Source organism: Zingiber officinale, chromosome 2B (assembly GCF_018446385.1).
Source record: "Zingiber officinale cultivar Zhangliang chromosome 2B, Zo_v1.1, whole genome shotgun sequence".
NCBI classification, from domain to species: domain Eukaryota; kingdom Viridiplantae; phylum Streptophyta; class Magnoliopsida; order Zingiberales; family Zingiberaceae; genus Zingiber; species Zingiber officinale.
This window is the reverse complement of record NC_055989.1, coordinates 69,609,287-69,681,375: the sequence shown is the minus strand read 5'-3', so window position 1 is coordinate 69,681,375 and position 72,089 is coordinate 69,609,287. Positions and strand designations below refer to the sequence as shown.

Sequence of the window (72,089 nt, the reverse complement as noted above, 5' to 3'; positions counted from 1 at the left end):
TTTTGTGTACACTCGGCCTAACAAAGCCCGGACGGGCTTAAGGACACTTAGCCTCATAAGACTCTTAGTATAAAATCGGTCGAATAAAGGTTGATCGAACATAAGACTCTCTATATACGCCCGGTCGAACAAAGCCCGAGTGGGTTTAAAGACGCGTAGCCTTATAAATCTCTTAATAAAAGACCGACTGGATAAAGATCGGTCAAGCATAAGGATTTCTGTGTACGCCCAACCGGGCAAAGACCAGACAGGCTTAAAGATATTTATCTTTATGAAACTCTATATATCCGCTCAGTCGTGCAAAGGTTGACAAAGTTTAAGTTACCTAATGTCACATTATCTCTAAAATAAAGCTCTAACATATATGATCTATCACATGACTTATTGAATGAATCTTTGGCATACTATGGTCAGTATATTAGTCCCTGAATAGATCTTTGCATCATTTAACATATGATAGAGCAAATTGATACAATGACAAGCAATATGGCTCAGCCCAATGGACAGGTTGAGATACATTCAGTAGATAAGCAACAAACAATATTTTAACAGTCTGTCATAATTGTTGTGAAATATTATTTTGGAACCCCCTTCAGTGGTTATCATGTTTGTCATTGGTGATTCATTTATAACGACATCCTCCTCCAACGACTTCAGAGAAGGTTTAAGTTATAAACGATAAAAGATGTACATCTGGGGGTAGAAAAAATATTCGTCAGAAACTTTTCAAGGAACAACCTAACAAACTCTGACATATGAAGTCACCTCATGATGACAGAGGTTTGGGAGGTAGTATAAAAAGGGAGGTCTTCTCCATTGGTAAGATACATAATTTTTGCATCTGAAACTTTCATTTACACATTCTCTACTGTTCTTCCACTTGCCGAGAAATGGGACTAATTTGAACGTCGAAAGATCTTGCCAGGGACTCCTCTCTGTCCTTAATCACTAATACTTCGTTGGATCATCATTTATACGCAGGATCTTTGAAAAGCTTCATCCAATATCAAAGAGTCAACTACTAATCAACAAACTATTCACCTCAGCTAGCGGCCAGCACCATCTCTTTAACCACATGATCAAACATGATTATTAATTCTTCAATTGGTAGACTGTTAATTGTTTGCCCCTTTTGAAATTATATCTTTAATCTATTCGCTGTTTAAGCTTAAACATACTAAAAATAGAGAGGAACATGGATTCTATTATTACTAATAAAAGAAAAGAAAATCAACACAAAATCTTTAGTTTACAACCAAAAAAACAAAAAAATTGAATCGATTTCATGAACTCTCATTTCCACAGCCTTGAAATCTTTAGTATAAGACCGGCTGAATATAGGCCGATCAAACATAAAGATCTATATGTACGTCGGATCGAATAAAATCCGGACGGGCTTAAGGATACTTAGCCTCATAAAGCTCTTAGTATAAGGTTGGCTTGATAAAGACTAGTCAAACATAAGACTCCGTGTACACCCAGTCGGGCAAAGCCCGGGCGGGCTTAAGAATGCTTAGCCTCATAAAGCTCTTAGTATAAGGCCGACCGGATAAAGGTCGCTCAAACAAAGGCTCTTTGTGTACACTCGGACGGGCAAAGCCCGGGCGGACTTAAGAACACTTAGCCTTATAAAGCTCTCAGTATAAGACTGGCTAGATAAAAGCCGGCCGAACATAAAGCTCTTTATTACGCTCGGACGAGCTTAAGGACACTTAGCCTCATAAAGCTCTTAGTATAAGACCGGTCGGATAAAGGCCGGTCGAACATAAGGCTCTTTGTGTACGCTCGGCCTAGCAAAGCCTAGAGGGGCTTAAGGACACTTGGCCTCAGAAGACTCTTAGTATAAAACTGGTCGGATAAAGGTCGATCGAACATAAGACTCTCTATGTACGCCCGGTCAGGTAAAGCCCGAGCGGGTTTAAAGACACGTAGACTTATAAATCTCTTAATAAAAGACTGACTGGATAAAGACCGGTCAAGCATAAGGATTTTTGTGTACACCCAGTCGGGCTAAGACCGGACGGCTTAAAGACATTTATCTTTATGAAACTCTACATATCCGCTCGGTCACGCAAAGGTTGGCAAAGTTTAAGTTAACTAATGTCACATTATCCCTAAAATAAAGCTCTAGCATATATGATCTATCACATGACTTCTTGAATAAATCTTTGGCATACTGTGGGTACTATATTAGTCCCTGAATAGATCTTTGCATCATTTAACATATGATAGATCAGATTGATACAATGACAAGCAATGTGGCACAGCCTCGTGGACCGGTTGAGATACATTCAGCAGACAAGCAACAGATACATTTTAACAGTCTGCCATAATTATTGGGAAATATTCTTTTGGAACCCCCTTCAGAGGTTATCCTATTTGCCATTGGTGATTCATTTATAACGACATCCGCCTCCAATGACTTCAGAGAAGGTTTAAGTTATAAATGACAAAAGAGGTACATATGGGGGTAGAAAAAAGATTCCTCGAAAATTCTTCAAGGAACAACCTAACAAACTCTGACGTATGAAGTCATCTCATGATGACAGAGGTTTGGGAGGTGGTATAAAAAGAGAGTTCTCTCCATTGGTAAGATACGTAATTTTTGCATCTGAAACTTTTATTTGCACATTCTATATTGTTCTTCCACTTGTCGAGAAACGAGACTGATTTGAACGTCGGAGGGTCTTGTCAGGGACTCCTTCTATGTCCTTAGTCACTAATACTTCATTGGATCGTCTATTTCTACGCAAGATCTTTGAAAAGCTTCATCCCATATCAGAGAGTCAACTACTCATCAATAAACTATTTACCTGAGCCTCCAGCCAGTGCACCATCTCTTCATCCACAGGATCAAACATGATTACTAATTCTTCAATTGGTAGACTGTTAATTGTTTGCTCCTTTTGAAATTATATCTTTAATCTATTCGCTATTTAAGCTTAAACATACTAAAAATAGGGAGGAACATGGATTCTATTATTACTAATAAAAGAAAAGAAAATCAACACAAAATCTTTAGTTTACAACAAAAAAACAAAAAAAACAAAAAAATTCAATCGATTTCAGGAACTCTCATTTCCACAGCCTTGAAATCATTCCCGTTGCGCGTCTCCACTTCCCCTGCAAATCCAACTTCTCCGTCAAAATTCAGGAAAAAAAAACATTGAAATTGCTGGGGAAAACCAGTTACATTCTCTTTAGCGGCCGCCGTCGCCAGCGAAGGCGTCGCCGCCGCCTCACCTCGCCGCCTTCTGATCCTGCCCCAAAGTCGATGAATCCACGACGGAGGATTCCTCTTCATCGGTATCTAAAAATGGTAACTTCATTAGCAGAAGCGATCACGCAACGAGTCAATGGATGGCGATCGATCGTACCCGACGATCGGCGTGCAAGAGCCCGGCTTTCCAATTGGCCCAGGTGGGAGCCGCGGAGGAGCCCTGCTCGGCGTGGATCCGCCGGAGCTGGCGGGTGTAAGCGAGCAGCAGCTGCCTGCGGTCGTAGCCGAGTAGGTGGTCGCCGGCGGCCGGGCGACGAAGGAGAAGCGCGGCGTCGCTGGTTCTCGGCATCGCCGCGGGCTTTTCCTCGAACACCTGGACGATGATGACTCCTGTGGCGGCGGCGCCGCCGCGTTGGGGTTTCCTCTTCTCTTTGCGGTTATCCATTTGACCTAACGGAACGGAAGGGGGTTTGGGAGTCGAGGTCGGAGACGAGGTTTAAAAACGGCCGTCGGTGGAATTGGCCTTCGAAGGGCTGTCTTTTATCTGTAGCTTCGTCGAGGTTGAGAGGGGCCGCCGCTTTGGAGTTCATGAAGAACTTTTTGGACGGAACTGTTGCCGGCAAAAATTTGGCCTAAAGAATTCAATTAATGCTCTGTTTACTCCTGGTCTGGATCGAAGAAGGAAAGGAATTGAAGCGGAAAAAAAAAACAAAAAAGGCAAAAGAAACAAAATTTGGCCCTTATTTTATGAATTATCAAAATCACGTGTCACTTTAATTTTGCTTCTCTGTCTAAATCCTAAATTAGCCGAGTATGTTTTAACAACTATAAACTCATAACTATTGTACAGTTATAATAAACGTCAATATTAATATTAAATTTTAAATTTTAAGAGAGTATAATATTTTACTTGAGTCGAACATGACACACATTATATTAATTTAAAACTCGTCCAAATATCTATAATTAATTATATGATGAAACTTATGACAACCTAATTGTAAATTTAAAAAATATTATTTAAATTTTTTTTAGAGAATTTGAATAATTTTAATCTTAAATTTTTTTTCTGATGTCTCTTGCAGTCGCGAACGCTGTTGAGAGAGATTCGATGGGCACAAGATGAGGGAGGAAGGAAATTTAGTCCCATCCGATTTAGGTAGAAAAAAATATCTAAAGAATATTTGCTGATGAATTTTAAAATTCATCAGTCTATGCCTGTATAATAAACGGTAAAAAAAAAACAGATGAGTGACTATTTTCTTTATAAAATAAATTTTGATATTTTTTTTATTTGATTATTTTTTAAAATTGTTATTTCCGTCCTTCCCAACAAATAAAGAAAGCGTTGAATGCTATTAGGGCAACAAATATTTGAAAGACAGAAAATAAAACTAGCAAGATTTCATTGCTTTAAAATTATGTCATAACTCATCAGGAATTAGTCAAAGTCTAGATGGAAGGGAAGAACAGTCGATACCACTGTAAATAAAATCTCTTGTTTTTTTATCATGCGATCCCTATAATTATAATATTACGATAGGATATTCAGATTATCATTTAGATATCCGTGATTCAAACCCCAATTATAACATAATTATAAGAATTTTTTTTTCAAATTGGGAGCGTAATTAAAAGATGTTGACCTTCTAGGCTGATCGTCGCGTGCGCTTCCCGATTTATCCTAATAATCAATGGAAAACTTATGTAGGATCGAAACGATCACCTTCAGAAATAATCAATGAGACTAACTGGGATTATCATTTTTTTTTCTTTTTTTCTATCATGCGACGAGGAAGAAAATTATAATATGATAAAAAATGATTCGCTCAGCATCTATCCTTAGATCAGGACGGAGAATAAAAATCTTAGAAAAAATAATATGACAGAATTACTCTTGGGATCGAACTCTAGCCGCCTGTTAAAACTGCCTTATCATGTCACACCCGGGCAAAATATGAATTATGCTCATGCTCAGCCTCAAGCTCGGTTATTATTATTTTTAATAATTAGATGTTTAATTTGTTTTAAAAAATATAAAGATTAATAAAATCTAAAAGATTTTAAAATAAATATTAGACAATAAAAAAACATATTTATTAATAACAGTTAATATTTTTATAAAACAAAAAATAAATAAATTTTAAATAGGTTAGTAAAATATGTGGTTGGAGACTCGGACAACCGGGTCCATGTCCGTGCCTGACTCAAATGAGGCGGCTACGAGTTTAGTATTGACCCACCGAGTTAAAACGGACTCGGGGAACCGGCGAGTCAGAATCGCGTCGTACCTTCTAGGGTTCCACTTGGGATCGCCTAACCGCATCCCCCTCTGCTCTCACGCTGTGGCCTTCGCTGCCCCGCTCCGTGTTCTCTAACGAGAGGCAATGGAGGGAGATCTGGATGAGGCGAACGAGAAGGAAGGCGTCGAGGCGGAGATATCCCGCGCGATGAGAGCGCGCGTGAGCGACTTCAAGGAGCGAGCCGAGTGAGATGACGCAATCCCTTTCTCTTTTTCATTTATTTTCCCCATGCCTGCTCTCGCGCTGCCTTGCGCTACGGAAACATCGCCGAAATGTCTGTTTTTGTTTAGCTGTCATTCACACGTGAAAAACAAGTTTTCTCTAATTCGTTGTGACTGCTACTATACTTGATCGTTAGAATGAGCAATACCTTTTCAGTTGAAATGGAGGTTTGTAAGAAGTAAATTATAATTTTCTTATGATTTATTGCAATTAATTCACTACTCAACATGGTTTCTATTTACTTGCTCTGAATTGCAAGAGATCTTAAGAATAGATGAGATTTTGGAATCTCCTTAAAATTTATGGTTGGTCTATTTTTCATAGAGAATCTGTTTACTAACGAAATAGCAAACCATAGATGAGAATGATGATTAGTACGCTAGCTGCAGACATAAAACGCATCAGTTGATATATGGTTCGATATCAAAGGAATTTGAGCCACAAGGTGAGCATGTGCATGCATTCTCAAAACTATGTTGAAGAAGAAATGCAACTATGAGTAGGCCAGTGTGCTTTGTTATCTTCAAAGTCACTATACACTATACTTGAAAATGGTCTAGAACTTGGAAAGAAATCCGTGCGACTGTATCACGCATGGAAGTAACTGTTCCAATTTCTTTTTTTTTCTATGATATTGACTTTGTTTTGATCCGATCTACTTTGCTGTCATTTGCAGAAGACTGACCAGAGCATACCTCTGGAAGCTATATTCACAGTTCTTGTTAGGTGGTCAACCTAATTCTTTTGTCAGTGAGCATGCAACTTCACTATGCTGCTGTATTGTCGCGTGTCAATATGGATCGGTCATATTTGACCTATGTTGCTTCTATTTTAGTTTTATGAATTATTATTATGTTTCACTGTCCTCGTGTCATAGGCTGTATTAAGTTTAGTTGTTTTTTTCTGTGTAAATTGTGGTAACTTATCAAATCAAATCACTTCACATCCTCATAAAAAATACCATTGCTTATAATGCATGGCATGTATTTTTACCTTTCTAGGTTCCATCATCTGTTCTAATCAATTGTATTTGTCCCATGAAGAAGTTTTAATCGCCCTGACAATTGTATTTGTTCCAGCACTTTGACACTAGAAGGTGTTCGAAGAGCCCTAGAGAAGGACTTGGGGATGAAAACATTTTCATTGGATGCTCATAAAAGGTTCATAAAGCAATGTTTAGATGAGGTATCCCACCAGCCAAGCTGTGCCTATAGATTTATAAAATCTAATGCATCATGTACTTATTATCAGCTATTCATGATGAACTGATGCTTGTGTTTTTTTCACTTTCTTTTCCCACTTCTGTGGCTTGTATGACCTTTTTCACTTTGTGATTTTGTCAATTTGAGGATGCATTTCTAGTTGGTGTATTTAGTTGGACTAGCATAAAACTGCTGTTTCATGTCTGAGCAACTTCTTTTGCTAAAGATGAATAGAAAGGCAGTTAGAACAAGACATTGAATTTTAGGTTTTAGGATCCATAGATAGCATGTCATGAACCAGCTGTCTAACGGCATTATATGTAAACAACATTTGCGTTGTGTTAAAGATTTTTATTCTCCTGTAGAAGTTGTTGTGGGTAGGTGGTAACAAAGATCTAGAATATGTGGATACAAATTCCAGTCTATTATTGCATGTTGTTTTAAGGATTTACTATCTGCACCAAGATAATTGTTTTTTCCATACCATTGATCAACCAGCTAGATCTTTTGTAACTGTACCCAAATAAAATGCAATTTCTTTTTTAAATTTTTAGAAATTTAATAAAAGAGTGTTGCAGGATATTTTGCTTGAACTTTTTCCTGTTTTGGGGCTGAATATCTTTGGTTTTGATTTTGAATCCCACAACAAAATGCTTCACATAATTCTCATTTGAAATTGTGCAGGCCTTTTTTGGGTCTAGGATTATGTTTCTAGATGGAAATAGAGGATGTAAGTATGGAAATATTGGTGTGAGTAGAGGTTCGTTAGAACATCACCATGCAATGATTAACAGCATTTTGCCTTTTGTTTAATTTGAATAATATCTGCAACTGCCAAAATAAAGGATGATTTTCTAGAATACAATTTAACTAATAGAAGACAAGTGTCCTTAAATGTTCTACTTGCAGATTAGTTCATTTATAATTTTATTATCTCTGTAACAACTAGGATTTGTCATGTTCTATTTCTTTCATTTTCTTACTTTGATGGTTATTTCATTTCTCCATTACTTTTCCTCATAACTTATCCAAAATATTGCACTATTTCACTTTGATTTGGTTGGAGCTAGTGCTTTTATGGTGCTAGTGACGAGAACTTACCCAAAACCTCGGGGGCAACTTCTACTCAGTCGCCCAAAGAAGAAAAGTCACTATCTGAAGAGAATCAACCACCATCAGAATCCAGAAAGGATGGTTCTGGCTTCAATAAACAAATAGAAGGTTCTCCAACAACTGCAAATAAGGAAGCTTTGGATCATCGGATAGCACATGATCAAGATTCTGAAAATGATGATGTAGATGAAGAGAAAATAAGGAAAGCAATCGAAAATAGAGCTGACTACTTTAGAGAGTATTGTATGTAAGTAAAATAAAGACATTCTCAACCGTTGACAATAATTTGTTAGATAAAACTATAATATGCCTTTTTATGGTATGCAAATAAGATGAGCCTTTTTTTCGGGTAACCCATTGTAGAATTAATTTGAGGGTTTTATTATGCTTTTGTAATGACCAAGCAGATGATGCTGTTTTGGTATGACTTGTTCAGGTCTATTTCTTTAGCAGAAGTTCGTCGAACATTGGAAGAAGATCTTAAGCTTAAGACGAAAGCTTTGGATGCCTACAAAAGTTTTATCACCAATGAGTTGGATAAGGTTAGTTGAACTTTATTCGGTTAGCTATTTGTTAGCTTCGAGTTAAATTTTTTTTTTTGTATCAGTTTTAACTGAAAAAAAAACTGAGTTGTATGAGTTGGTCTATTTTTTTTTTTTTTAATCAGTTTTAACTGAACTTTTACATAAAATTTTCTTTGCCAGGTATTACAGATTCCTGCAGATGTGAAACCAACCAACGGTGTCAAGAAGCAGCCTAAGAAAGTTTCTCAAAAGGGGGGTGAGAAAAAACCTGAGAAAGGAATTAAAAGAACTCGCCATGAGTCGGATTCTTCAAATAACAATGACTCTGTTACTGAGGACGAGGAAGATGAAGAAATCAGACTGAACAAGAGTTTAATTGGAAAAGATAAAGCAGGAAAAAAGGGCCCCAAAAGGTTGAAAAAATCTAAAGAGGATGACAAGTCACCTAATTCCAGTGAAGGAAAGGCTGCAGAACAAAATTCAGGGAATAGTTCTGAAGATGATGGTGGAAACTCCTCTCAGGATAGTCATTCTCATACATCTAAAGGAGATGCCAAGGTTCTACTACATTTCATTCTGCTGCATGATGGTTTTTAATGTACCAGAGCATACTAATTTTATGAACTACAGAAGAAACAAGAGAAGCCAGTGCAAGTATATGGGAAACGAGTTGAGCAGCTGAAGTCAATAATTAAGTCTTGCGGAATGAGGTATATGAATGTGTAGTTTTACTTTACCAATTTTTTTTTAGATTATCAACTACCTTAATGATGATTTTATTTTGCTTTCGCTAGTGTCCCACCGACTGTGTATAGGAAGGCTAAACAGGTGTCAGAAAGTAAACGTGAAGCTTCTCTAATAAAGGAGTTAGAGCAAATTCTTAAAAAAGAAGGATTAACTACTAATCCTTCTGAAAAAGGTGCTTGATCCTTTAGTACTCGGAGATCATTACTTGCTTGGAGATTTTAGTATTGGTTCATTATTTATATGCACTGCGACTGCCTAGAACTTTGGTGCATAGTGGTTATATTGTTGTTTATCTCATCAATCTTTGCAGCTATATCTTGGTCGACAATATTTTCATGTCATTTTACTGATTGAATTTGGAATTTTTCTGGTTGAATTTCCAACTTACTCTTAGTTTCTTTGTTTAATTTCTCTCCTAGAAATTAAAGCTATAAAAAGGAAAAAGGAAAGAGCAAGGGAATTGGAAGGCATTGATATGAGTAACATTGTCTCAAGCTCCCGACGGAGAACGACGTCAAGCTACATTCCTCCACCAAAACCGAAAATAGAAGTTGAGAGCGAGAGCGATGAAGAAGACGAAGAAAATGAAGAAAACACAGATGAAAATGAGGATGACGGTTCAGGAAGCGAAGACCCTGAGGAAGGTAAATGTTTCTCATTATAACCAAAAGGCTTGAATTATCTGAGTGTACCAGCGATATGACTTTTTTTTTTCCAGTGAAATGAAGCTAACTAACACAATTGATGCAACAATTTAGTTACAGTTCCCTACAAAGATTCTCCTTGCTGGTGGTCGGTCTTCCTGGCCACTAAGTATTTTAAAACTCTTGAATTAGTATGTGTATTAAAAAAAAATTGTTGACTGAAAATTGAGCAAAATATGTCTCTTAGGGTTTCTATATTGTTAGGGAAGTTAATTGTTGATTGGACCATGTGAATTGTGCTCGTTCTTTCTTCCTTGTGCTTTCTTGAATGACTCCGTCAATGTCTGACTACCCTTTGTTTCTTGTTGCCAAAATCTCCTTCCTTTGCCCCAATTCCCATCTAGAACATTCCACCCTGTTGACACCAATAAATTTTCTCATGGTCTGAGTCTTCAGACTCTAGTTCTCTGATATTAACTGAGTTTGACTCCACATAGTTCTTTGTTTTGAGTTTCTTTATACTTGTTTTTAGTTAAGTTCAAGCAGTATCAAGCCATCAATATCGAAACACTAATTCAAGAAAGGAAAAAAAAGGATTTTCTATCATCCTCTCTTAGTCATTGCCGAGCACCTACTAGACTGGCTTGCCTAGTCTTTTTTTTTTTTTTTTTAATTTATACCTTGGCTTCTCATTTTCTTGGCATATTATAGTGTTATTCTATTCCTCTAACTGTTTAAGAAGCATTATCCCGCTCCCGCATCATTATTGATTTCTTTGCAGGCGAGGAAGAAGATGATGAAGAAGATGAAGAAGAAAGTGATTGACTGATGGTGTCTGAGCACGCTCAAAGTCCTCATGTAATATATAATTGAATCGGTCATCTCGTCAATTCATTATGCTTGATGTCTGAATTGTGTCAGTGTTGGTTAGCAAACTAGATTACTCTTGTCATAAGGATAGTTAGCATACCTTATTCTGCTAACATGTGTAAGCTTAGTCCAGGCCATATTCCATCGGTTATTTCGGATATATGTTTAGCTCTAAATTGGTTTGAGATAGTGACATTTGACGCTGTTGTTCGATACTTGCATCGAATAGGTTCACCTAGTGATTGTTGTTACGGACTCTGAATGCAACAAAATCAATAGCCTCTGGTGCTTTAAGCTACTCTGCCGTGATAACATCTGACTACCTCATGTTTGCTCAGAGACTGACTGTTCTCGGAAATATATTTCGCAAGTGTTTAGTTCGAATGGTCTGCCTATTAGTCCAACATGCTCTATGGTGCGTTTTGGTTGCTCGATCTACTTGATTCGCCTAGCTTGGAAGACTATTTTTGTCTTTGATAATACGATACAAATGATATGGTCTTTGTAATGACTTATAAAATTTGTTACTATTTTACTATAAGGTCAATGATTAATGATACTCATTCATCAATATCAGCAATAAATTTTTAGTACTTCCCTGATTAAATTTTTTTAAAATTTTTACGAGGTGCAGGCCTATCAGCCAATTTTATGTGACATTGATGGATGGACCTAAATAATTTCGTATCACTTTAAATAAAAATTAATATACTTTTAGAAGTTTTTTTAATGTATTAATGCCTTAAATCTGACTATGTAAATTGAGAATAAAAATTAATATATTTTTAGAGGGTTTTTTTAATGCATTAATGTCTTTAAATCTAAATTCGATTATGTAAATTGAGAATAGTAAACCTTTTTCAAAGGTTGCAAAAAAATTCGAGCATTCAAAGAAAAAAAATTGAATGTGGGGTATAACGGGAAAGAGTTGATGTTTTGGAAATTTTAAAACTTAGTTTGGTTCTCTTCTAGAAGCATAATGAGAATAAGTATTACGGAATGGAAATGATTATGAGTTTGTGTATTATTTTTAAAAATAATGTTTGGTTAATTGAATATTTTCAATCGGAATGAACCTAAATTTCCTTTTTTACCCTTAAAGAAAAATAAGAGAAAAAATTAGATAGGAGAAAAAGTTGAATGTGAGAGAAACATATGGTGAGAGAGAATGATGAGAGAGAATGTGTGATGAGAGAGAATGTGTGATGGAAAAAATGAAGAGAGAGAAAGTATGATGAGAGAAAATGAGGAGAGAGTGCATGATATGAGAGATTGAGAAGAGAAAAAGTATGATGAGAGAGAAAGTGCGCTAAAAGAGAAAGAGTGATGGGAAAAAAAGAAGAGATAGAAAGTATGATGAGAGAAATTGAAAAATTAAGGAGAGAGAAAGTAGGTTGAGAGAGAAAGAGTGATAGGAAAAATGAAGAGAGAGAAAGTATGATAGGATAAAATGAGAGATTGAGGAGAGAGAAAATATGATGAGAGAGAAAGTATGATTAGAGAAAATGAGAAAAGAGAGTATAATGGGAGAAAATAAAGAGAGAGAAAGTGTGATAAGAGAAAATGAAGAGAGAATGGTAAGAGAGATTGAGAGAGAGAGTTTGTCACGCCCTAGGTAGTCCCTGTCCGAAGAAATTTCGGCAGCATCTCCCCTGTACGGGTGACAATACGAATCCAGAATACATATATCTATACCTCGGCCACACACGGCCGGAACAATACAATACAAATAAGAAACAAACCACGCAGTTTAATAAGGAAAGACGATATAGAATCTCGAAGATATATGTAAACAGCCTACTCCACTACAACGAAGAAAACCAATCCACGAAGTAATGAAAATACAACCGCAGCGGAAAACAAAAGTAGCAAACCCGAATGTTCAATGTAAAGTCCACAATACAAACCCACATCACAAGTATACGTATAAAAGCGAATACAGAAAACGATATCTAGAAATCCTCGCGACCAAGGGGCTAGCGACGGGAATCTCTCCTGAAAAATAGTAACAACGGGGTGAGTTCAAGAACTCAGCAGGTAAACCAATAGACATGTACAACAATATATATCCACCAGTAAAAACCTAAGGTACAGTCTCCTAAACCATAGGATCAATAGTACAGTTCTCTAACCATACAACCTACAGTACAGTTTCCTAACAGTACAACCTACGGTACAGTCTCCTAACAGTATAACAGATATGCATAGCTGAAATAAACTGTAATAACCAGCAATAGGCATAAAGTACAGTCTATAGCAAGAATAATAAGAAAATGCATAACTGAAATAAACTGTACTCACCTGCGAGGCTTGTGCAACTGATTGTGAACATACACAGATAAAAATAGTCAGAGCAAAAGCATATAACCTGTATGCATGTCAATCATATGCAATTACCAAAATGCATCAATAATAAATAATGCAATCTGTGCATATGATGCAAATGACATGTCCTGGCCACCCCTACTGCCATGCTCATCCATCTCACACACAATGGTGAGAGCGAGTGGGTAGAACTGTGACAACCGTGAACTTTGCCGTCACTACCCCTGATGAGTGACCGAGTGGATGGGATGCTGTCGGAGTACACCTATCCTCCTACCTCAAACATAGTGAGGGAGCGCAATGCTCTCATCTCCCGGTACACAATGACGGGGAGGGACTCCGGCGTGCTACCACGCTCCTGTCACGCTACCCATGAGCGTCCTAGCGGAGCACCACCAAGCATACACACCCTGGGTCTTGTGCCACTACCCATGCAGTGAACACGTTGTGTGCGGGTCCATGTAGCCGGCCGACGAGCTCAACAATAATGGAGTCGTCAATCGCCCAGCATGCAATCATGCAATATGGTGCATGCGGCTACAGTATGTCATACCTGAACATAGCCTCCTCCATATATGTGTGTGCCCAAAAGGTAAACGCATATATATAACCATGATATAAACAGCATAAATCCAAAGACATCACATATAACAATGATGTAAGTATCATGAATCCAAGAGCATGTATCACACATGTAAAGCAACTAATCCAGTAGAGTAGAGCACTATAGATATGCATCTCTATGAACATATATACACATGGCAAGAGATAAAATATCCAATCCTGAAGTAAAGCAACTAACAGATGAAGCATGTGATAGGTATCAACTAGCTAAGACCAGGGAAGAAATAATCTACTATCTACCACTAGTAAATATATATAAGCTACACATATCATAAGACATTATCAAAAGATAAGTCAAAGGGTACCCGCCTCAAATAGAAGGTACAATCCAAATCCGAAGTCGAGACGCCTATCTCGAATCAGAGTCCTGTGTCAAACAATATATATATTTTATTTAGCTAAATCCAAATGAATAGCTAAATAAAATCCCTAAACTAAATTAGGGCAAACACAACCTTATCCTATCTAATTAATCCAATGGTTAATTAGGATTAGTTACCTAATCCCTAATCACCAATTAGATTAGTTAGCTAATACCTAAATTAAATCCAATAGTCGATTAGGGTTAATTGTCTTAACCCTAATCATTCCATTAGATTAATCTAACCAAATAAATCTAAACAATAATCACTAACCATCTAGTAATCATGTAATCCAAATCATACCTAAATCTACACATCATCCACAACTAAGTAATTCACAGAGAGAAGAACTCACCTCACTAATCGAAAGCCACAAGTGATGCTGCTGGAAATCCCTTACGATCACAATTCCAGCATCACAGCAACAGGACCTCGCTGCTCTAATCGAGTTGCTGTTGAAACCATATGTTGCTGGATCATAAAGCAATCCACAGCACACAATTTGAATTCCACAGAACATGTCCTCATTGGAATCAATCGGATCAAGCTTAGAATTAAGAACAAGGAACCTCACAACCTACAGAACACCTCTGCTGAATCCACTTCACGATCACAGATCCTCATTTCATTGAAGTCAATCCGATCACAAGAGATGAGATCAACAATTCAACACACCCAATCTCATGACCTAAATCTGCCACAAGGAGAAGAGGATCAAGATCTGATAGGGTAAACAACAATCCAGCACCAAATATCCGCAGAGCAAAGCACTGATGATGGATCTAGGGCATGGATTGCAACAAGAACACAACCACAGCGAGAAAGAAGATTCGATTGCCTACCCTCAAAGCCCTAAGGCATCTCCACGCAACGATCTGGTGGCACAGCTTGTCATCGCGATGACTGATCGAAGCTGACAGAAAGGATCTAGGGCAAGGGATCTAGGGCATAATTGCACACGGAAAAGGGAAGAAGAAGAGTCGAAGATATCTCCTCACCTCTGTGCTCCGAGCCCTAATCTTTACCGGCGATCGATGGTGGCATGATCGATCAAGGGCAGAGGGAAGCGGCCGCTGGTAGCTATGGAACCTGACTTGGTGAGGCTCCGGAGAAGAAGACCCCTGCCGGCGCTGACCTTGTGGCGATCGGCGATGGCGGCGAGAGGAACCGAGGGAGGTCAGAGTCGCATCGGGGCAAAGAGGGGAGAAGAAGGTTCGGGTGAGGAGAGGCTCAGGGTCGCCGTTTGGGGAAAGAAAAAGGAAAAGATTTTATAAATAAAACATTTCCTCAATTAAACGGGTATCCCAAACAGGCTTTATCCGAGCACGTCGATCGATCCCCTGAAAACCCGTCGTACGAGCTCCGAAAAATTCCCAAAAAATTTCTAAAAATTCCGGAAAAATTCTATAAGGCTATTTTCCAACTAACCCTATTAATTAAATTTTCCGAGATCTCACAGAGTTTGATGGGAGAAAATGAAGAGAGAGAAAGTTTAATGAAAGAAAATGAAGAGAGAATGGTAAGAGAGACTGAAGAGAGAGAAAGTATGATGAAAAAATAAGGAAAAAGTGTGTAATGGGAGAGAAAGTGTGATGGAAGAGAATGAAGAGAGAGAAATTGAGGAGAGAGACTGTGTGATGGGAGAGAATATTGTTGGTTGCTACTCGGAATATCGTACCGATTCCCTTGTACAAAAATTTTGTACAAGTCCCGAAGCATTCCTAACAACCTATTGTGTTCTTTAGAAATTAAATTTGGAATCGCAAACAGAACTTAACATTATTGATTCCAAATTCAACTAATCTATTCTTAGAGGTTTAGACTTGGATCGCAAATGATGCTTAACATTATTAATCCAAATCCACCCATGTTACAAATTCGATTAAATATTTATTTCAGAGATCGGCTTCTAGATTAAACATGGCGAGACACTAGGTCTTCTTGGGTATGGGATCATCCACCACTTCCTAGACAAAGCCTTTCAACAAAATTCAATATTTAATCTCCTTATAGTAATCCTAGGTTTAACCATTAAGAACAATCGAATCACAAGATCGAAAAACAAAAGAAACACAAAACCGAATCATAAATTCGAAGCCTAGAATAGTTAGCCTCTTATATTTGGTATTTCAAAATCCATACAAAGAAAACTAGTATGATGCGGAACAAGACAACTAGTTATACCTCTCTTTGTGGCTTATAGACCTCACGATCTTTTATCGTATTCCTCTTCTTATCTCGGACGTCGTGTGGGTGACGATCTACCGAGATGAGAATCCACCCAAGCCTCCTTCTTCTCCTTGCAAGTTTCGACCACCAACAATCTCCTAGAGATGAAGAACTTCAGCCACCAACCAAGCTCCAAGGGATGCTTTCTTTCTCTTTTTCTTCTCCACAAGCAACCGACCACCAAGATGAAATAAGAGCTCCAAGTGTCGTTGGCCTCAACAAAAGGAGAAGAGAAAAAGAAGAGAGGAGAGGGTCGGCCACCACAAAGGAAAGGAGATGAGAGAAATAGATGTATTGTTATGAGGTGAGACACATCTACCCTCTCTTTTATATTCCTTGCTCTTGGTAAATAAGAAAAGTTTTAAACATAATTAAAACTTCCTTATTTTCCTTGCCAATAAAAGGAAAATTTAATTAAAAATTTCCTTTTATTCTTTTAATGGTCGGCCCCTACAAGTCCTCCAAACAAGGAAAGTTTTAAACACAAAATTAAAACTTCCTAATTTGTTTCTGGAAATTTTTAAAATAAAAATTTCTCTTTTAAATATTCCCTTCATGGTTGGTTATAAAAGGAAACTTTTATAAATTAAAATCTCTCTATTAATAAGGAAAGTTTTCTCCAAAATTAAAATCTTCCTTTCAATCTACAAATAAGGAAAGATATTAAACATTTCTCTTAATCCTTTGTAGAAAATATAAAAGGTCAAATTTAATTTTAAAACTCTCTTTTAAATCATGGCTTCCACATAAGGAAATATTTTAAAATTAAAATCCCTTTTATTTTATTGTGGCCGGCCACCTAAGCTTGGGCTCCAAGCTAGGGTCGGCCACCACTTGAACCCATATCTCCTTGGTTTGGCCGACCCTAGCTTGGGCTCCAAGCTAGGCTTGGCCGACCACCTTAAGGTGGGTAGGAAGTTGGGTTTAGGTGGATATAAGACTTTATAAATAAGAGGCTACGACATGGACCGAGAAGAGGAATTGGTTTTGGTCTCCCGATGAACTTGAGATTCCCGTGTTCGCCCCGAACACCCAACTCGAGTTCATCAATAATAATTCATTCAACTAAAGAGTTATTATTGAACTACCGCACCAATCCCATATTACTATATGAGCTTCTTCTTATCATGAGTGTGTTATTCTCCCTATGTTTAAGATATCGAATATCCACTAATTAAATGAGTTACTAACAACTCACTTAATTAATATCTCCAAAAGTAATACCACTCAACTTTATTGTCATATCGGACTAAGTTCACCTGCAGGGTTTATATAATAATCCTTATGAGCTCCTCAAGGGGACATCATCAACCTAAATTGATAGATCGATTTAGAGCGAAAGAGAGGGGGTGAATATCGCGTCTTTTTAAAACTTTTCTTTATCTTTTAAATCAAAGTCGTGCACAGCGGAAAGTAAAAGAGAGACAGATTGTTTACTTCATTCGGAGCCTAGCTCGACTCCTACTCGAAGGCCCGCGGTCCTTGACCGCACCGATGGGCAAAGAACTAAAACCCTTCTTTCCGAAATCCTTCGGAAAGAAGCAGATCGTACAAATACAAAGATATAAGATAGTAACAACTCTACTATCTTATATGAATTTAAGTGCAATACAAAATATATCGACAGTAGTAAATGAAGGTTGAGGCTCGGTCGGTGCTTTTGGACGAAGTAGCTTGCTGAGCTGATGAAAACTTGTAGCACGAGTAGCAAGGCAGAAACGAACTTGAGTCAATCAAGATTATACTTGTGAGCTTCTGACTTCGAGCACTTTTTATAGGTGTACTGGAGGTTCGGTCGACCGATCTCATTGTTCGGTCGACCGAACCCACTCCCTTCCTTGTTTAATGCTGATTGGATCGGTCGACCGATCCCTGGTTTGGTCGACCGATCAAGCTTCGATCGGACTGTGCTTCGCTTTGGTCTGAACTGATCTCTGGTCTGAGTCAAGCTAGTTCGGTCGACCGATCCTCCTGTTCGGTCGACCGATCAGGCCGAATCTGCAAAACAGAGTTAAACAATATTCCTACAAAACAAAAGTTAGCACAGTAATATAATGCATGAGTAATATAGACAGTAGAACTGTCTTGATCTCAACTTGGAAACCTTCCCGGTTTCTTCAGTTGGATCAGTGACCTAAGGTTGTTCCCTTTAGGAACATGACCTCACTATCGCTCCTTCAGTTGCATACCTCAACTTACCTGCCAAACATTGATCCTCCAGACCTGTTTGGACTTTTGCATGCTTAGTGTCTGATCGCCCGATCCACTAAGACTTTTCCTGCAATACTATATTAGCCAACAGCAATAATAGTAATACAGAATACAATGGTAAACCTAAACCTAGATTTACCGAGATCCGCTGGTCCGGTCGACCGCACGCGGTCGACCGGAAACCATCCTATCAACCTTGCTTGGAGTTCACTCCTCTAAGACTTCTCGTTGCCTAAAGTTACCACCCCCTACGATTTTCTCCACTTGGCTTCACTCACCAAGACTTAGTATTCGGCTACCCAGGGATCAAGTCCTCCAGACCTATCCACCTGGCTTCCACGATATACTGAGATTTCCCTTACCTAGCCTACAACTATGACTCAGTATTCGGCTACCCAGGGATCAAGTCCTCCAGACCTATCCACCTGGCTTCCACGATATACCGAGATTTCTCTCCTTGCCTATCCTCTAACTAGGACTTCCCTTGATCAAGCTCCATACTTAAACATACTTAAACATATTTGTCTGACATTAAAACCTTGGAGGTCGATTGCACCAACAATCTCCCTCTTTTTGATGTTTGACAAATATGTTTAAGTTAGGTCAATTCAAAAAGATTTAGAATTCTAACTTAAACCCTTCTTCTCCCCCTTTTGTTATACAACAAAAAGAACTCTTCATAAATGGCTTTAATTGCTAAGGATCCCTAAGTTTTGCACCAACAATGATGGAATACTTTTAAATATTTTCAAGATATGTATAAGGTATTCCCTCACCCATTTGATGTATAATAGAGTTTTCAAAAATGATTCATAGAGATTTTGAAAAAGTCTCATTCCGTGAAAAAATTGAGTAAATTTGCAGTATCTTTTTCAAAATAATTTTGAAGAATGCACTAAGTAAAATCTCTCAAGAATATGTTTCAAAAAGTATTTCAAGACTTAAAGTATTTTTGCAAAACCATGATATAGAAGACTTAAGGCTTGCAAAATTTCTTTGAAAGATATTTTTATAGAATACTTTTCAAAAATATTTGTAAAGAGTTTTTATCAAGCATCCTTGTTAAAGCTGAGTTCAAAAAATATTTTCAAGTAATTTTCAAGGAAATTCTCTAAGTAAAATTTTATTTTCAAGGAATTTTCAAAAAGTTTGAAGAATATGATTTTGAAAAGATAATGCTTGAGCTAGGTTTAAAAGATAGTATTTTGAGTTTTGTAAGCAATTTTTCAAAAATATTTTTTAAGTTAATTTCAAAATCAGATTTCTTTAAATAAGTATGTAAAGATAATTTTCAAAAAGTATTTGATTAAGAGATTTTAAAGATAATTTTCAAAAAGATTTGTAAATAAGTTTTATCAAGCAATTTTTTTTAAATGTTTTGAAACATTTATTCAAAATATATTTTTAAAAGCAAGATTTTGAATGATATATAAAAAATATGTCATTTAGTTAAGTCTCTCCCCCTTAATCAGACACTCCTTTTAGATATCCTTGTTACCCACAAGGAAGACTTTTCTATGTGTGTCTAAGGGTTACGATTGACTTAAGGTTCTAAAGACCTAGCCGGTGAATAACAATAATTTATATATATAATACACCCAATCAATCATCAATCAAGATTTGAAAAATATTTCATTAGAAAATAGAATTATAAGTTTTCAAAAACATTTTTTTTTAAAAAAAAAAATAATTTTCTTAGCATCTCACCCATTCCAAATTTTCAAGTATGGTAATTCTATAATTGTGTGAGATGACTTTATTGATTCTGAGTTTCGTTGTAATTAAGTTAAAATTTAGTTATAGTTGAACTTTGATTAAATTAATTTTAGGTTAAAATGGATTAGTAATTAAGTTGATGGTAACGTTTAGTTTAGGAATTGTAAAGTTATTTGTTAAAGATAATTAGCTAATTAATAAAGGATTACTTAAGTTGACTTGGTTGAGAATTTGTTTTTTTTAATTTTTTTTTAAATATGTTGGTTATAGGTTGATTTGTTTGATTATTGATTAATTTAAACTTAATCTAAAAGTTAGTCTCAATTTAGTTTAATTTAGTATGATTATTTATTTTTAATTAATTAAGGATTAAAAAGTTGATTTATAATTAATTATTACTTATTTCAAATAAGGTTGATTATAAGTGTCATAATTAATAGTTATTGACTATGAATTTAATTAGTTTCTTAGGAATTAATTAGGGAAAGATTTTAGAATTAGTTTTGAAAATTTAATTATTTATTGTTAAATTACTTTATTTGTTGATTTAAGATTTCAAGTTGAGATTAAGAATTAATTAAGTGTATTAAGTTAATTAAGTTAAACTAGTTAATGATTAGGGTTAATTAATTAATTAAGTTTATTAAGTTTCTAAAATATTTTTAATTAAATTTTTAAAATAATTTTAATTAAGTTTTAAATTAATTTTAATTAAGTTTTAAAATAATTAAGTTTTAAAATAACTTTAATTAAGTTTTAAAATAATTTTAATTAATTTTAAAATAAATTTAATTAAGTTTTTAAAATAATTTTAATTAAGTTTTTTAAATAATTTTAATTATGTTTGAAAATAATTTTAATTAAGTTTTTAAAATAATTTTAATTAAGTTTGAAAATAATTTTAATTAAGTTTTAAAATAATTTTAATTAAGTTTTTAAAATAATTTTAATTATGTTTGAAAATAATTTTAATTAAGTTTTAAAATAATTTTAATTAAGTTTTAAAATAATTTTAATTAAATTTTAAAATAATTTTAATTAAGTTTTAAAAATAATTTTAATTAAGTTTTTTTTTTAAAAAAATATTGATTAATTTTTAAAATAATTTTAATTAAGTTTTAAAATAATTTTAATTATGTTTGAAAATTAATTGATTGTTTATTAATATTTTTTTTTGTTTAAGATTGAACTTGAAAAAGGTTATTAAACTCGTGTTAGATTCAAACTTAGCTTTGAGTTAATCAAACATGTTGGTGCAATATCCCTTCGGTCAAGGTTGACTGAGTTGACCAAGCTTGAGTCTTGGTCATAGTTTCGATGTTTGACAATACATGTAGACATATGGACAATGCAGGTGCAGTTGTTCATGTGGGGAGATTCTGATCAGGGACTAATCAGTGTGGATGAAGAAGAGTCAAGTAGATCAAGGATGATCGGATACCTGACTAGGAAGTCCTAACTGGAAGGTTAGGCAGATGGAAAGTCCTGGTGAGTGAAGCTAGGCAGATGGAAAATCCTGGTGAGTGAAGCCAGGTGGAAGTCCTAGTGAGTGAAGCTAGGCAGATGGAAAACCCTAGTGAGTGAAGCTAGGTGAAAGTCCTGGTGAGTGAAGCCAGGCAAGGGAAAATCCAGATGGATCAAGGATGATCGGACATCTAGTGTTGGGAAGTCCAAGTAGGTCAAAGGATTGACTGGATACTTGGCACGAGGAAATCCAGATGGGTCAAGGTTGACCAGACATCTGGTGGAAGTTCAAGTAGGTCAAGGGAGTGACCGAATACTTGACACGAAGAGAAAAGTCCAAGTGGGTCAAAGGAATTGACCGGACACTTGGTGGGGAGTCCTGGCAGGTCAAGGGAGTGACCAGATGCTAGCCATGATGTACCAACAGGTCAAGGTTGACCGGATGTTGGTTTGAGAGGCTTGGGACTTGGTTTTGGGTAAAAACCAAGAGCTGGATCGATCAGTGGATCGATCCAGGCCTTTCACAGCGAACAGAGAGCCTCTGTATCGATCAGTGGATCGATCCAGAGGTCCCAATCGATCAGTGGATCGATTGGGACGCTGCTGCTTCGCGCAATAAGCGTTGGATCGATCCGTGGATCGATCCAGGTATTTTTCCAGAGCACAGAGGCGCTCTGGATCGATCCGTGGATCGATCCAAAGTCTCCCTGATCGATTGGGAATAATTGAATCGATTGGGATCCGACCGTTGCGTCGTATTTGAGCCACAGGCGAGCGTTGTCTTCGGCACTACTTCACCGATTCATTTCAGATCTTCACCAGCTCCTCCACAGCTCTTCTAAAGCTCGAGATCGCCAGTTCTTGAAGGTTCTTGGAAGTTCTTCCAAGTCAAGAGGCGGATCAAAGCAAGGAAAAGAAACTAGGGTTAGGGTTTTTGCACTCATTGTAAGCTTGTATTTCATTACCTTTCCCTCTCTTCTTGTATTGAGTCTTGTAGGGCTTCTCCGCCCTTGGTAGTTACCATAAAGGAGAGTTTTATTAGTGGAGGGTGTGTGTGTAGATGTGGATCCTTGGACTAGTCACCTCTTGTGAGGTGGATACCAAGTAAACTAACCGTGTTAGCGTTGTATGTTGTTTCTCTGTATTTCCGCTGCGCATTCTTGAAGAAACAAGCAACGATGAGCACCTAGCACGCGAAGAGCTATTCCCCCCCCCCTCTAGCTACTTTTCGGTCCTAACAAGTGGTATCAGAGCGAGGTCGCTCTTCACCGGAATCATCGCCGGAAGGGGCAAACAAAACAAGCAAAGCTAGAGGGTGAATAAGTTGAAGCAAATTCATCAAAAGTCAAAGATTTCAAGAAGCTCAACTTCAAGATGCAATTCCAAGATGGACTTGGATTTGACACAAGGGTGGCTCCACCTTACACATCCACAAGCTTCGATTCTTGGAAATCAAGAATCGAAAATTTTCTTATGATGGAGATAGAGCAATGGCTTGCTCTTATGGAAGGCTTCAAGACTCCAACAAACTCAAAGGGCAAAGTTCTCAAGAGGAGCAAGTGGAGCCAAGAGCAAGTCCAAAGGTGCGAGGCAAATGACAAGGTGACCAAGCTTTTGGTCAATTTATTGCCATGCACCATCCTTTGCAAAATTGGAGAATTTGAAGATGCAAAGGAATTATGGAGTAAATTGGCCAAGCTTCATGAAGAGATCCCCTCCACTGTACAAGAGCAAGAAGAATCCAGAGAGGGTGACTCTTTGGAGCAAGACCAAGAGGAGGACTCCAAGGTTGAGAGATGCTCAACCTCCGAAGAAGAGGTCCAAGAAGAAGCTTCATCTTCAAGGGAGTGCAATGAAGAGAACAAGGAAGGAGCATACTCCTTGTTCCATGTACAAGATGATGAAGCCTTCACCTCTAGGATTGAGGGGGAGTGTAGATCAATGAACCAAGAGCAAGAAGAGGCCTCCACGTCCGGGTCAAGTGAAGAAGAAGAAGATGGTGCTACCTCCAAAATTCAAGAAATATCAAATGGAGGAGCAAGTGCCATCCCTACACAAGAAGGTATAAATGTTTCAATTAAAAATAAAAATCATATAATATGTTTTGAGTGTAGGGAAAGTGGGCACTACAAGAGCAAGTGTCCCAACTTAGCCAAGAAGAAGGGTCAAGTGACACAAAATGGCAAGGAGAAGCCAAGGAGACCACCCCCGGGACAAAGAAGAGCAAGGAGCACATTGTGTGCTTCTTGTGTCAACAAAAAGGGCATTACCGAAGTCAATGCCCCAAGGGGAAGAAGATGGTCAAGGCTCAAGGAGGCACTAGTCAAGGGGGAGCCTCCAAGGTAAAGAAGAAGGTAACATTTATTGAGCCTACCCCTTTATGTTATGGTAAAAAGCATGATAGTTCTAATTTTTATCATTTTAATGCAATTTACCATAAGAATAGAAAGCATGAGGGCATTAAGGAAAAGCATGTGACCCTACATGCCAAGACTACCCAACCTAATATTTGGAAGGTAGATAGTCATTTGGGCAAGAACACTAAGGATAATAGATACAAGCCTAGAAACAAAAATGCTCATGGGTGTAATGAAAAATCAAAATCTAAGGATTTAATGATAGAAAATCAAGTCTTGAAGTCAAGACTTGACAAACTAGAGAAGACCCTAAAAAGGATGGAAAATATCCTTAAAGGGCAAAATGAGCAAAATCTAGGTTTAAGACAACAAGGGTCATCCAAGGGCCATAGAGGTTTGGGATATAAACCTAAAATCAAAAAGGATGTACTTACTTACCATAGGGTTCCATATAGCTATGGAATCAACCCTAAGTCTAGAAGTCAAGTCAAGGATACAAGGGAAGTCATCCCTAGAAGTATCTTTGCAACAACAAATGTGACTAGGACTTCTGAGAAGTCTAAGAAAGTCATTAACAAGATCACAAGGGAGGTTATCCCTAGAGTTGACCTAGAAAAAGTGACCAAGGCTTCTAAGAAGCCCAACAAGGTCACTAGGAGGGTATCTAGGGAAGTTATCCCTAGTGAGTACCTAGAGCATCCAAGGAGCACCAATAGGTGTTGGGTTCCTAGGAGCATCTTCTCTACCCTATAGATGGGTTAGAGAGTGTCAACTCCGATTAGAAGGGTAGTTTACCCAACTTTGAGGAAATTGACACTCAAGGAGCATTTTCAAGGTTTTTGTTAACCTTTGAAAAAGAAATGGAATTATTATTTACTCCTTGAAAGAGTAAAATGTGCCTAATGGTGGAAAAATTGATTTTATCTTAAAATGGCATAAATTGGGAAAACCTAGAGAAATATCAAATTGAGATTTTGGTATTCTCTTAGAAATTTAAGGCAATCCGGGCCTTGATTTATGTGATTACTCTTGAGGAAAGATGGAATATGCCAACATTTGAGGATATGCTTAATTTTTAAGTGGCATAAACAAATCAAGAGAAATAGAAATGTCAATTTAGGTTTTGGCATTTCTTTGAAGCATTTAGGGCAATCTAGGCTTAACGTTTTAAGTTAAAACAAGTGGTAAATTTTGAGTTAGCTAAGTGGTTAAGAATACTTAGATAGGTAATCTAGGTATATTTTATTTTACTTATGCTAAACCTTGCCATGATTGTTTGCTCACTATATGTCATGACATCATATTTAGTTTTGTATTTTGCACTCATACCTTATTATGAAAAATCCAAAAATACCATGTCATGACATTCATACATCATGTAGTTATAGGATATTTTCTTTTGAAGATTATTTCCTTTTGATGTATGCCATAACATAATCATGCATTAAGTTTAATTCCTAGTAAATTAAGGACAAATGACATTTAACAACACTTATTAACAAGTAACATCCTAAGTGGATGTTCAATATCCGCAAAATACCTAGATAGATATGCATAATCCCTAGATTAGGGCAAAACCAAACTTTACATCTCACAAAGACAAATAAGATGACTTGTATGTGTTGTAGTGCATATTGGATACAAGTGAGATGTTAGGATGATGAACAAAACTCAAGATGTTGATTTAGTGCATTCTTTTGAGTTTTAAATTCATCAAAACACATCGGTATGTGTGTTCCCATCATTGGGAAAGCTAATGTACAAGTCATGTGCATTAAGCCCAAGGAATGTGATGGGATATTGGTTTTGAAAATTATTTTAAAATACTTTTGGAAAACCTTGGTGAAGGCTATCTTTTGATAGTAATCACCACTGAATAGTTAGACACAAACTTGAAGAAAACGCTAAAGTTTTAACAAGTTTTCAAGCTTGTGTCAATCTTTGAAAATATGATGTATTTTCATAGGAAACTATTTTTCCATGATAAAGTATGCCCTAAATAATGTCTACACGAAATTTCATGATTTTTGGATTTTTGTAGAATTTTCTAGGGGTTTCTGAAGTTGGCTGAAGTTGAAATTCAGCAACTATCAGAGCTCCGATCGATCCATGGATCGATTGGAGTGCCTGAATCGATCAGCGGATCGATTCAGAAGGCAATTCTCGCGAGCATAAGTTCGATGGATCGATCAGCCGATCGATCTACACATCCTGAATCGATCAGTGGATCGATTCAGATAGGTTCAATCGATTGGAACCCAACTCCAATCGATCCAGGATGCTGATTTTGGCTGAGAAAGCCTGATTCAGCATTTTGAACCTTGTTTAGTCAATGTAACCATTCCAAACCCCTCAAAATACATTTGTATACATAAAAAGAGTGTTTTCATGTTGAAAACAAGGATGGACTGGTTAATGAAGACTAAATTGAAGTTTAGGTTGAGGTTTGTTTCAATTTTTGAACATTTGAACCTCAAAACTTCTAAATTTGGGTTCCTAAAGGTTTAGGGACTCCAAGTCATTGTTGGTGCAATGACAGAAGTTACTACCATGTCTTTAGGGGGAGGGACTCGTTAAAGACATGAAACATTATTTTTTTCATGAACCTTGGAGGGCGGTTAACCTTCTTTAGAGAAAATGCTCATGAATGAGCATTTGAACTTGAAATGGGGAGTGGATATCCTCATTATTTCAAGTGGTATTTCAAGTGGTTGGAAAATGCTCAAGGTTGGGCATTTGTCTACATTGCGGGAGAATGTAGGGGAAATGAAGGGTATGGAACCTTCATTATGATGTTGATTACAACCTTGAGAAACTCTTCAGGGGGAGAGTTTTAAAAAGGGATAAAGGTTCGACGAGTGCAGTTGTAACCAATGATGAGTATCTCTTCAGGGGGAGAGATAGTGTTTGTTTAATGTGTGCCAATAGGGGGAGAATGTGTGGTTTAAGTTAGGCCTTCATTACCTATGGGGGAGGTCATAGGGGGAGAATGAAGGGAACCAACATTCATACTTTGGCATGAAGAGAGTTAAGGCTATGGGATTAGCTTAATTCAGAGTGAACCTAACTTAAAGGTATTGTCAAACATCAAAAAGGGGAGATTGTTGGTGCAATATCCCTTAGGTCAAGGTTGACTGAGTTGACCAAGCTTGAGTCTTGGTCATAGTTTCGATATTTGACAATACATGTAGACATATGGACAATGCAGGTGCAGTTATTCATGTGGGGAGATTCTGATCAGGGACTAATCAGTGTGGATGAAGAAGAGTCAAGTAGATCAAGGATGATCGGATACCTGACTAGGAAGTCCTAACTGGAAGGTTAGGCAGATGGAAAGTCCTGGTGAGTGAAGCTAGGCAGATGGAAAATCCTGGTGAGTGAAGCCAGGTGGAAGTCCTAGTGAGTGAAGCTAGGCAGATGGAAAACCCTAGTGAGTGAAGCTAGGTGAAAGTCCTGGTGAGTGAAGCCAGGCAAGGGAAAATCCAGATGGATCAAGGATGATCGGGCATCTAGTGTTGGGAAGTCCAAGTAGGTCAAAGGATTGACTGGATACTTGGCACGAGGAAATCCAGATGGGTCAAGGTTGACCAGACATCTGGTGGAAGTTCAAGTAGGTCAAGGGAGTGACCGGATACTTGACACGAAGAGAAAAGTCCAAGTGGGTCAAAGGGATTGACCGGACACTTGGTGGGGAGTCCTGGCAGGTCAAGGGAGTGACCAGATGCTAGGCATGATGTACCAACAGGTCAAGGTTGACCGGATGTTGGTTTGAGAGGCTTGGGACTTGGTTTTGGGCAAAAACCAAGAGCTTGATCGATCAGTGGATCGATCCAGGCCTTTCACAGCGAATAGAAAGCCTCTGGATCGATCAGTGGATCGATCCAGAGGTCCCAATCGATTAGTGGATCGATTGGGACGCTGCTGCTTCGCGCAATAAGCGCTGGATCGATCCGTGGATCGATCCAGGCGTTTTTCCAGAGCACAAAGGCGCTCTGGATCGATCCCTGGATCGATCCAAAGTCTCCCCGATCGATTGGGAATAATCGAATCGATTGGGATTCGACCGTTGCGTCGTATTTGAGCCGCAGGCGAGCGTTGTCTTCGGCACTACTTCACCGATTCATTTCAGATCTTCACCAGCTCCTCCACAGCTCTTCTCAAGCTCGAGATCGCTAGTTCTTGAAGGTTCTTGGAAGTTCTTCCAAGTCAAGAGGCGGATCAAAGCAAGGAGAAGAAACTAGGGTTAGAGTTTTTGCACTCATTGTAAGCTTGTATTTCATTACCTTTCCCTCTCTTCTTGTATTGAGTCTTGTAGGGCTTCTCCGCCCTTGGTAGTTACCATAAAGGAGAGTTCTATTAGTGGAGGGTGTGTGTGTAGGTGTGGATCCTTGGACTAGTCACCTCTTGTGAGGTGGATACCAAGTAAACCAACCGTGTTAGCGTTGTATGTTGTTTCTCTGTATTTCCGCTGCGCATTCTTGAAGAAACAAGCAACGACGAGCACCTAGCACGCGAAGAGCTATTTCCCCCTCCCCCCTCTAGCTACTTTTCGGTCCTAACAAAACAGACGTCCTAAGGATAAGCTTTCAGTTCAGTGGCGAGGCATATGACCTTTTTGTGTATCAACGGTGGACCACTTGCTGAAGACTTTCCAAACTGTTCCCGCTCAAAGAACTTAATACTAAATTTTGGTCTAACTAGCCCATGTTTGACTGGGGTAGTTTCGATCAGATCCACTAAGTCTAGTGCACCAGGTAGAATTCCATATTTAGCCTAGACATGCCTTCGATAAAGTTTCCTTGACGTACTATCATCCCAATCCATTCCGATGCTATGTTGTTAGAGTTTGGTAAACCTTTTATAACTAACCATTCTAACAGCATAAAGAGAAGATGCATGACATGGTATTTAACAGATAAGTATGCATGATCATAGCAAGTCAAACAATTCAAACAAGTCATATTATTATTATTATTTTTATTTATTATTGTTTAGTATTGTTTATTATTACTTTGTTATATTTGTTTTATTTTTATTGTTGTTATATTATTATTTATTATTGTTATTGTTATTATATTATTTATTATTATTGTTATTATTTATTATTATTGTTTTTATATTATTATTTATTATTATTGTTATTATATTATTGTTGTTGTTGTTTTATTGTTATTATTATTATTATCAATATTGATTAGTTTCATAATTAAAGGGTACATGATTATAATTAAGTTTATGAAAGTTTTGTTTCAGATTTGGTTTTGATTTATAACTGAAATCTAGATTTTGTGAGTTGATAAAATTATTAATAATGTTTTCTAATTTATCAATTTTATTTTTCAAAATATTATTTTGTTTTTCTAATTTTCTAAAATTTGATTTTGTATTTAATTTATAGTTTTGTTTCTTATTTTTATTTTCAAAATTTTTAGTTAAGTTTTGCTTATTATTAATTACTTTTAGATAATTGTTATTTTGATTTAAATTCAAATTATCTTGAATAAATAAGTTTTGATTAACTAGATCTAGGTCTTGATTAAGGTTTAAGGTTTGGGTTGATTTGGTCAATTATAGTTATATTTGAATTAATTAAGTTTTTATTATTTCTGTTAAGTAATGTTAATGTAGGGTTTTCATGCATTTTTAATTTCATATTCAAACAAGAAGGATCTAAAGCATGCAAATTTTCATATAATTTAAATTTATTTACCATACTAGTTCCCCCTGAATCCTTGGGTCTTCTCTTTGGACATTGAGATTTGTAATGCCCCATCTTTTTGTACTTAAAACATTCGATGTGATCCTTCCTTTTCTGGACTCTAGTCATCAGTTCCTCCTTTACCTCTGGTTGTGCAGATCGACTCATCGGGCATTTATTTTTGTAGTGTCCTTTTTCTCTGTACTTGAAACATGTTATGTGTTCTTTAAATTTTAAATTTACAATATTACCTTCTGAATCCTTATTAGGATTTTCCCCCTTGACCATTGCCACTACGAATTGAGGCTCGAACATTTGGTCGGGCTTGGGTTTGGATTTGGACACTTGTTCTGACTCGAGTTCGGATCCATCGGCCTCCTCCTCAGCCACCATTGCGATGAAGCTGATTTCGTCTTGTTCTTCTAGATCTGATTCTGAGGATTGCTCTCGGAATTCGAACTCAGATTCGAACTCACTTTCGCCTTGATCTTCGGAGTCTCATGAAGGTCAATCAATTTGGTCCACATCTCGAAAGCGTTCTTGTAATCTTCTAATTGACACAAAAAATTTTTAGGCAAAACACTAATTAATATATCTATTACCTTTGTGTTTGCTTGTGGGTTCCGAGAAGATTGTCTCAGTGCGATCCAATTTTCAAAACTCTCACTTCCGATGAAAGATTCCATCATTCGTCTCCAGATATTGAAATAAACTTGATTGTACAGTGGAGGTTCGTAGATGTTTCTTCCTTCTTGATAGGATGTCGACATTCTTGCAAGAAAAAAATAGAAAACAAATTTCCAAGACTTGCGTCTTGGGATTAGCAGTGCAAGATAAATAGAGATAAGAAAAATATTCTAAAAGAAAAGAAAAAGTTTTAAAAATGCTTTGAAAATCGGTTAATAACTTTCAGAGCTAACGAGGCTCTGATATCAATTGATAGATCGATTTAGAGCGATAGAGGGGGGGGGGAGGGAAATATCGCGTCTTTTTAAAACTTTCCTTTATCTTTTAAATCAAAGTCGTGCACAGCGGAAAGTAAAAGGGAAACAGATTATTTACTTCGTTCGGAGCCTAGTTCGACTCCTACTCGAAGGCCCGCGGTCCTTGACCGCACCGATGGGCAAAGCACTAAAATCCTTCTTTCCAAAATCCTTCAGAAAGAAGCAGATCGTACAGATACAAAGATATAAGATAGTAACAATCCTACTATCTTATATGAATTTAAGTGCAATACAAAATATACCGACAGTAGTAAATGAAGGTTGAGGCTCGGTCGGTGCTTTTGGATGAAGTAGCTTGCTGAGCTGATGAAGACTTGTAGCACGAGTAGCAAGGCAGAAACGAACTTGAGTCAATCAGGATTATACTTGTGAGCTTCTGACTTCGAGCACTTTTTATAGGTGTACTGGAGGTTCGGTCGACCGATCTCATTGTTCGGTCGATCGAACCCGCTCCCTCCCTTCCTGGCTGAAGTCCGAAGCTGGCTTGATCTTTTGCATTTACTGGTCTTTAATGGTTCGGTCGACCGAACCATCTTTTCGGTTGACCGAACAAGCCTTTTCCTTGTTCGTCGAAATCTGCCAGAGATCTTCTTTTAATGCTATTTAATGCTGATTGGATCGGTCGACCGATCCCTGGTTCGGTCGACCGATCAAGCTTCGATCGGACTGTGCTTCGCTTTGGTCTGAACTGATCTCTGGTCTGAGTCAAGCTGGTTCTGTCGACCGATCCTCCTGTTCGATCGATCGATCAGGCCGAATCTGCAAAACAGAGTTAAACAATATTCCTACAAAACAAAGGTTAGCACAGTAATATAATGTATGAGTAATATAGACAGTAGAACTGTCTTGATCTCAACTTGGAAACTTTCTCGGTTTCTTTAGTTGGATCAGTGACCTAAGGTTGTTACCTTTAGGAACCCGACCTCACTATCGCTCCTTCAGTTGCATACCTCAACTTACCTTCCAAACATTGGTCCGATCCTCCAGACCTGTTTGAACTTTTGCCTGCTTAGTGTCTGATCGCCCGATCCACTAAGACTTTTCCTACAATACTACATTAGCCAACAACAATAATAGTAATACAGAATACAATGGTAAACCTAAACATAGATTTACCAAGATCCGCTGGTCCGGTCGACCGCACGTGGTCGACCGGAAACCATCCGATCAACCTTGCTTGGAGTTCACTCCTCTAAGACTTCTCGTTACCTAAGGTTACCACCTCCTAGGATTTTCTCCACTTGGCTTCACTCACCAAGACTCAGTATTCGACTACCCAGGGATCAAGTCCTCCAGACCTATCCACCTGGCTTCCACGATATACTGAGATTTCCCTTTCCTAGCCTACAACTAGGACTCAGTATTCGGCTACCCAGGGATCAAGTCCTCCAGACCTATCCACCTGGCTTCCACGATATACCAAGATTTCTCTCCTTGCCTAGCCTCCAACTAGGACTTCCCTTGATCAAGCTCCATACTTAAACATACTTAAACATATTTGTCTGACATTAAAACCTTGGAGGTCGATTGCACCAACAACTAGAACATAGTTTCATTCTATAATCAACAACACATCATATAAATAACATCATTTCCCAACTTATCGGGCCTATTAATTTATCGAACTAAATCGCACCCTTTGATAAATTAAATAAATAAATATTAAGTATATGTGTTTGTTATTATATCATGATTAAGAGTGCACACTTCCATAATAACAGAGGTCTTGTTCTTTTAAAGAGTCAGTATAAAATGAAACTACCTCAAATGATCCTTCTCAATATACTCAGAGCATACTAGTGTAATTTTATAATCAAGATAAATTAATACCAAATTACATTACGACTATTCCAATGGTTTGTTCCTATCCATCTTAGTCGTGAGCTATTATTTATAATTTATAAGGAACTGATAACATGATCTTCTGTGTGTGACACCACACACCATGTTATCTATAATATAAATTAATTAAACAACTACACTTAGCATATAACTATAGACATTTGACCAATGTGATTCTTTATTTCAAAATAAAGTTTTACAAAAAACTAGGCTTTTAGTATACACTCTAACAAATATAGCGATAAAATGGTAGAGAATGTGTGTGAAAGAATGAGGAGAGAAAAAGTATGATGATAGAATAAAGAGAGAGAAAATATGATGAGAGAGTATGAAATGAATAAAAATTGAACAAATATATTAAGGGTATTTTTGTCCAAAACTTAATTTACATTCCTATTCCATCAAAACCTAAGGGAATTGATGAGTTTCATCCATACTCAAATTTTTAAATTTCATTCTAAAATCTTAATTTCATTCCCATCAACCAAATATAAAATTTAAGAATGAATTTATTCCCTCATTTCTAAACGCCTAAATCAAACACCTCACATAGTTGACTACCATGCTGATATACAATGCACCTTGCAACTTTATTCAAAACATAATTAACATAGACAAAATCTAAGAATGATATGACATCGTCGTCTGAATACATAAATGAGTAAGGGCATTCACATTCATAGGTATTATAACACCCATCGTCTTTAAAAAAAAAAATTATGAAATTCATATGCTATGTTGACATAATATCACATTCATTTTATTAAAATCATTATTTCTAAGTTCCACTTTCCACTCGTTTATTTTTATTCTTATTTTAATAATTATTTTATTTTACTAGATAGAAGATTTTTTGTAGAGGGATTTAAATATTTGAATGATTAAAATAAATTATGTATAAGTATTTGTAGATGAAAATTTATATATTTTTTTATTAAAATAGTCATTAATCAGTCGAGGTGTGAATTTACGAGACCAAATATTTTAGTCTATAAAAAAATATACTAGGGAATGAACCACTCTCAATTACGATCGGATCACAATTATGATCCAGTCACAACTAGTTACAATCTTTTCTTGGGTTCATCGTCCCCACTATGTTATAATTTGGTTTGGAGAGAGTGGACGGAGACCGCCCTAAGGTTACCGGAAGTGTGTAAGTGTCTAGGTTACCGGACGCTGAGCAGGAGGCGACCTCCGGGTGATCTCTAATCGTCCGTTCCGACCCAAATAATAATATGATGAGGACAATGAATTCAGAGAAAGATCTCAACCCATTACGATAAGATCGTAATTATAATCCGGACACAATTAAGAGTGATCCATGTCCTGATCTTTTTTTTTATCAAGAAATATATTCCTGTAAATTTACTGACCGTTTAACTTTTTTTATTTTAATCTCATAACAAACATACTGCTAATTTAATTTAGTTTATTGGTTTTTAATTTTACAATATATTTTTATTATTTTTTTAATAAAAGGAACATGGAAGGGCCCACCCACGTGGCCCTCCCGTGTTCTCTCACCTGGTGTACGCATGCGATAGGTGATAATTTTTTCCCCCAAATAGTCGATGGCGTTCACTGTCGTTCAATGTCACGTCGAGCTTAACGTCATTTAACATTGATTTTAACACAGCTTAAATATTATAATACAAATATTAAACACCAGTGTGGAAGCCCTAACATGAATTGATGTATCTATATAAAGATTAAATTCAAAAAAAAAAAAATTCTTTATGTTACATAACTTAAATTCCTTAAAGAGTTTAATAAATTCGAGACCTTATTAATTATTCTTAAACACATATAATTAATTTTATAAATTTCCAAATAATTCAGAAGTCATTTATAATATAAAAACATAACACGAAATAAATTGTCATATCTAATTTGACGAATGACTTCATAATTATCAGTTGAATTCAATCTTGTCTTAAACGAGCTCGACTAATGCAAATATCTTAGATTTTTTCGCTCATATTCGAACAAGATATTAACAAATCACACTCACGGATTAGATTAAGACAAGGCGTTGCACAAATACCTCCTTTTTAGATATCGAGCACGAATATCTTCTTACGATAACATCCATCACCAACGACATCAAATGCCAAAAGAATATTATAAAAAAGGGCAAAAAAAGAAGGGCCTTTTTGCATATAATAATATTATACCGTTTTTGGTACTCTGCGTCCGACTTTGATGTTTTTTTTTTAATCAACAACATCTCATCCTACCATTGAGCTGTATATAATTATTTAATATCCTTTTAGTATTGTTTAGTACTTCAGATTATTATATTGCTTAATTGGAGAAAAATTTTCAATCACCATTTCAATTTTACATATAGTCTCCATATCAAAAAAAAAAAAAAAAAAATCACTTTCTACACATAAAATTTTATTTCCTTCAACTCTCTCGTATAAATATCATTACCTAATCGCCCTCATATTTTTTAGGTATAAAAAGTTCAAAAATAAGTATAATTCTTATTAAATTTAGCACGTTAAACTAAACTCAAGTATATTTTCTATCAAAATTATCTCTCATATTTTTTGGGTACAAAAAGTCTAAAAATGAGTATAATCCCTATTAAATTCAGCACTTAAATTAGAATCAAGTTTATTTTCTATCAAATTAAGCATGACTTTTTTTCCACTTAATATAATTTTTCATAAATTCAGTATCATTTAAAGAAAATATAGCATATTTTCCATCCAATTGAGCATCATTTAAAGATAATCTAATATATTTTCCATCCAATTGAGATGAAAAAAGAATCGTGCTTAATTTGATAAAAAAAAATATACTAGATTCTAGTTTAATGTATTGAATTTAAGATGAATTATACTCATTTTTAAACTTTTTGTACCTAAAAAATATGAGGGGCAATTAGATAAATTGGTGTCCATTTTGTTTGGTTAGGGAGTAAAAATAAATTTTTTTGGACATAGGAACTACATACAAAGTTTAAGTTGTGATTGAGGATTGCATGCAAAGTTTCTCTTATTATATCTCATTTAAATCTTTAGCCAATAAGGTGCATTATTGCAGCCGTAGTTTTATAGTTGTTATACATATTGTAATAGTTATATGTGTAGCAACTACGATTTCATAGTTGGTACAATGCATATTTAATTTATTAAAAAATATTCACATTGTGGCAGCTACTATTTCGTAATTACTACAACATAAAACAACGTGAATTTAATTCTGTTCACCTTTTTTCATGTTAATAACTATAAAATCATAACTGTTATAATACAGATTCAACTTACTTACCTAACATTCACATTATAACATCTATAAAATCGTAATAGTTATAATGTTAGCAGCTATGATTTTATATATATTATCATGCGTCCGACCCCTTTAAATTTTAAAGGAAAAATTTAGGTAGGAGATATTAATAGAAATTGTTAGGACCCCTGTGGCCAGCAAGAGGGGAGAGGTGAATTGTTTGTAAATTACAAATGGACTTTTCTCAATCTTTCAGACAAGATTAGTAGTACAATTAACTTAAAGCAATTTAACAACTAATAAAATAAAGAGGTACAGAAAGTTATTCGGTTACAATTTAGGTGGTTGTTAATCCAAGGCAAAAGAAAGCACTAAAAAGATCTTCTTCGGTGAAAGAGGAGAAGCCTCTTACAGTTGTTGAACGCTGAGAAAGTTACTAGGAAATGAATACTTGAGTTGTTAACTATTTCCTAGGTCTAGAAGTCTTTTTATAGCCCCTGAAAAATCTTATCTGAGGCTGGAAGGCGCCTCTAACAAGATAGATGGCGTCTCCAGCGAGGCAAGTGAAAATAAGATTTTATCTTCATTAACGGTTAATTTTGCCTGGTCTAAGGCGCCTTCAAAGAGTTGAAGGCGCGTTCTATGGGTGGTTGAAGGCGCCTTCCCACATAAAGGCACTGAGGCGCCTCCAACTAGATTGAGGACCCCTCCAACAGCTCTGCAGCTCCTCATTAACTCTTCTGTTGCTCTGATAGTCTTGGTGATTTCGTCCATCCGTAATTGGGCTCACCCAGACCTATCTTCCGGCCTTCTGCTCGAGCAGGCTTCCTCCCCGACTTCTTGTCTCTCGAACGTCGCACGCGTCCTTCTATCCATCGATGTATTCTTCTGCAGCACCTAGTCCCTCGGACATACTGAACCAATTAGCTCTCTCCCGTATCATCCTTTTCACTAACTATGTCTTCCACTTGACTTCTATCAAACATAAATGACTTAATTGAACTTAGTTGATCATATTAAAATCACTCCTGGTTCTAACAAAAATAATAATAAATTATGGGCAGGGCGTAAAAATTCAAAGTCTTTTATTTTTATTTTTTTAAAAAAACTCAAATTACATTTGTGCACTGCTAATTTTTTTTCTCCCACTTATTTAGGTTATTCTATACCGGCGTTGCGATTGGAAGATAAAAGGCATTCTATGGGCCTGCCGGCGGGTTCGGGAGCGCGTACAATTTGGCGCCTCGGATATGAAATTTGTGTACAATTTATAATTTACGACCAAGAGTTTTGGGAATTACAATTTACTCCTACAACTTGGCGTGATAAACGACTAGGAGAATATTCTGGTCTCAAAAATATCTCGCCGGAGTCAGCGAGGGCAAGTGGGGCCACTCCCACCTGAAGCTTTTCCACCTGGCACAACGCGACACGTAGGACAAACCAAACGGGCCCCGTCGTGGGGCGACGCCATAAATATCTCCCAGTTCACCGCGCTCGTTTCGATCTATCGACTTGTTTCGCCTCCGTTTCCGTCGTCGAAGCGAAGGATCGATCCGAAGGCTTCAGATTTCGAGGAAGTTTTTTTTTTAATCGATTTTTGGATTCTTCTGTTCTTCGCGCTTGATCGGAGTGGAAGGCTTTCCGGGGAGATATCGCGGTCCACATGGGCGAGTCGGAAGAGGTTCTGAAGTTGGAGAGCCCTAGCACTGTAAGTAATTGTTTACCCTCGCTGCCGCTCGTTTGATTCATAGTGATCTTACTTCCTTGTTGTTTAACTTGATCTTCACGAGTATTAGGATCTTTCAGGTTGAAATTTAATGGGTATTTTTGTTTGAATCGGAATAACGCTTCATTTTAGGTTTTCCTTGATTCGTGCCTAGTTTATGATTTTTGCTGTCTTTCTTTAGCGATTTAGATTAGTTTCAGCGAATTGTATGCCGGGGAATCATTTTCGTAGTTTCAAGGTAAAGATGATGTTTGAGGAATTCTTTTTGGTGCGGTGTTCTTCTTTATAATATCATTTTGTTGCTGAAAATCTTTGATACCGTGAAGGACCAGCTTGTGGTTGAGATATATGCAATCTTTTGCCAGGATATTGAGTTTTCTGTATGCTGGCTCTTTTGTTAATATATTGAAACACTTGATCTATGTTGCTTTTTAAATTCTTCCGGAAGTTCTGGTGAGAAATCCATGGTCTTTAAGGTGAATCTCTGAACCAACATGGTGGTGATGGGGGGAATGTTTACTCAGTCCAGTTGGTAGACACCTGTAGTAATAGCACTCATACTTTAGATTTGGGAATTGTTGGTGCCTTGATGGACTCCTGATGGTGTCTCTTCAACTTGAGTTTTTATCTAATTTAACTAGTTTGGTCAGTCATCGGCCTGAAAAAAGGTGGAAGGAAACATACAGATGCTCCAACAAGGAAATTACCTAAAGGTTCGTCAGAGTTGAAGTAGGAACTCTAGTAGGACATTAAGAAGCATTGAGAAGCAATCCCATGAGGTCCTCAATGCAAGCGCATCTTCTCTCACTGGTGCCTTGTTGGAATTTTCATATCTGTAGCAAGCTGAAAGGCCATTATGTTCTACCATAGTATAGCAATTTTATCCTTTTTTTTTGTTCTAAAGCAACTTTGACTTCATGATATACTCTTTATCGAAGGTTATAACCTGTATCCTCACTGCTTTCATTTTGACTGGTGTTGGATGACATTAATTTCCAGTATTTCGATTTTATATTCCAACTCTAATATGGCATAATGAGTCACACTCTCTTGCCTTTTCAGGACTCTCAGTTGGTGGGTTCTCTATCAAATGGATGGACAGATGAAAAGCATATAACATTTCTTAATGACATTGAATCCTCTTTTGTTAATGAGCTATACAATGAGAAATATGATTCCAGTGCATGTCACAGATGGTTATCAAGGATGAAAATGCACAAGGGATCTTGTGGTCAATGTGAAAGTGATAAAAAACCTGGTCAGGTAGTTAGAGACATCTGCATTGAACCCTGACTCGCTTTCCTCTGATGCACATTTATGATGTATTTAACTTTCTGATTAAGAATCGCCATATTTCTGCAGTTAAAGGTATTGCGTATGGGTTGCTGGGAGAACTTTGTTTATGATAGGAACGAGAATGATGCAGAGACTGAGACTGATTTTATACCATTTTCTGCAAATCCCTGGATTCAACATTTTCGACCAACAATCATAACTAAGGAGAAGTGTCTTTTATCATCTGACAAGATTGATAATTCTCATCTCATTGGACCTTCAGTTCATCTAGAGAATGATGGGCATTATGGAGAAGTAACAAGCTCAAAGCATAACTGTTGTCAAGGTTCTGTTGGCAGCAGTGCAGGTACTTGTTATCTAACTTGTTTTCTTAACTTGGTCTTGAAATTCATTATCTTCTGATTTCGAGTCTAATAAAATACAGACTTTTGTATGTTGTGTTAATTATCGAAATTTCTGTTTAATTCAAAAACAACACCTAAATTTTTTTAAAGTGCAACTCGACCTTCTTATGGTTCTATCAATCCAAAACCACTATCTTGCAGTTTCTTGAACTCCATAATTTACTCGAAATATTTAGCATTATAATTGAATCTTCATCTTGCAGAAGCATCAGACCAGAACTTTATTGATGATGAGCTCATATCTGAGAAAAGAAGTTCAATAAGCCGGAAGAGGAGACTGGGGACTCGAGTAGTTCATGATTCAATCAATGATCAAGTATGGGGTAGAGTCCATATTCTTCTTTATGCATCAACAACTTTCAACTGATCACTTCCATTTGATTATTCTTCAGCTCGTGCCGTCAAAGAAAGCATCTACAAATTCAGAATCCAACAGCAGAACATGGGAAGTTGATTCAATCCTAGTGCTCTCTGAAACTGAAGCACCGTCATGTGATGACGAGGAGGTGAACAGTTGAATTTTCAGAATAGCAACGGAAGCTTATGGTGTACACATAGCAGCAGTACAACTAAGTATGGTTGTTTTCTTGTTTCTTGCAATAACTGGTGTGGCATTAAATCAACGCTGACAAGTTCTCTACCTTCCAGTTTGTGGAAGCTCACGCTATCATCGCAAAGTAGCATGTCAATGGCTGGTCGGTGGATTCAACTCCTGATCTTTCTATTATTGTTCATCTTGAGAAGCAATCTTTGTTGAGCTACGTGTGTTTATTTTTTGCTGAAGAATTCTGTTTCTTGTTCTTATGTTATCACAATATTTCTGTCTTCCCTTAGCGAGCAGTATCCACTAAAGATGATTCAGTAATGAATTCATAAAGCAATCATCTCAAAGAAGATGATTCATTTTATTCTGTCCATTTTCATAATTTAAAGCATCTACTAAAGTATTCAACAGGTGGAGAAATCATTGAAAGTATGAACTATTTATATCACAAATTAGAGATCTCTCACAGGTATTTGTTGCTCTAGTTGTTCATTACAAATTTTTGTTCTCAAACAAATTCATCAAAAGTTTGGAGATTTAAGAGGGGGAAAAAAGGCTAAATGTTACTCTTTTTTCTCTGATATGATCATAAGTACAAGTATATATCCATCAAGATGTGACATGGATAAGAAAAAACAAGCAAAAAATAACAGGAAACTCCATGGCTGTGTGTTCTTGTGTATGTACATCGACCCACCACCGATAGCAGTATTCATGCTTTAAAAAAACAAAGAGAGAGATGAACAAATAAGTCTCGGTGTTTGGAAAATGGTATCGATTATGCCACTTTAGAACATAAGAAGTTTCCACGAGAGACCGAAGATTGGAATTGCGTAAATAAACACTAGATATCGGAATGAAACTATGGAATTATGTCTGATGGAAATAACTATCCTCCCTAATGAGCTCTGTACTTTGGGTTCTTATTATAAATGAGAACAAAAAGAAGAAATCCACCTGAATTCCGTTGATGATATACGGTGCACTCTTTTGCTCAAATATCGACATCAGGAAGAGGTAATCGCCAAAAGTTCCATGAATTGTAATCCTCCTAGTGATAAAATGGGAAAATAGAATCACTACCATATACAAAAAATGCAGAATATAATCCTCCAAGATTGATGATAAACTTGATGGCGATAGGCATTTCTCAGATAGTGAGCGATAAACATATCTAAAAAATCATTATGATTTCATTAGGTGTATGACTTGGGAAGAAACCTGCTCGAATGAGGACATGGGTGGGAAAATTCCATTAACGAGCTGGTGGAGAGAAGCATAAGATTTCGTATCAACTCGGCGATTTACTGCAACCTGGCCCTGAGCATTCACAAGCAATCATGAAAACATAAAATTAGATTTCTGTATACTTTTCTTAACATTGTTGTACCAGTCAATATCGCTTGGATGTGTACCTTAGGATTAATAATGAAGATCTTGCCTATAGGAATTCCAACCTTGAGGTAGCTAATCTCATCAGTGTCCCTGTTTCCAAAGCCAGCATAGAATGGATTGCAATCAGGTGGGAAAAGTGCTCTGATTGCCTGAAAATTACAACAATATGAGAACTTATGGCATCTCTGAAGAGAACTTCCTGAATCATAACTAGAAATACAAAAAAAAAAAATTTCGATAAGCTATGCTTAGAAGTTGGGTCCGAATAATAGAATTTGTGTTCTTAAACCACAGAAGCATGATCAGTGTTGAAGCTACACTAAGTGGTAATAGTTTGAATGCTGCGAACTTCAGAGAAGTTTGAGAATTCACAAATTGATAAGGTGGCATAACAAGTGGAAACAGCCACATAATGTTTTGATCACAGCGTCATATCTACAATTCAAGCGACAAGCATCAATGAGAAATCAAACAAAAGAAAACAAGGCTTGCCTCTAGACATGAGATCTTGAATTCATGAGGAGCTCTTCTGATAACTGCAGCAAGTAAAAGTTCAAGTATTAAAATTTACAGATTGGGCAAAGAATTAACTAAATATGTTAATTGCCATAAAATCAAAATTTTTCAAACATTCAAAATTCCTTGAGGTAAAATTTTTCGAGACTTGCCATGATAATATCACTATCAAATAATCAGCAAGAGCATGGTCGATCTATTAGAAAAAAAATATAATGTGATTGACTTGCTTCCACTTCGATAATAGCACTAGTAAATTCTTAAATGGGATTTATAGGAAGATTCAAACATCTAGAAACCATTAGCAAGATAAATATTACATCCTCTAGTTTTTGGTACTTGTACAAATGTAAGGCAGCTTTCATTGACTGCAGCAAGTTGTGCTAAGTTGTTTTGAGTTTCACACTATGTCAATAACATAAGTATAACTGACAGTTGGCAAAATAGACCAATAGATTACCTATCATATTTACCACAACTGAAAAGAAAAAAAGGAGAAATGATTCAGACCTTCTCTGTAGAGTGAAGGAAAGAGACCGTCAGGAGATATGACAACTGGACCATCTGGCAAAGCCTTTCCATCCTGCAAATTGAAATATGATAAGGACCTTGATCTGCAAATCGAGTTTCTAGTGTTGTCCATAGAACAAGCTGCAAATTCCAACCATCTGTACTACGAAATCAGTTATGCGTGGATCACCTGTTTTAGGTTGAAAAGAAACTGCCTTGTTAGATAAGCCTGTGAAATTGCTCGAGCGCTGAGAAAGAGCAATTGATATCCATTATCCTGAAAAAAAGGAAAGATTCACAAGTCATTTCACATCTTAAAGAGTTCACTGATTGACTAGTTTTTTGAAACATTGAAAAATTACAAAACTCCAACAGGAGTGTATAAAAAATAGCAAAAAAGAAAACTATAATTAATTAAACTCATAAGTCATGGCACGAAAACTTCTAGTTCAACCAAATCTCATGCCTTAGAAGATGTCTTTGGCAATAAACCAGAACCTAAGGGTGAATTGTGTTGATCAAGGCAGACACATGATTATTGCAGCTTTATTTTCAGACCAAGTCCACTGGTGCTGGATCACAGGTGAAACAAGAATGGATGTGATGGTGGAGAAAATAAGGCTCAGACTATCTAGGCGAGCAAGTCATTATGTGATGCGAGAAGAAGATAAAAGGGGAAGAGATTTAATTTCCTAAATGGAACTGTAGACCTCAGTGAAAGAAAAGGAGTTTGGACCTATATTGTAACTGATCAACGTGTCTGATCGAATGTCAATCATGTTGACATCTCTTGAGATTTACAGCTTCCCTGCTATCTATGGTGGACAGCACATTCCTATTTCATTTGCATCTCTACTGAACAGGGGAATAGTCTCTGCATCTCTTTCGTATCTCCATTTGGACCCAACTCCCTGATTCTTCATGCTTGCTTCCTTTGTTGTTTGCAGTTCAATCTTTGTGGTCTATGGGTGAGAAGATTTCACAATTTCTCAGCAAGATCTTCATGTGATCACCTCCTTCTCACCCCCTACGTACTTTGCCTTCCTCTTAAGCTTCCACCTTTCATGGGTGTAGCACCAGTAGGCGCTGACACCACTAGTCGCATGATATGTAGCAGCAGTGAGATTTTGTATTAATATAGATCAATTGTTGTAATAGTTCAGAAGAAGGGCCAAATTGAAGTGCACTGTCAGAGTAAAAAACAGTCGCTCAAACATTCACAATGAGGAATGACGAAGGAACTTATTAATCATAGAATCCTAAAACATTTTGAAGACAAACAGGTAGACTTTAACTATGACAGTTTATCTCTCTAATTCAAATTTAAAAAACTAAATACAGCAAGAAATAACAATCTAGCAACAAATAAGGTAAGTTATCTGTAACGAATAGGCGTACACTGAGAAGGTTCACTTTAAGACTTCAACACAACCTTCAGCAAATAAAATAACCATAACCAAAGTCATGCAATTCATTATGCAATTGTAAATAAGTAAAAAATTTATGCAGAATCTGCAGCTACAGTGATCAATTCTTGATATTGACAAAGCTAGGAGTTGATAACTAGCAAAGAAGAATTATGAATCAACATTTCAGAATAACATGAACCTTTTATCTGACATTAACATAACCGAGAATTGCTAGTAACTGTAATCAAATGCAATTCATTAAGCTAAAACCATAGATAATCTATAGTAAGTGTTGTAAATAAGCAGGAATTTATGTGTAATCTGCACCTACAGTGATCTATTCTTGATATTGTCAATGCTAAGAGCTAATAACAAACAATGAAGAAATATGAAATAACATTTCAGGATAACATGAACCGTTTATCTGACAAAAATATAACTGAGAACTGCTAAAGGTAACAAAACAGAGAGCGTTTACCAAACCTTGATTCCAGAAAATAAATGAGTAACACCTGTCTGGGACCAATCCATACCAACTAAAGGCATAAACTGTCCAAGAACATCTGATCTGAAAAGTACATAAAAAATAATAGAGAAATTAACTCATTATAAAGCACACATCAAAAGATCAAAAATCAATTCAATCTGTATAAACAAAATAAGAATTTCCTTTAAAGGAAGAAATGACCCTTTCTCCAATATTAATACTGCTACAAACATGTATGCAACATCACTTGTGAATTGTTACATCAACACTAGCAAAGAACATGACAGAACAGTGCAAAAGTTAGTATAGTTTTCTGTTGGAGTTTCAAGATCTGGCCAGAACGGTGCTATTCTTGTATCATGTGTTGACATTCAACATACTTTAAAGACTGCTGAGATATAAGTTGTAATACTATATTAATTATGAATCAATTGAATTAAAATTTTACAAGTTACAAGTGATAATAACCATCCTGATTAGTTTATACACCTTATTACTGCCACAATGTGTCATGCATTATAAGAGCATGTTGTCACTCAGACAAGTCCCCTCGGATGGATCTAGTGGCTAGCACATGAGGTGTTGCCATTAATGAGGTCTGGGGTTCGAATCTCGGCAAAGCCGAGGTAAATGTCTCCCTTATGTGCTAGTCACTATTCCAAAGGCTAGTAGCCGCCCATGATTTACCTCCTCCGTGTTGGCCCTGGCACGGGTTGACGGGGGCGCTAGGGGCGAGCGTATTCGCCTTTTTGTCATCAATGTTGTCACTCAGACAGCCGCGGTTCGATATACAGTGCATTTACATGAATTTTTCCTCCAAATAGGACGTGCAATCACGGGATACTGGGCTTCTGGGCCGCCCGCCACAAACGCTTTCCGATTTGCCCTAGTGGTAGGTAACAAACTTTCGTGGGGTCGAGTCGGTCTACCCATATTCGGTGTTACCTGATTCAACGTTATTTTTTTTAAATAAGAGCATGTTGAAATTCAAACTAGACAACTTGTTATTTTATCCCTATTTTGTAGGGACTTTTTTTTGCAATCTATTACCTAGATGGATTGAAATTAGATCATAGTTATCGCATCCCTAATTTTAAGGGATTTATCTTTGCATATAAGGATGATATCCCATCAATGAAACATAAGTATTTTTCTGTCCAGCTACATGGTATCGGAGTAAAAAACCTAGCCGAAAAAACCCTAGTCGTAGAAACCCTAGAAGTTGGTTCTTCCTCTAGCTACAAGACAAGACCGCACGATTGCTTGTTCTTCCACCAACAGCAACGTCGACCTCCATTCCAATGTCATTAACAACAAACAGAGCAGCCGACTTTCAAGTGTGATAGGATCATCGTCAACTCTATTTTTCAGTGCAAGACACGGCAGAAACTTCCTCCCTGAGTAATGCCTTCTTCTCCATAAGGCAATCTCCATCCCTTTACCACTCACAAATTTAATGGTCGCAATCATGCGTCATTTGAAAATTCAAAATCTGTGAGTTCTAAATTCCAACTCATCAATGAGCAATCCCATGACAATGCACACAAGCAAGTCCTCTTGGATCATTGATCAGCAACATCTGAGCATATAACATGTGACAGAATGTTATTCTCGACAGTTACATTATGTAACAAACATCTCATGGTGCGTATAACAAATGACATCAGTACCAAAGTGGTCGGAATAGGAAAAGTTCCATTTTCCTGCAGTGTCAATCTCAATTATGCGCTCTATGTGCCTAGACTTGCTTGTAATCTTGTGTCAGTTGGTAAGCTCAACCAAAACCTTAACTGTGAAACTAAATTCTTTGGTGATTGTTGTGTTTTTAAGACTTAAGCACCAAGAAGGTGATTGGTAGTGTTAAACTTCGTGCAAAATTGTACCTTCTTGAAGCCTCTCCTACATCTAGCTAGTCTGCTAAGCTCAACTGTCAGTCAATCTATAGTTTTAAGTCTAGTAGTTTATCCAATAATGAGAGTGAAATTATGATGTCGCACTATTGACTAGGACATCCAATTTTTATGTACTTGAAACATCCTTTCCCTTGATTATTTATCAATAAAAATCCTAATTTCTTTCATTGTGATGTATGTCAGTAGACTAAACATACCAAACAGACTTATGCACCCCGTCAATATCAACCAACACAACCTTTCTCTCTCATTCATGGGGACATTTGAGGACCATTCAAACATCCAAGTTTTACTAGCTCTAGATGGTTCTTACTTTTCGTTGATGATCACACAAGGTTGTGTTGGACTTTCTTATGAAAGAAAAATCCAAGACCACACAAATCTTTCAGAATTTTCATGCATTGATCAAGATCCAATTTCAAGCTGGCATACAAATTCTCAAAACAAATAATTGTTGGAGCAATCCCAATGGTTCGTGGGACCATGTGTTTTGGTGTTTGGGCAAAGGGTTTAAGTTAGGTTTACCCTTGTTATTTGATATGTGTACTTGAGTTGTGTAGGACTGCAGGTGACACATGTGACTCAGGTTGACAGCTTCGGGTCCGGTGAAGGATGGAGCATCCGAGGGACCATGGACAAGGCAACAAGGACAATGGCCGAGGGAAGCGACTTCGAGGCATACGCGAAGGATGGCATTGGAGACAAGCCGTGGGCTTGGATGCATCCGAGGGACGAGAGCCAAAGGAAGTAGGCTTGAAGGCAAGAGGTCAAGGCTGCAAAGAAGAGTCAAATGAGTCGTGAGGGTACGAGTGCATGAGAGATTGTACTCGGAGTAAAATCCTAGTTTTAGGGTTTTACTGTAGCGGCACTGTAGTAGTTACAGTAGTGCATTGTAGCAGTTACTGTAGCGTACTGTAGCAGATAGCCGTTGGACTGGCATCAGTCGACTGGTGCAAGGACCAGTCGACTGGTAACGGGCAAATCAGGTTCTGATTTGTTCCAAGCTCTATAAGAAGGAGCTTGGTATGGCCGGCCAAGCTGACGAAATTAGACTTGGTTAAAGCCTAATTAGTAGTCGCAAGAGTTCTCAAGTGTTTGTGGAATCCAAGAGGTCTTGGTGTGTTGTGGTGAGGTTTCTCCACCCACAAGGAGCGACTTGAGATAGCCGGAGTTTCCGGGGGCTAATCCACCGAAGGATCGGGATCGTCCACCTTACGGACAGCCGTGGAGTAGGAGCATCATCTCCGAACCACGTTACATTGACGTGTATTGGTTTGCTAGTTCTTTTCTTTGTCTTTAGCTTTCGTATTCATTGTTTTAGTATTTGTATTTCCGCTTGCGCACTAACGAATACGTAGGAAGCGAGTTTTGGGGGTGCCGTCTATCCAACCCCCCTTCTAGCCGGCCGCAAGATCCTCCAACAATAATGTCAGAACTTCTTTAATTCCAGCCTTAGCTCCTATCTTTAATCCACTGACATACTCCAACAAAGTTCATGTGTTGATACATCCCAACAAAATGGTATAGCCGAACAAAAAATCGTCATATACTTGAGGTAGTCCGCTCCTTACTCTTCCAAGCTCATGCTCCAACCAAATTTTAGGGGAAAGCGGTACTTACAACTACGTATCTTATTAATCGTCTCCCTTCTAGGATTCTCAAGTTCAACACTCCATTTCAGGTTCTACAAAACCTATATCCTACAATTAGTCTTGTTTCCAACATCCCTCTTAAACTCTTTGGATGTATTGCATTTGTCCACATCCACTCTCAATATCGGCGAAAGTTTGATCCACACGCACTTAAGTGCATTTTCTTGGGATATTCAGCTAATAAAAAAGGCTATAAGTGCTTCTCTCCTGTCACTCAAAAATTTTATCTCTCTATGGATGTCACCTTCTTTGAATGCATTCCATACTACTTCAATACCACAATTCAAGGAGAGAACAAAATTGAATTGTAGCAACAGGATTGAGAGTCCCTTCTTGAACCGAGTCCTTAATCTTACCATCATCATCACTCAACCATCCATCAACTCCTTCCTCTCTATCATCCCCATCAACTCCTTTGTCTCCATCATCATCACAATCACATATGTCACTTATCTCGGAAGCACAAAAGAACACTACCGAATGTAGATTATATATGTTTTTAAGTATCATTTATTATAAATCTTGTTGTATTTCATGAGTGTAATTTGCATCCGCACACTCTATTTCTTTGGACTTCGTTACTTTTACTCTTAATTCCGAGAACTGCTCTTTACTTGTTTTCATTGATAGGACGTGAATTTGGAGTTAAAATGGAGCATCGAGCTGGAGCAAGGAGCAAGCTCTGGCCGTGTCCCATAACACGGGTGTGCTCTAGACAGAATGGAGTGGAAAAAAGCTCAACACAGGCTAACCATGCCTCATCATCGAACTTCATTATCGAGTCGAACACATGAAGCGTTCACAAAGAAAAAGGATTCAAAAGACCATCAAAATGAAGTTTTAATCAAGAAACCCGCTCTGGCAATGTCCCATTACACGAATGTACTCGTATGAAAGAAATCGGGCGCAAAACGACACTATAACACCCCCCAACATAATCCACCACAGGGGCATACTGGTGGGCACGACCCGTGTCCAAAATGGTCATTTTCCATAACCTAACACGGGCGCCTGTTCCAGCCAGTAGGGTCGTGTCAGCCTTGGACTGTCAAACTTCGAACAACCATAACTTTCGGCTCAATTTGAGCCACAGGTCGTACCACCTATGAAAATGAAGATAATTTTAAAATCTACAACTTTGATTTAAGGTCCAACCTAAGAATATCGGGTTAAGGGTCGAAAATCCGTTTTGGTGAAGACATGTAAATCTGTAGATCTGGAGAGTATAGGGGAAGTATAAAAGGATAATCTTGGACCAGGAGCTTCGTCTCCCTCCTTGGGAGGGGGGAACCTTAGAGGTGTCATCTTCATTCATCGCAAAGATCCGTGCACCTTTGGAGCAAGGAAATATTCCGAAGATATCAGGAATCTTCTCCCTAAGCATTTCATTATCTCTATTCTTTGTTTTGGACGGTATGAATGTTTCTTGTCTTTGGTTTGTAATTCCTTTGCAATGGAGTAGTTATCTTGATTCTAGGAGATGGGGAGTTGCCCTTTTGATGTGTAAACACTATTTAAGTTTGCATTTACTTGTTCGATGAAATGTGTATTTATGGTCCGAGCCTACTATGTATACACGATCTCGATATCAAAAGCACGAGATTCGTATTCCACGAGGATTCAGAGATGAACTGAAAGGAAAACCCAATCCTTCGACCTGTAAAAACCCGAGACGTGGAGAATCGGTTACGAAAGTAAATCAGTATACTACGAAGAGCAATAGGTTGTTATAGATTTTAATTGAACAATCCCAATTCCTTGTCACGGTAGGAAAAGGGCTATTTGGGGTATGGGATCTCGTGTGAGGCTCTCCTTAGGAAAACATCCCTAATTTCAACCGCTCTAAAAATAGACAACAAATTAGAATTGATACACCAGTGTAATTCCAAAAGTTTGCATTGGATACGATAGGATAGTTTAGCTACATAAATACCTATTGAGGATAGGAAACCAAATATAGATTAGGTGTTTACAATCATTTAGGTGAAACTGAAGTCCTATAATAACTTCCCCCTTCACTCACTTTCCAGACTCAGCTCTCTTCTCTGCCTCTCCCTCAATTCTCTCATGCTCATCTCTCTCTCTCTCTCTCAATTTTCTCAAGTTCCCTTGTGAACACAACCATCCGTGATTCTCTAGATAACCTATTTTGCCACTCCAACTAGTACTCGATTCACAGTCCTCGTGGGATCGATATCTTTTTATTACGACATTTCGTACACTTGCAAATTTGATAACATCAAACACACCACCTTCCCATGACACAGTACAAGTCTATGTGAGGAAAAAACATCTTGCGTCTTTGCACGAAACTCAGTCGTACCATGAGACAACTCGAGGCCAAGTTGAACTTGAAATATAACCAGTTCCACAAACAGATCCCACATTGGACTAGCCTATTGCACACCTAAAAGGTACTAGATCTTGTACTATTCATCCGACTATATGTCCTACACACATTTATCTCCAGGGTACCAAGTATTTGTGACATCACTTAACAAGATCAGTATTCCTAGTTCTATGTATGAAGCTCTAAAAGTTCATGAATATCACAAGGCAATCCTAGAGGAATATACAACCCTGGAAAAGAATGGGTCTTGGACATTATCTGAGCTACCTCAAGGAAAAAAGAATTGTGAGATGTAAGTGGATGTTTTTCAGTCAAACAAAACCCAAATGCAACTATAAAATAGATACAAGGCTTGATTGGTGGCAAAAGGTTACATCCAGTCTTATGGGATTGATTACTAGGAGAGTCTTGCACCAGTTGCAAAACTCAATACCATTTGGGTATTCCTATCTATTGCTGCTAATTTAGATTGACCCTTGATTCATAACTTCTTTCTAATGGAGATCTAGTGGAAGAAGTTTACATGGATGTCCCGGTAGGATTTAAGACGGATAGTACAAAAGGAAAAGCCTGCAAACTAAGGAGAGCCTTGTATGGGCTCAAGCAATCACCTAAAGCTTGGTTTGACAAATTTTCTAAAGTCGTTAAAAGAGATGGCTACTCTTAGTCTCAAGCTAATTACACACTATTTGTGAAATATTTTCTTTGTGGGAAAATCTCAGTACTATATATGTTGATGATATGAACCAAAAATCAAAGGACTCAAGTCACTCTTATCTAAGGAGTTTGAAATCAAGGATATAGAACAACTCAAATACTTCTTGGGATTGGAGGTTGCCAGAAGTCACAAAGGGATCTTTATGTTTCAAAGAAAGTATGTTTTTGACAAACTGAGTTGAGTGGATATAAGCCAATTGATACACCTATGGATCCTAATACCAAGTTAAGGTCTCGAAATGATGAAATGGAAACTGATAAAGGACGATATCAATGATTGGTAGGCAAACTTATATTCCTAACTCGCACTCATCCAAATATAAGTTTTGTTGTCAGCTACATTAGCCAATTTCTGGGAAATCTTTCAGTTGATCACATGGTTGTTGTAATTCGAATATTGAGATATCTAAAAAGGGACTCGTATAGAAAGATAGACAAACGAAATTTGGAGGTTTACATTGATGCTAACTGGCAGGTTCGCCTAGTGACCGAAGATCTATTTATGGATATTGTATTTGGGGAAATTTGGTCACTTGGCGTAGTAAAAAGCAAACAATTGTTGCTCGAAGTAATGCCGAGGTTGAATTCCGAGCTCTGACATTGTGCATTTGTGAGGGAATTTGGTTACAATGGATTCTAATATAACTCATGCTAAAAATAAGATACCAATTCAAATTTTGTGTGACAATCAGTCAACCATTGCCAAGAATTCAGTTCAGCATGAAAGTACCAAACATGTGGAAATTGACAGACATTTCATTTGTGAGAAGATTGAAAATAAAAACATCATGCTCCGCCATGTGCCTTCAAAACACCAAACACATTTTGACAAAGGCACTATTTAGACCCAACATCACCAAACTGAGCTCGATTTTGGATTTGGAGATTATTTATCACCTACCTTGAAGGGTAGTGTTGAAATTCAAACTAGGCAACTTGTTATGTTATCTCTATTTTGTAAGGATTTATTTTGCAATCTATTTCCTAGATGGATTGTAATTAGAGCATACTTATCACATGCCTAATTTTAAGAGATTTATTTTTGTATATAAGGAGGATATCCTATCAATGAAACATAAGTATTTTTCTGTCAAACTACAGAGCATTTGTTTTTGTAGCATTCTAGTGAACTCAAGCCCTGTGATTTTACAAGAGCTGATAAAAAATGCTTCTAAGTCCTATGACTTCAACATATTGTTTGATCATTTGGAATTGAACTTGAACTAGCGTGACATGAATTGGAAAAAGCGCACATGCACACACGCACACACGCAAAAGATATGGACACATCTCAACTTCTCTAACTATAGTCTCACTCCTCTTCTTCCATGCTATCTATGGTTGTACTTCCCCTCTTTCCCTCCCTTCTCTTTATAGAGTGATTAATCTTCTTTCAATGAAAACAGTCTTGGGTAGAGAATCATCTTGTCTTGGTCAATTTCAGATGATACTGGATAAGATAAGACCCCTCTCTATTGGTACCACCAAAACTTTGTTTGCATTAGCAAAATAGAAATGTTGAATGGTGCCAACACATTATCAATATAGGTTAATGGCTAGAAAGATACCGTGTGGTTGTGCCAACCGGTACCGATCATTTTTTTTTTGGGTAATCCAGGTATTTAGTTTTTTGAACCGACTAATCCTAGACATAACCAACCCGGTCCCATGGAAATTTTCCATCGACCATCAGAGTAAATCGGGAAATGCAAATGGAGGTCCATCCAGACGGCCAGCATTCTTAGACCCGCTTCTCACAAACAGAAAAACTCCCTACAGCGTGTCGTAGCTAAGGTTCGAACCTTAAATCCCTTGATTATCCGTTGGAGGGCCTAATCATCACACCATTGTCCAGGGGTAGGTATCGATCAGTTTTGAACCATGGAATAGTGTACAATTTTTTGCTTACATAAGCCAATTGTACGAGAGACTGACATACAGCAAGAATTAAGAAAATGAAGCAACATCTATTAAGCTAAACTTCACATCTTTCTAGTGGCAATATGGTATAACTTGTTTACTCGATAAGCAGCTCCAGTGACCAGAAAGCACTGGTGAATAAATAAGAACTCAGGCCAATGGTTTGCTGAACAGGGTATACAAAGAAGTCACTCCCAATGTGAGAGTACATCAACTAACAGAAAACAAGCAAAACTCTTCGAACCAGCTAATAAATAAGTTGATAAAATACATAATAACTTCCATTAAGTGATGGGTAATTAACCTCATTAATAGTTTCATGCTTCATAATAACAAAGAAATTTTTTTATGTATTAATTATAAAGATGTTATTGGATAGGTACATTAATGGACTGTAAAATGCAAAACTATGATGAGAGAATTTGGCATGATGTAAGTGTTGGTGCAATCAGCATCAATGGTCAAATCTGAATTTTGATAAATAACAAATAGATTAAAGTTAGATATATTGCTATCTAACCTTGCTATGAGCATGCAAGGTTAACTAACCCCAGTTAGGATGTTCGATTCCTGATGGACTGAAGTCCAGATGTAAGATTCGGGTAAGGGTCGGGATGTGCGATTCCTGATGAAGACCGGATGTGTGAGTTCGGCAAGCCAAGTGAGATTCCCAATGGAGAAGACCGGATGTGCGATTTCGGCAAGTCTAGATGTCTAATTCCTGATGGGTGAATACCGAATGTGCAATTTCGGTAAGTCGGGATGTTCGATTCCCGAAATCCGGATGTGTAATTCCGAAAGGTAATTCTACACCTGGTAAGTAGAGGTAAGTCAATGGAGAAGAGTGACTAAGTGAGAACGCGTCTCTGTTCGAAAGGACAATATGCGTTAGTCCAATTTAGGTCAATTTCGGAAATCTAAATTGAGACTTTGACTAAATCCTGGTCTCGAGAAGACAGGATCTAATTATTACTGTGCTAATTATTTGGTTTATTGGACTAATACGTTTTGCAGGGTAAGAGGAGCACAAAAGGCCTCGGGTGAACAGTGTCCGAAGCGCCTTCCATGCTATGGAAAGCGCCTTCCGTACTGTTCATGGAAGGCGCCTTCCAATAGATAAAATTCAGAATTCATTGTCGATGAGAGCCGAATTTTTCAGAATCAAATTTGGGGATTTAAGGCACTTTCAAGGCTATAGAAGGCGTCTTCCACCCTCTATAAAAGAGCATTCAACCTCTTCATTCAACATTAACTTCTACACAAGCTCCTATGCACTCGATTTGGCTTTCCGACTGCACCGGTTTCCTGCTGCTGCCCTGCTGCGACTCTACTACACCCGATTGCCACCGAGAAGCCGTCCAAACACCGAGCTCAAGCAGACTGACTACGAAAGTGTTTGGTAATATAATTTAATTTCTGTTTTTAATTTCTGCAAACGGAAAGTGTAGTCTGTTACACTTTTATGATTCTTTTGTACTCAATCTCCTCTTCCAGAAGTTCCGAAAAAAGTTTTTAGTGAATTACCCATCAATAGGTCCGCGGGACCTGGGTCTTGGAATAAGAGTCGCCGAAGGCTCTGCCCAAGTAAAATCGCTTGCATTCGTGTTCTTTACTTGCTTTTACTTTTCAATTTTTGTTTGTGTTTCCACCGCGCACTTTGTTTTTAAAACTGAAAAGAACAAGTTTTTCAAAACCACTTAATTCAACCCCCCACACGTGCGTCAAAACCACTTAATTCAACCCCCCACACATACGTCTCGATCCAACAAATGGTATCAGAGCCAAGTTTTACTTTGAATTGGTGCAACCACCAATCAAGCCGGGGGAACGATTTTAATTCTTTTTCGGATTTCTATTTTTCGTAGCTTATTTAGATTGGTAAAATTTAACTCTTTAAATAATTCTTTCTCGTTCGATTTTTACTCGAAATTGGTGCAACACCATTTGAGTCGTCGACATATCTCTTTTCTCAAATACTACTAATCCAAGACCAAGTCTTGATACCTCCTTCTAGTTTTCTTTTTCAGCAATCAAATGACTCAATTTGAGAGATTCTAACACCACTTACCCTCCTCTCTTCAACGGAAATGACTTTCCGTACTGAAAGAAAATGATGGAAGTATACTTGAAGGCATACATCGAGCAATGGTTCACCATCTGGCGAGGGTACCAAACGCCTGTAGATGAAGCAATAAAAGTACCACTCGATCTAAAGTTTGGGTTCCGAAAGCGTGCCTAACTACGCAAGTAGGACTCGATCAATACTATGTACCCAAGATAAAATTCACTATATAAATCCAAATAAACCAAATAAATCAATCTCAACCTCAAAAATTAAACCTCCAAAAATAAATTCAAACCTAAAATCAGATAAAGATAAATTAAACAAAAGCAAAATCAATGTAAACTCAAACTATAACAAAGTTTATTATAACTATAATGCAAATCGACACAAACCTAAAACCTAAACCCAAAATCCAATAATTCAGGGGGGCTCCAAACTAGTTGGCACCTCCAAAGTAATAATTTATCCGGCTGGATAATTAGGACTAGCATAAATAAGGACAAAAGTTTAACTTGATAAACGATACTAGAGAAGTTTTGGATGATAGTAGGTTAAGGAAGCTCTACCTATGCATATCTAGGAAGATATGACTTCGACCTGATGCATTTAGCTTAGTGGAACTAACTGAAATTACCCCTTACTAATCCTAACTAGTTTAGTAGATAGGACTATTTGAAAAATTTCGAAGACGTGGTTACTTTAATGATGTCGACTCACCAAAGCTTAAAAGTTTATCCAAACAATGTCTGTTTGTTGAACCTAAAGCTAAACTTGAATCTAACACAAGTTAAACCAAACCCTGAAATTCAACCTAACTCATCTCACAAAATTATAGGATTTCCTGATTGAAAATTTAGATCGGGTGAGATGAATAAGGATTAAAATCAAATTCAAATTAATTAAATTCAATTAAAATCAAAACTAAATTCAAAACTTAACAATCAAAATTAAGCATAACTTAAAACAAAATTTTAACTTTAAAATTTAACAATCAAAATTAAACTTAACTTCAAATTAAAATTAGAACTCAAATTAAGGCGCCTCCTAAATATTCGGAGGTGCCCTCGGAAGGACGGCCCCAACCGATTAAAGGCGCCTTCAGTCGATTGAAGACGCCCTCCATAGCACGAAAGGCGTCTTCCATTAAGCTGAAGGCGCCTTCAACCGGACTTTTCACAGCGAACAAAGGCAAGCCCTGTTCGTGTTTTCTTCTCATTCAAGGCGCCTTCCAGCAGCTAATCTTCGTCGTTTTCTTTCTCTTTTCCTCCCAAACATCAACAATGCCTCCTATGTACCCTCTAACTAGATCTACACAATCATTTTCCTTATATCTTTGTTTTTGAATGTTTATATGTATACACTATGTTAAGAAATGACGTAATATTATTCCGTCACAGCCCTGTTCCAACAATACCCCATCTGCCGATGCTAGATTTCCCATTGAGCGACTTAGGCTAGATTTTTTACAGCATTCATATATTGCACTTAAATCTAGGTTTTTGAGTAGGTCGTTCTTCACCCAATATTGTGCCCATATCATAGAGGTTATTTGACTATTATCAGTTAGATAGACTAGATTATTGTAGTCATTCGGTAAACTTAGATTTGTGTGCCCAATTCTATAATAACCTAGTTAAGATCGACAACCTGACATACTCCACTAGAGTTGGTGGGAAGGACTTTAGCTTCTCCCCCACTCTATTGTATGATAGCTTAGAACTTAGGAGGTCTGTCTGTCTATTTTTGTTACCCTAGTAGGGATTTGTCATTTGGCGAACTCTACTCCCACATTACATTGGATACTATCCACATGTACTTTTTTGGGAAGAGAGACTACCTACTGTGACTGACTTTAGGTCGCTCTATCTTAGGATTTGGGACTATGTCCTGTATCGAGTCCTGACCACCTGTATTTTGCCGATCACATCTCGCAATGTTACGATGATGTGACCCTCCCACTCCTTTCTATATGCACTATGACAGCGTCTAGACATTGATATTGCATTACACATGTTTCAGAATGTCTTTCATGCATCCAGTCTTGTTACTAGGCAATAGGTTCATATACCCTATTGTCACATTTTGACGTACATATTTTCGACCATAAGCGTAGATATGACTAGGGTACGTCCACTTCCCTTAGTGTGTATAACGAGATTGGTCAGCGCTAGCTTGCATTAGTGCATATAGATATCACCGCTCAGGAGAACTGACTTAGAGAGTGGGACCACGGCCAGGCGAGGTCGAGGACGATTTTCCACCCATCATTCCAACCGAGGGGGAGGAGTTGCCGACATTTACGGTTGAAGAGATCTTTGGACCTCTTCCGACCTAGCTCTCGACTTCGACCCAACCCTCGACTTCGCTATCCGTTGAAGTCGCCTTGCTCAACTTGAGGAGTCTTCCGCTCAGATTCGGCAGTCAGTCTCAAATAGATTCAGCACTATTCGGGGAGAGATGACCACCGGATTTCAGCAGATTCTTCGGGCTTTGCGAGCACTTGAGCAACCCCCACCTCCTCCAGCTTATGATGACCAACTCTGATTATTTTTTAGTACACTGTTATACATTGTATATCTAGTTGACTTGATCTATACAGTTAGCTACTTTTTGCCACTTTAGTTGGATAATCATTTTAGACTAGGGCTGCTATCCTTCAAAATAATTTTCAAATAATTTACAAATTCGAGGGAAATTTGTTATATTTTCTAAAAATTCCCATTTCATAAGTATTTCAAAATTACTTTTTTGTCTTAGTCTAAATCAAAATCCATAGAAAGTATGTTTCTATATATCTAGGAATTGAGCATCTCACAAACACAATAGGTCTATCTTGATTGTGTATTCACAAACATAAAACGGCGTGAGATGCATAGGCTCATTGTCTAGACTTCCGATGCTTATATCAGTGCATCAAAACAAATCTGGGCAAAAAATACCAAAATGTCAATGATCAGGATAAGTAATCTATTTTAGTCAAATACTATTTGGATACATTTACTTTACTTGACTAACCAAGTGAAGACTGCTATCTTCTGATAGTTAGTTAGTAAATAATAGTTAGACATTTAAGGATAATTTCTTGATGAATATTTTTCTTAAATAATATCATATTCAGGGAAAGATATTTGAAAGATAATTTTAAAAATGTATTTTGAAACTTTTATTTTTGAATTTGAAAATTATATTTGAAAATTGTTTTGAAATTTTTTTCTCTTAGAAATTTTTACTCAAAGGAACTTAAAGTATTTTGAAAATATTTCTAAGTTAAAAACTCTTGTTTAAAGTATTTTGAAAACATTTAAGTTCTTGCTTAAAATACTTTAAAAATCTTTCAAAAGGAACTTTTGAAAATCTTTCGAATTCTTAGAAATTTTTTCTTGGTTGAAAAAGCTTATTCTGAAAATTGTTTAAAAAGTACTTTGCAACCCACTCTTCAAATATTTTGAAAAGTTAGTTTGAAAATATCTTGAAATCTACTTTAAAACTTTAAACTTTTAAATTATTTTGCAAAAGTTAGCTTTCGAAACCTGTTATAAATTTTGAAATTTTTTTCAAAATTAAATGGAAATTTTTTTAAACACTAAACTCCTCCCTACAATAACTATAAGTTTTTATGCTTATTGTGAAAAGTTTATATGTTTCAATACTTTAGTATACTTGCATATTTTTTGAAGAATGTCAAAAAGAGAGGATAAGGGTTACATAAGAAAACCTAAAAATTTAAAAACCTTAACCCTAAAATGCTCAAGAGAATAGAACAGAACTTGCTTAATTTTTATTGTTATTCCTTCTGTATTATTGTTCTAACTTTAACCAAGGTTGTCATTGTCTCAAAAAGGGAGAGATTATTGGTGTAGTCAGCACTAATGATCAAACCTGAGTTTTGATAAATGACAAATAGGTTAAAGTTAAATGTGTTGCTATCTAACCTTGCTACCGAGTGTGCAGGGTTGACTAACCTCAGCCAGGATGTTTGATTCTCAATGGGTTGAAGTCCAGATGTGAGATTCTGGCAAGGATCGGGATATGTGATTTCCGATGGGTGAAGACCGAATGTGTGAGTTCGGCAAGTCGGGATATGTGATTCCCAAGTGGAGAAGACCGAATGTACAATTCCGGCAGGTCACGATGTCTGATTCCTGATGGATGAAGACCAAATGCGCGATTCTGGTAAGTCGGGATGTTCGATTCCTGAAGTCCGAATGTGTGATTCCAGAAGGTAACTCTATACCTGGTAAGTAGAGGTAAGTCACTGGAGAAGAGTGACTAAGTGAGGGCGCGCCCCGTTCAAAGGGACAGTAAGCGTAGGTCCAATTTAAGTTCATTTTAGAAATCTAAATTAAGACCTTGACTAGATTTTGGTCTCAGGAAGACAGAAACTAATTACTACTCATTATTACTATGCTAACACTGTCTTGCAAGTTATTATTTGGTTTATTGGACTAACACGTTTTGCAGGGCAAGAGGAGCACAAAAGACCTCGGGTGAACAGTGCAACAGTGCCCGAGGCGCCTTCCATGCTATGCAAGGCACCTTCCATGAACAGTGCGGAAGGCGCCTTCCGTACTGTTCATGGAAGGCGCCTTCAGTGCCATGGAAGGGGCCTTCCAATGGTCAGAATTTGTCGTCGATATGAGCCAGATTGATCGGGATCAAATTTGAGGGATTGAAGGCACCTTCAAGGCTATGGAAGGCACCTTCCACCCTCTATACAAGAGCATTCAATATTAACTTTTACACGAGCTCCTACGCGCCCGATTTGGCTTTCCGACTGCTCCAGTTTCCTGTTGCTGCCCTGCTGCGACTCTACTACACTCGATTGTCACCGAGAAGTCGTCCAAACACCGAGCTCAAGCAGACCGTCTACGAAAGTGTTTGGTAACATAATTTATTTCTGTTCTTAATTTCTGCAAACAGAAAGTGTAGTCTATTACACTTTTCCGATTCTTTTATACTCGATCTCCTCTTTTGGCGGTTCCGAAAGAGGCTTTTAGTAAATTACCCATCAATAGGTCCGGGGACCTGGGCCTTGGAGTAGGAGTCGCCAAAGGCTACGAACCAAGTAAAACCGCTTGCGTTCGTGTCTTTTACTTGCTTTTACTTTTCTGTTTTTGTTTGTATTTCTGCTGCGCACTTTATTTTAAAAATCAAAAAGAGCAAGTTTTCAAAACCATGTGATCCAAACCCCCCCCCATGTGCGTCTCGATCCAACGGTAAGGAATCTTTGTCAGTCTAACTAAACTGCATACTAAGGCCTAATTAACAGGAATTAGTTGGGTGCTTAAAAAGAAACAGGCAGACAAGCATGTCAAGTTAGAAGTACATACTTGGTGATAGTTCCGTCTACATCTGAGACAACTATCCTAGTATTCCATTTCCAAAGATAGATCCTGGCGTCTACCTATTAAATAAGACACAAAATAAGCACAGACAAGAAAATGAGATAAAAGAACAAAAGATCACCATAACCAGAAAGCAAGGGCAAAAGTAATAGGAAGAACCTGTTGCACTCCGAGCATTGCAGTTGAGAAATTAAAGGTGACTACATTCTTTCCTTCTTTAAGATTCAATGAAGCAAGTTCTTCAGAAGTTGGGGTGAGTGATTGCACCTTCTTGGAGTTTTTGATTTTTATAATGTCACTTTCTTGTGCTATTCTTCCATTACTTCTAAAATCAGGATCCAGAATTAAGTCACTGCCAACTTCAGAGAGTGCTTCTGGATTACTTAAGGTTTTAGACTTCTTAACAAAAGGCCATATGTTCCAATTCCCCCGAGGTTGTATGGGCATACTTTTTGAAGTTCCAAGTGTTTTCTCAACTCTCTCCACAGGTATCATACCTTGAGGCTCGAGCATCTCTTTTTGACCAAAGCAAACCATTCCCAAAACAATAGGTGCCGCTGCACTCCATGGAAAGTACTGATCACCAATTCTAACAACAAGTCGTTCATCCTTCACAACTGAAGGACCTAATGCGATGAATTTCTCCACATTCACCTTCTCAGCATCAAATTGTTGACAAGCTGCATCTATTCCCATCCCTTCAAATAGCAAGTGATTGCATAGAGATACCTCTGCATGCAAACACCAAATACCTTGGTCCTTAATATTATGATACTTTCTAATGGACTGATGTGTATAATTGTGTTTAGCATATGACTTGACAATCAATATATTCTTGATAATATTAAGTAAATTGGAGCACTTAATGTTTCTTTAACACACTTCAATCATACTGAGACAAGATAGGGAATTATCCATATTATTTTCATCCAGCTTTTGTTGGTTGTTCTGTCATAATTAACCTCAGTGAAGATATAGGTTTTAGTTTTTTCGACAATCTTTAGAATCAGGTCAGCCAATAGAAATTTGATCAAATAAGGATGAACAATGAAACAAGCTATGAAAGAAAATTAAATTTATCATGAGTTCTCATATATTTCTTCCTAAACATATTATTGATGCTACAAATTTAACAGACATTACTCAGATATCTAGGTTAGCATGACAATGAAAAGGGAAGTACAGGTTAATTACCTACTGTGACATTTGTCAAGCTGCTTTTTGGTTCCTCCTCTTCACTGTCAGAAGAAATAACAGCCTCTTGGATGTCATTTTTTTCAACCAATGAGCAACTACTCAATGAGTGATGTAGAGGAGAGACTTCAAGATCCTTAATATGACTTCGGACAATGGGCAATGATTTGGATGACAGCTCATTTACCCCAGAACATCGCTTACAACTGGAAATAACCATAGGACTAGATTGAGAACTGAAGGCGCCAGAGTTACTAAGAGAGCATTTATTGTTTTTTATTTCCAAATCTTGCGTTTCTAGATCAATTTCTGCATTGGGTGATTGGAAATATTTTGTTTCACCAACTTTCTCATTGTCAGATAGTTCTGGGTTAATTTCTTTAGCACCATAGTTGTCTATATCACTGAATGGGAATTGAACATCATCTGAGCTCTCAAAGTGTGAAACACTATATTCTGCTACTTCTCGAGGCTTAGTGACGGTGCTGAGATCTCGAGCAACATTGATATGCTCCAAAGAATACACTCCTGTCAAATTACACTTTTGATCAAAACCTTCTACTTCCTGAGCTGCATTATCTGAGTTGTAGGAATTGAGAAGTTCGGAAATGCTAGCTGATTTGGTGAACACGCCATACTTGGGTGGATTACCGGGTATAGAAGCAGGACAAGAAGCAACTTGTGCAATTCCTGTTTCCTCCATGCAAGAATGATTACCCAGCAAATCAATTTTCTGAAAATTCATTTCTTGGACATGAGCAGATTCCCCTGCCACAGCATCCACAGAAATGACTTCAGATTCACAGCCTGGTATCTGCTCGTTCAATGAAAAACGGATACCACTTGAAATTTGTTTAAAATATGAGGTAGGATAGGACATAGAACCAAAGTCATAGTTATCTGAGTCTATCAAAGCCTCTTCTATGGGAGAGTCATACTGAGAGTTTTCAGATAATGAAGACTCACTTTTTCTAGCTGTTTCTAAGCTCTGGTCATGGTTATATTCAGAATTTTCATTAATTAATGATGCACCCACTCCTGCAATTGAACTAACTTCGAGGACCATGTTAGCGCGACACAAAATTCCACTTTCACAATGTTCAAACCCACCAGAAATAGGCCCCAGATTATCAGTAATTTTATAATCTGTAATATTAGACCTGTTAGTTGAGCTTTCTATAGTCTGCCAATAACAGAAAGAACTAACCTCCATGTTTCCTGTTTCTAATGTAGATACTGCTAATGTTGAATCCATATGACTTTCAGTATGGCACTGCATTTCATCATGACAATATGAAGTTGAACTAGAATTCTGTACACCAGTTTCATCAGATTGCAGTGCTACCCAATCAGGTACTGATTTGTTCCTCACATCTGTATCATTAATTCCCATGGTTTCAATCTGCACGTCTCCACAGGAGGCCATCTCTTCAGAAATTATTCCACTAAGCATGTTATTCATACTTTCACCCAGCTCATCACTGTGAGAACCAAAAGAATGAGGAGAAATTCCAACAAAACCAAAGTTAGCAATCTGAGGGTTGTTGCCAGGACTCTCAGAAACAAACTCGGAGTTCTTTCTCTCACAAGTTGAATTTTTACCACCCTCAGATGAATATACATCTGCAGGCTCCTCACCAACTCTATGTTTTAGTTCTTCCAAATTATCTCCAGTTGATATTGTTTTTCCACAACCATTATCCATTCCCCCACCATAAGCATTAAGATTTTCATTGGGATGCAAACAATCTTTTGGAAAAGTTGTCAGGGGACCATAATTGTCATTAGAAACATAGGCACTCATCTCACCATTATCAGGTGATTTTACTTCATCAACTCTTTGGTCTCGGGACTTCATATTGGTCGACCATTTTACCTCCAGCAGGTCAGCTGTAATCTCGGCACGTTCCATTGAGTTCACTTCCTTCACATTCTCACCGTCATGAATTTCTTTAAATGTCTTACGTCCAAATACAAAGCCGAGAATTGTAGATCGCTTTGAGCTCGTTTGAGTCACAAGCTTACTGTTTCCATTACTCACCTGAGTGACCATTTCCTTCTGTGATCCCTCTGCATCAAAATTCAGGTTCTTCTCAGATTGGTAGTTCGTCATCGTGCCCTCTGTCTCATCCCCAGATGTGGGAGGTGACATGAAAAATTCTTGTTCTCCAGCTTCAGCATCCCTGAGGAAAAAGGCTTCCCCTTTATGGTCCAAATACATGTTGAATCCAGCTTCGACGCCATTAACGGATATCTTCACAAGTTTTTCCTTCGTCTTCAAAACACCTTGAAATTTCCCAAATCGGACATACCATGGCGAGGACTTGAAGCTCCCATCTTGCTGTTGGACGACAATGATGTCCACGGCTCCTCCAAAAGGATGAAAGGGACCGGAGACAGTGTACACGCCCCGGGAGATGTAGCTGCCGAGCTTCTCCACAGCATACATCTTTCCAAGTCTCTGACTTTCGTGCAGTTATAAAGCATTCAAAAACTTACACCTTTTAACTCTGGAATTGGCAAAACAAATCGTAGCCACAAAGACGGCCAAAAACTAGAGAGAGATTGAAGAACCTCCAAGAAGCCAAAAACTCGAACAATTATTAGGGGAATGCAATGGATGCTATGGTGTAACAAGAGACAAGAAATCTCGCCAAGGCGCGATATTTTTTATAGATCAAAGAACAAGAAATCCTCCTCTAACAGGGAAAATAAGCAGCAAAAAAGGGGGGCAATATTATCCCAAAATCGCCTCTTTCAAACTCCGACCAGGAGACGCTGCGCAAACCAAGGGACGAAACGCAACGCCTTCAGAATGGCGCATGGAAAACTCTGGTTGCAAGAAGGAATCGAAACATATTCTAATCGGAAAATTCCAGCGAGGGCGAGGGGCGAGGCGGTACCGATCGCATATCCGCGGCTAATCACGTCTCGCCAGCAAAGGAAACCAAAAACAGATTGCCATTGCCATCGAAGCGAGAGCCCGAGGAGGAAAAGGTAGATGGCGAACTCGCGTTGCGCCTAAGCAGCCATCGCCATCTTGATTCCACCGCAGTTGAATTCGTCTTCCGTAGGTTGAAGGTGTTTTCGATGTGCTCGAGAAGCCTGCGATCAAACCGTACCAAATCCAATATATTTGATGCGGCGATAAAAGACCTCACCAAACGTGGGTCAAGGTGGAACAAACGGAGGTCAAAGGTGGAATAATAATCGACATGGACAAAGTTAAAATAGTCAAAGAAGAAAAAATCAGCTCATCAAAGTTGGTCAAGTGGACGGTAATGTACCGATCGGGTATGAAAGATCTCGATTGATATGGAGATTCATCTGATCGAGATAATCATATAGAGAATATTAGATTCTCATAATTGTGATTAAACACAGGTTAGTCTGATCAGATCACCTATCCGATTGAGCGAGCAATGACCTACTAAGCTCGAGCGACCATGGAGAAGAATAATCTTGAGCAATAGGACGGGAAATACTGGTCAAGCGGCTCCCCAACTCGACCCAACAGTGGAACAGCTCATCATATCCTTCCGGAAGTTAGTACCGCTGACAATAGGACATGATCAACAAATAAAAATAGTACGACGGAAACTTCTACTATCATGTCAGGGATTTACGTGCCTTGTTAAGGAATAATATCAGAGATACTTTCCTGACATATCTTTTCATAGAATAGTAGGAAAAACATGCACATGTTGTGAGAAGCGTACACGTCTGCTACCAGAACACTATATAAAGAGGGTACATGCACCGACGGAGGTATGCGTTATTTGTGCTAGAGCTTTTGTTGTTGCTACAGTTCTTTGACGTCTTTTCTACTGATCCGGCGGTTAGAATAGGAGACCCCCATTTTGAAGGGTCACTACTACAAATTGAGGCTAAGACATCACCACTAAAATGTTGTTTTTGGCCATATAAATGTTGCATTATACCTAAGGTAACGTTTTTCATTCTATCTTATCAGGTCCTGTCATGTTAGATATAATGTAACGCTTTTGTCATTTTATGCAACACTTTCTTAAACTGTTGTGATATATACCAAAGGCAACGCTTGTCTATATGCAACACTTTTTTCTTCCAGCGACAACACTTTTTTTTTGTTACTCTTAAGCTATTACAACACTTTTTTCTATTAATAGCAACACTTTTTACAATTATTTTAACCCAATAATACAACACTTTTTTCATTAAATGCATCACTTTTTATTAAACTTTTCACCTCTTATACGCATCACAAAATATATAATACAACCCAATCAAACATATTTGTACAAAATATATTATTCAAAATATGATCATTGTATTACAAAAGTTATATCACACTATATTCTGATTAAAAATTTTACAAAAACCCAACAACTAGCATCTAAAAATATACATAAGTCATTAATTAATACTTAACTTCATGAATTCTCCCAAAAAAGACAACTAAATATATTCATTTACAAAAAGCCAATAAATGGTAATGTGTGGTCGACTTCATTAATCCCCCATAAGTCATTTGTCCATGCATTGAACGTGCCCACCAAAAAAGACATAATAATGTCCTGCTAGTCATGAAAACAAAAAACAACAACACACATTAATCAGTAAAGCACGTTACACAACATAAAGAATATATAAAAAAATAATTCAATTATGCCAATAAAGATAAACATACCTATGCAATTCAATAAACAATTCAATTCTTGCAATTTCTGGAGGTAGTTTTGCATGAAAATGATTATTTTCAATTTCCGGAGGTATAAAATACACTAGAGTTTTGCAAGAAAAGGTAAGTGACTTGGTAATTCATGAATTGCCATGAAATGAGTTTCCAGCATTTCATAAGGAAAGATAATTGCCTTTACAACAATGTAAATTAATATAAATTCCTTGAAGTTAACTATGCATAAGTTCCTTAACGTGACCATGACTGTGAGCATACTTGAAATAAACAAATTCCAAGCTCTAAAAGCATATCAGAGATCATGAACGCCACCTTCAACATAATTTGGAAGAGAGAAAATCATGATGCGAAACAATCACAGCCAATTCTTCCAGACCAAAATCTATCAATTTTCATGTATTTCTAAATATATAGTAAGGCAGGATTTTCTAACAGCAGAGAAGTTATAAGTAGAACAATCATTTTCTACCTGCATGTGTCTTATCAGATAAACATGGCATGTAAATGAAAGATTTGAAGAGGAATAGGCAATCCACAAGCTAGACGTAAAGTAACCATATCTTAAGAAAATACATAAACTAAAGAAAATACATATAAAACTATAACATACCTTAGGAAAAATATTTTCTTGTAATTTCCGGAGGTAGTTTTGCAAGAACCTTCTGGACTGTATATCATATGCAATATTTAAGTCTCAATGGTTTGAGACAATATGATCAAATACCTCATCAGTGTTCAATCTAAAGTCGTGGTATCATTTTACATAACTCATTTCATAAATCTGAAAATAGAAGATCCAACCTTAGAAGAAAAACAACATAATACAAGAAAAATAATGCAAGAAGAACAAGGATTGGGAAAAAAAGAAGCTTGAGAGAGCTGGAAAAACACAATACCCTTGGTAGCAGTCCAACGACAACAAAATACAAGAAAAACAAAAGCAATTAAACTAAACAACCTTAACAACGATTAACCAAAACTTAATTATGCATAAAAGTTAAACTTGTACCACATTGTCACCCTATGACACAAGATCAACATTCATGCATAAATGAAACTAACCGAGTGCGATAACAAACAAACTATCATGCATAACAAAAATAATCAAAGTGCAATAACAACAATCAAACATCAATAAGAAAATAACACAATCAACAAATAAGTAAATCAACTAAGCTAACCAAACCCTCTTCCGCGATCATACACCAATCGACTACCTCCACCGTCACATGGAGACCCAGATTTGGAACGCCAGCCCCGGTGAACTCTAACACAACTACTGAATCTCTGATATGCAGCTCCCGATGACACAAAGTTGATAGTTTAGATGGAATAGGAAATAAATTGCAGTATCAACAGAAACTAAATAGAAATCAAAAGAGAATTTGCTCTGCCGGAATTGCATACACCACTGAGACTGAGGTTGCTGGAATTCCTGCCTTCGGAACGCCGTCCATGGGAGTTCACTGCAGCATCAGCCTTGGATTTGCTTTAGTAAATTTTACCGGAAATGAAGAATAGAGGCTGAGCTTGAAGATGATGAGCTTCTGCCAGAGTTGGATGCACCACTGAGGTGGAGGAGACTTCTACTTTCGGAACAGTGTCCACAGGAGAACACCGCAGCATCCACCGGAGAAGATGAAGATGAATCGGCCGACTTCCTCCTTGGAATCTTCCGCTTTCACAACGCCGTCCGCGGGAAGAACATCCACTGAGGAAGGGATGGAAAGGGATGCCTCACCGGAGGAGAACGCTCCACCGTCAAGGATACCCTAATTCTAAGCTCACTGTGCCGTCGCTGCTCATAGAGATCCACCGGAGATGCTGCTGTCCGTTGCTGGATTGAGGAAGATCGCGAGAAGAGGAACTTGGGTGTAGAGGACCGGCTGGCGGCAGTGAAGAGAAGAAGAGGTACCGCCGGCCGGAGAGAAGAACTGGTGTGCCCTAGCCGCCGCTGGAAATCGCGAACAGAAGAAACGCGAGGAGAATGGGGCAAAGCACTGTGCCGTGCGTGAGGAAGAGGTTTCTTAACGGGTTGTCGGGTTTGGATTAAGGAGGTGAGGAGTTTAGTAAGATCCGGATCCAATAAGAGAAGGAAAATTGAGTTTTTGAAATTGGGCTTGAAGAGTGGGTTTTTGGATTGGGCTTGAGGATTGGGTTTAAAGAGTAGGCTTTTGGATCAAATTTGAATTGGAGCTCCACTTCTTAGATGAACTCTTGGATGCTTTGATCTCGATCAACAGTCCAGATCGTTTTAAATCAGAATGAAGGGTTGGATCACTTAGATCTGAATTAAGGAACAAGATCTCTCTAGATTAGGATCAACGGTCCATATTGATTCAGCTTGATCTCCTCCATTTGACCTCCAAATCAAACCAAATTCGATCCGGCTTGATCATAATTTATGGCGATGAATTTGGGAGGAGAAAAGGATCAGAAGATTAAAACTTAACGTAAATCATCACCTAAGTTTATATATAAAAAAATGTCAAAAAAATTTACCCCAAGTGCCTAATTAAAGAAATTGGCAACACTTTAAAAAATGTTACATATATAATATAAAAGTGTTTCATATTCTTATAATTATTGCAACACTTATAAAAAGTGTTGTATTTATACAATAAGTGTTGCATTTTCTTATATAGGCAACACTTATTTAAAGTGTTGCAAAGTTTTAAGAAAATTTCTTCAGTTGTAACAGTTTATAAAAGTGTTGCTTCTAAAGTGATGTCTTACCCTCAAATTGTAGTAGTGGGTCAACGCCACGTGGAAGTCAAAGGGCCAGGTGGCCGACCGGAGAAGGATGGGCCGACCTCCCGGCCGGTCAACTGGTGAATAACCGATGGCAAAAGGCGCCCCGGCGGGAGTCGGGGTTCCGGCGCTCGATTGAACAGTAACGAAGCGCCGAGAGGAAGTCATGCTCGGCCGTAGACATAAGGTAACATACTGCTAGCAGTCCCCAGCATACCGATGCATATGGAGGACCGGACATGAGATGAGTGCCGGCTGGCCGGAAGGGAGATGAGTGCCGACCGGCCGGACTGGAGATGAGTGTCGGCCGGCCGGACGCCCCGGCATGGAGTAAGGAGAGAAAGACAAGGAACACCTTATGACAACTGTCAAGTCCTATGATTAGGCCATACCCCAAATCTGGCGGTCAGGTGTTCTGCTGTCCCATCGAAGACGTGCCTGGGCTGTAGCAGTATGGTGTCAGGTAAGCTTTCTGACAAACACGTACCGAGGTATGGGCTGAGGACACGTATGTGCCTCGGTAGGTGTGCATGAGTTCTTTCACCGCTCTATATAAGGAGCCTTATACTTCGCCGGAGGTACGTGTTCTACAATTTTGGCAGCCACTTCTTCACTATTAGCTTGCCTGACTTGATCGTCGGAGGGTCGCCGCCGGGAACCCCTTCCCGGCCCGACTTCTTTGTAGGATCGCCGGAAGTTCGCACCAGCATTCGAGGACCCACGTCAGCAACCGGAGAGCGTCACGTGTCCAGTGTCCGTTGATTCAACTTTCGGACAGGATCAATTTGGCGTCGTCTGTGGGACTGCTCCTGCATCCGAACGGAAGCAATGGACGAAGCTGGACGACAGCACACGGTGACGCTTTCCACGGAGGAACTCGACGCTCTGATCGAGTTGAGGGCCGCCAAGCTTGTGGAGCAAAAACAGAAAGCACCAGCCGAGCGGCCTAAGTAGCAAGCAACATCAGCATCTGGTGGCCGAGCGGAAGCACCACAGGCCACCGTTGCATTCCATCGGGCCCTATTCCGCACCCCTGAAGCCGTAGCAACTAATCGAGATCGGGGATCTTTTTCGGATGAAATGCCAAGACGAGACGACAAAAAAGGGAAAGCCCCCCGAACGGACGCATCGCCCGAGCGGATCAATCGCCAATTTTCAGAGGCTATTCTACGAGACCCTTTGCCCAAGCACTATGTGCCTCCGACGATCGGCAAATGCAATGGAACCACCGACCCAGATGATCATTTTGGGCAAATTTGATAACACGGCAACCCTGCATCAATACACAGATGGGGTGAAGTGTCGGGTTTTCCTCACCACCCTCTCTGGATCGGCTCAATGGTGGTTTCGAAGATTGCCGGACGGATCTATCTCAAGCTTCAAAGACTTCTGAACGGCTTTCCTACACCACTTCGCAAGCAGTCGGCGCTATCAGAAGACTAGTGTCAGCCTGTTTGCCATCAAACAGGAAGCCCGCGAATCGCTCCGAGCCTACATCCAGCGGTTCAACAGAGTGGCCATGGATATTCCAACGGCCACCTTGGAGACCATGATGAACGCCTTCACACAAGGCCTTGTGGATGGGGATTTCTTCCGATCACTCATTCGGAAGCCGCCCCGAGACTACGACCACATGCTACACCGGGCTAACGAATACATCAATGTGGAGGAAGCCCAAGCGGCCCGGAAAAAAGAAACTCCAGCCGAGCGGGCTCCTCCAGCCGAACGGAAGTCGCACGCTGCTCATCAGCCACCCAGAGGACCGAGGGCCGAAGCAATCCTCTCCCCCCATGCTAGGTCCCACGTGCAAGAGGTAGCTGCCGCTCGGCCCAAGTCAAAGAAGAAATGGACCCCAATGTTCTGTTCCTTCCACAGGACGGATACGCACAACACAAGGGATTGTCGAAGTCTTCCCTTGATTGCTCATCCCGTTCCCCGGAGTGGCGGTCGTCGATCGCCATCAGCCGACAGGAGACAGAGGCCTCGCGAAGCCGATCGTATGCAAGTTGACAGGCGACAACAATAGACTCCCGAGCGGCATCGCTCTCCGAGGCGGGAGAATCTCCGGATGTCTAGAGAACGGCCCCGACCGTCCGCTTGGGAAGAAGAAAATAGGAGTAATACTTCCCGAGGAGAGATCAACATTATTGCTGGCGGGCCGACCGGAGGCGACTCTAACCGAGCAAGGAAGGCGAGCATCCGGCAGCTCCAGATCCATGCGGTCGGCTGCAGGCAGTAACGGGCAAGTGGACCCGAAATCAGTTTCGGGCCCAGGGACTTAGAAGGAGTTGAAGTCCCCCACGACGACGCTCTTCTCATCAAAGCGGTAATAGCCAATTACACTATTCATCGCGTTTTTATTGACACAGGAAGCTCGGTCAATATCATATTCAAAAAGGCATTCGATCAACTGCAAATTGATCGAGCCGAGCTGCTGCCCATGACAACCCCTCTATACGGGTTTACGGGCAATGAAGTCCTGTTGGTCGGACAGATCCGACTGGCTATCTCACTGGGAGAAGAGCCGCTCAGGAGGACGCGGACATCAAACTTTGTAGTGGTTGACTCTCCCTCATCATACAACGTTATTTTGGGACGACCGGCGCTCAGCGAGTTCCGAGCGGCCGTCTCCACCTTCCACCAGAAGATCAAATTCCCCGTCGAGGACAAAGTGGGAGAAGTACGGGGAGATCAACTAGCAGCTCGGCGATGCTACATCGAGATGGTCCGAGTATAAGCCAATTCCGCTCGGAAGTCGCCATGGATCGAGGTGAACGCTATAACTGAGAAGCCTCCCTCTCTAGTTTATGAAGAAAAAGAGGAAGTGCAGATTCACCCGACCCGAGCGGAGGCCACAACGTTCGTTGCGTCTGACCTGGAGGTAGACCAGAAACAAGAAGTGATTAAATGCCTCCGGAGAAACTGTGATGTCTTCGTCTGGTCGATGCATGAGCTATCCGGAATTTCGCCGAGCATAGCACAGCACGAGCTACATGTCCGACCGGACGCTCGGCCGGTGAAGCAGAGAAAAAGGGATTTCAGTACCGAACAGAATGTCATCATCCGAGCGGAAGTTGAGAAGCTTTTGGAGGCCGGCCATATACGTGAGGTTCAGTTCCCGAGCAGGTTAGCAAACGTAGTATTGGTCTCCAAGCCGGGCAACAAGTGGAGAGTATGCATAGATTTTTGGGATCTCAACAAAGCTTGCCCGAAAGACTTTTATCCTCTGCCTCGGATCGATCAATTGGTGGACTCCACAGCAACTCATGTATGCTCGATGCTTACCAAGGATAT

General features: G+C 38.2%; 4 protein-coding genes across 4 annotated transcripts; 2 read left to right on the top strand and 2 right to left on the bottom strand.

The window, feature by feature from the left end:
- Positions 1–2,968: 2,968 nt before the first annotated feature.
- Positions 2,969–3,871, bottom strand: LOC122049175. The gene is made up of 3 exons (XM_042610605.1): positions 3,378–3,871; positions 3,194–3,310; positions 2,969–3,123 (listed from the first exon to the last, which is right to left on the bottom strand). Exons 1-3 carry the CDS (start codon positions 3,663–3,665, stop codon positions 3,076–3,078), a joined length of 453 nt encoding a protein of 150 aa, XP_042466539.1. The 5' UTR covers positions 3,666–3,871; the 3' UTR covers positions 2,969–3,075.
- A 1,604-nt stretch (positions 3,872–5,475) lies between these two features.
- On the top strand, positions 5,476–11,060 carry LOC122045821 (glutamic acid-rich protein-like). Its single transcript, XM_042606192.1, has 9 exons — positions 5,476–5,708; positions 6,825–6,930; positions 8,018–8,307; positions 8,497–8,602; positions 8,765–9,142; positions 9,215–9,294; positions 9,379–9,503; positions 9,751–9,975; positions 10,757–11,060. The coding sequence occupies exons 1-9, from the start codon at positions 5,608–5,610 to the stop codon at positions 10,798–10,800; spliced, it is 1,455 nt and encodes a 484-aa protein (XP_042462126.1). The 5' UTR covers positions 5,476–5,607; the 3' UTR covers positions 10,801–11,060.
- A 26,368-nt stretch (positions 11,061–37,428) lies between these two features.
- On the top strand, positions 37,429–40,257 carry LOC122045819 (cold-regulated protein 27-like). The gene is made up of 6 exons (XM_042606191.1): positions 37,429–37,631; positions 38,712–38,912; positions 39,012–39,291; positions 39,553–39,665; positions 39,742–39,922; positions 39,998–40,257. Exons 1-5 carry the CDS (start codon positions 37,587–37,589, stop codon positions 39,865–39,867), a joined length of 765 nt encoding a protein of 254 aa, XP_042462125.1. The 5' UTR covers positions 37,429–37,586; the 3' UTR covers positions 39,868–39,922; positions 39,998–40,257.
- A 188-nt stretch (positions 40,258–40,445) lies between these two features.
- LOC122045818 (phosphatidate phosphatase PAH2-like) lies at positions 40,446–64,489 on the bottom strand. The gene is made up of 11 exons (XM_042606190.1): positions 61,367–64,489; positions 60,332–60,903; positions 60,158–60,231; positions 44,207–44,291; positions 42,505–42,591; positions 42,315–42,387; positions 41,781–41,824; positions 41,309–41,437; positions 41,115–41,213; positions 40,851–40,944; positions 40,446–40,610 (listed from the first exon to the last, which is right to left on the bottom strand). The coding sequence occupies exons 1-10, from the start codon at positions 63,813–63,815 to the stop codon at positions 40,888–40,890; spliced, it is 3,669 nt and encodes a 1,222-aa protein (XP_042462124.1). The 5' UTR covers positions 63,816–64,489; the 3' UTR covers positions 40,446–40,610; positions 40,851–40,887.
- Between the last annotated feature and the right edge of the window lie 7,600 nt (positions 64,490–72,089).

What these genes read in the sequence shown, in the direction of transcription:
- LOC122049175 (XM_042610605.1), bottom strand. Translation starts at nt 3,665, where the DNA reads ATGGATAACCGCAAAGAGAAGAGGAAACCCCAACGCGGCGGCGCCGCC. An exon ending in TCTTGCACGCCGATCGTCGG is followed by an intron (nt 3,311 to 3,377) that starts GTACGATCGATC and finishes TACCATTTTTAG; the next exon opens with ATACCGATGAAGAGGAATCC. An exon ending in CGGCGGCCGCTAAAGAGAAT is followed by an intron (nt 3,124 to 3,193) that starts GTAACTGGTTTT and finishes TTGGATTTGCAG; the next exon opens with GGGAAGTGGAGACGCGCAAC.
- LOC122045821 (XM_042606192.1), top strand. Translation starts at nt 5,608, where the DNA reads ATGGAGGGAGATCTGGATGAGGCGAACGAGAAGGAAGGCGTCGAGGCG. An exon ending in TAAAGCAATGTTTAGATGAG is followed by an intron (nt 6,931 to 8,017) that starts GTATCCCACCAG and finishes GGTTGGAGCTAG; the next exon opens with TGCTTTTATGGTGCTAGTGA. An exon ending in TACTAATCCTTCTGAAAAAG is followed by an intron (nt 9,504 to 9,750) that starts GTGCTTGATCCT and finishes TTTCTCTCCTAG; the next exon opens with AAATTAAAGCTATAAAAAGG.
- LOC122045819 (XM_042606191.1), top strand. Translation starts at nt 37,587, where the DNA reads ATGGGCGAGTCGGAAGAGGTTCTGAAGTTGGAGAGCCCTAGCACT. An exon ending in GTGATAAAAAACCTGGTCAG is followed by an intron (nt 38,913 to 39,011) that starts GTAGTTAGAGAC and finishes ATATTTCTGCAG; the next exon opens with TTAAAGGTATTGCGTATGGG. An exon ending in TTCTGTTGGCAGCAGTGCAG is followed by an intron (nt 39,292 to 39,552) that starts GTACTTGTTATC and finishes TTCATCTTGCAG; the next exon opens with AAGCATCAGACCAGAACTTT.
- LOC122045818 (XM_042606190.1), bottom strand. Translation starts at nt 63,815, where the DNA reads ATGTATGCTGTGGAGAAGCTCGGCAGCTACATCTCCCGGGGCGTGTAC. An exon ending in GTAGACGGAACTATCACCAA is followed by an intron (nt 44,292 to 60,157) that starts GTATGTACTTCT and finishes TGTACTTTTCAG; the next exon opens with ATCAGATGTTCTTGGACAGT. An exon ending in CCATGTCCTCATTCGAGCAG is followed by an intron (nt 40,945 to 41,114) that starts GTTTCTTCCCAA and finishes TTTTATCACTAG; the next exon opens with GAGGATTACAATTCATGGAA.